Source organism: Pseudophryne corroboree, chromosome 2 (genome assembly GCF_028390025.1).
Source record: "Pseudophryne corroboree isolate aPseCor3 chromosome 2, aPseCor3.hap2, whole genome shotgun sequence".
NCBI classification, from domain to species: Eukaryota; Metazoa; Chordata; class Amphibia; order Anura; family Myobatrachidae; genus Pseudophryne; species Pseudophryne corroboree.
In genome coordinates, this window is record NC_086445.1 from 582,178,961 (window position 1) to 582,251,049 (window position 72,089).

A 72,089-nucleotide genomic window follows, 5' to 3' on the forward strand; every position below is an offset into this window, starting at 1 on the left:
ATCCATCCATCTACATTGTATACCTGTGGTGGCTTTTTTTCTTTATACTAGTAGTACTAGTTTAGCAGTCTGCTGACAGTGTCCACCAGGTCCATTATACTGTATATAGCAGTACGGTAGGCCACTGCTGTATCTACCTCTGTGTCGTCAGTCACTCGTCATCCATTAATAATAATAAGATTTTACTTACCGATAAATCTATTTCTCGGAGTCCGTAGTGGATGCTGGGGTTCCTGAAAGGACCATGGGGAATAGCGGCTCCGCAGGAGACAGGGCACAAAAAGTAAAGCTTTTTCAGATCAGGTGGTGTGCACTGGCTCCTCCCCCTATGACCCTCCTCCAGACTCCAGTTAGGTACTGTGCCCGGACGAGCGTACACAATAAGGGAGGATTTTGAATCCCGGGTAAGACTCATACCAGCCACACCAATCACACCGTACAACCTGTGATCTAAACCCAGTTAACAGTATGATAACAGCGGAGCCTCTGAAAGATGGCTTCCTTCAACAATAACCCGAATTAGTTAACAATAACTATGTACAATTTATGCAGATAATCCGCACTTGGGATGGGCGCCCAGCATCCACTACGGACTCCGAGAAATAGATTTATCGGTAAGTAAAATCTTATTTTCTCTATCGTCCTAGTGGATGCTGGGGTTCCTGAAAGGACCATGGGGATTATACCAAAGCTCCCAAACGGGCGGGAGAGTGCGGATGACTCTGCAGCACCGAATGAGAGAACTCCAGGTCCTCCTTAGCCAGAGTATCAAATTTGTAAAATTTTACAAACGTGTTCTCCCCTGACCACGTAGCTGCTCGGCAAAGTTGTAATGCCGAGACCCCTCGGGCAGCCGCCCAAGATGAGCCCACCTTCCTTGTGGAGTGGGCCTTTACAGATTTAGGCTGTGGCAGGCCTGCCACAGAATGTGCAAGTTGGATTGTGCTACAGATCCAACGAGCAATCGTCTGCTTAGACGCAGGAGCACCCATCTTGTTGGGTGCACACAATATAAACAACGAGTCAGATTTTCTGACTCCAGCTGTCCTTGCAATATATATTTTTAATGCTCTGACAACGTCCAGTAACTTGGAGTCCTCCAAGTCACTTGTAGCCGCAGGCACTACAATAGGCTGGTTCAGATGAAATGCTGACACCACCTTAGGGAGAAAATGCGGACGAGTCCGCAGTTCTGCCCTGTCCGAATGGAAAATCAGATATGGGCTTTTGTAAGATAAAGCTGCCAATTCTGACACTCTCCTGGCAGAAGCCAGGGCTAGAAGCATGGTCACTTTCCAAGTGAGATATTTCAAATCCACCTTATTTAGTGGTTCAAACCAATGAGATTTTAGAAAGTCCAAAACCACATTGAGATCCCACGGTGCCACTGGAGGCACCACAGGGGGCTGTATATGCAGCACTCCCTTAACAAAGGTCTGGACTTCAGGGACTGAAGCCAATTCTTTTTGAAAGAAAATCGACAGGGCCGAAATTTGAACCTTAATAGATCCCAATTTGAGACCCATAGACAATCCTGATTGCAGGAAATGTAGGAATCGACCCAGTTGAAATTCCTCCGTCGGAGCACTCCGATCTTCGCACCACGCAACATATTTTCGCCAAATTCGGTGATAATGTTGCACGGTTACTTCCTTCCTTGCTTTAATCAAAGTAGGAATGACTTCTTCCGGCATGCCTTTTTCCTTTAGGATCCGGCGTTCAACCGCCATGCCGTCAAACGCAGCCGCGGTAAGTCTTGAAACAGACAGGGACCCTGCTGAAGCAAGTCCCTCCTTAGAGGTAGAGGCCACGGATCTTCCGTGACCATCTCTTGAAGTTCCGGGTACCAAGTCCTTCTTGGCCAATCCGGAACCACTAGTATCGTTCTTACGCCTCTTTGCCGTATAATTCTCAATACTTTTGGTATGAGAGGCAGAGGAGGAAACACATACACCGACTGGTACACCCAAGGCGTTACCAGCGCGTCCACAGCTATTGCCTGCGGATCTCTTGACCTGGCGCAATACCTGTCCAGTTTTTTGTTGAGGCGAGACGCCATCATGTCCACCATTGGTCTTTCCCAACGGGTTACCAGCATGTGGAAGACTTCTGGATGAAGTCCCCACTCTCCCGGGTGAAGATCGTGTCTGCTGAGGAAGTCTGCTTCCCAGTTGTCCACTCCCGGGATGAACACTGCTGACAGTGCTATCACATGATTCTCTGCCCAGCGAAGAATCCTTGCAGCTTCTGCCATTGCACTCCTGCTTCTTGTGCCGCCCTGTCTGTTCACATGGGCGACTGCCGTGATGTTGTCCGACTGGATCAACACCGGTTTTCCCTGAAGCAGAGGTTCTGCCTGGCTTAGAGCATTGTATATTGCTCTTAGTTCCAGAATGTTTATGTGAAGAGACGTTTCCAGGCTTGTCCATACTCCCTGGAAGTTTCTTCCTTGTGTGACTGCTCCCCAGCCTCTCAGGCTGGCGTCCGTGGTCACCAGGATCCAATCCTGTATGCCGAATCTGCGGCCCTCCAATAGATGAGGACTCTGCAACCACCACAGAAGAGACACCCTTGTCCTTGGAGACAGGGTTATCCGTAGGTGCATCTGAAGATGCGACCCTGACCATTTGTCCAACAGATCCCTTTGGAAAATTCTTGCGTGGAATCTGCCGAATGGAATTGCTTCGTAAGAAGCCACCATTTTTCCCAGGACTCTTGTGCATTGATGTACAGACACCTTTCCTGGTTTTAGGAGGTTCCTGACAAGCTCGGATAACTCCTTGGCTTTTTCCTCCGGGAGAAAAACCTTTTTCTGAACCGTGTCCAGAATCATCCCTAGGAACAGCAGACGAGTTGTCGGCATTAACTGGGATTTTGGAATATTCAGAATCCACCCGTGCTGTTTTAGCACTTCTTGAGACAGTGCTAATCCCATCTCTAGCTGTTCTCTGGACCTCGCCCTTATTAGGAGATCGTCCAAGTATGGGATAATTAATACGCCTTTTCTTCGAAGAAGAATCATCATCTCGGCCATTACCTTTGTAAAGATCCGAGGTGCCGTGGACAATCCGAACGGCAGCGTCTGAAACTGATAGTGACAGTTTTGTACAACGAACCTGAGGTACCCCTGGTGTGAGGGGTAAATTGGAACGTGGAGATACGCATCCTTGATGTCCAAGGATACCATAAGTCCCCCTCTTCCAGGTTCGCTATCACTGCTCTGAGTGACTCCATCTTGAACTTGAACTTCTTTATGTACAGGTTCAAGGACTTCAGATTTAGAATAGGCCTTACCGAGCCATCCGGCTTCGGTACCACAAAAAGAGTGGAATAATACCCCTTCCCTTGTTGTAGAAGAGGTACCTTGACTATCACCTGCTGAGAGTACAGCTTGTGAATGGCTTCCAAAACCGTCTCCCTTTCGGAGGGGGACGTTGGTAAAGCAGACTTCAGGAAACGGCGAGGTGGATCTGTCTCTAATTCCAACCTGTACCCTTGAGATATTATCTGCAGGATCCAGGGATCTACCTGCGAGTGAGCCCACTGCGCGCTGTAATTTTTGAGACGACCGCCCACCGTCCCCGAGTCCGCTTGAGAAGCCCCAGCGTCATGCTGAGGCTTTTGTAGAAGCCGGGGAGGGCTTCTGTTCCTGGGAAGGAGCTGCGTGTTGCTGTCTCTTCCCTCGACCTCTGCCTCGTGGCAGATATGAATAGCCCTTTGCTCTCTTATTTTTAAAGGAACGAAAGGGCTGCGGTTGAAAAGTCGGTGCCTTTTTCTGTTGGGGAGTGACTTGAGGTAGAAAGGTGGATTTCCCGGCTGTAGCCGTGGCCACCAAATCTGATAGACCGACTCCAAATAACTCCTCCCCTTTATACGGCAAAACTTCCATATGCCGTTTTGAATCCGCATCGCCTGTCCACTGTCGCGTCCATAAAGCTCTTCTGGCCGAAATGGACATAGCACTTACCCGTGATGCCAGTGTGCAGATATCCCTCTGTGCATCACGCATATAAAGAAATGCATCCTTTATTTGTTCTAACGACAGTAAAATATTGTCCCTGTCCAGGGTATCAATATTTTCAATCAGGGACTCTGACCAAACTACCCCAGCACTGCCCATCCAGGCAGTCGCTACAGCTGGTCGTAGTATAACACCTGCATGTGTGTATATACTTTTTTGGATATTTTCCATCCTCCTATCTGATGGATCTTTAAGTGCGGCCGTCTCAGGAGAGGGTAACGCCACTTGTTTAGATAAGCGTGTTAGCGCCTTGTCCACCCTAGGAGGTGTTTCCCAGCGCTCCCTAACCTCTGGCGGGAAAGGGTATAATGCCAATAATTTCTTTGAAATTATCAGCTTTTTATCAGGGGCAACCCACGCTTCATTACACACGTCATTTAATTCTTCTGATTCAGGAAAAACTATAGGTAGTTTTTTCACACCCCACATAATACCCTGTTTAGTGGTACCTGTAGTATCAGCTAAATGTAACGCCTCCTTCATTGCCAAAATCATATAACGTGTGGCCCTACTGGAAAATACGGTTGATTCGTCACCGTCACCACTGGAGTCATCGCCTGTGTCTGGGTCTGTGTCGACCGACTGAGGCAAAGGGCGTTTCACAGCCCCTGACGGTGTTTGAGTCGCCTGGACAGGCACTAATTGATTGTCCGGCCGCCTCATGTCGTCAAACGACTGCTTTAGCGTGTTGACACTATCCCGTAGTTCCATAAATAAAGGCATCCATTCTGGTGTCGACTCCCTAGGGGGTGACATCCTCATATTTGGCAATTGCTCCGCCTCCACACCAATATCGTCCTCATACATGTCGACACACACGTACCGACACACAGCAGACACACAGGGAATGCTCCTAACGAAGACAGGACCCACTAGCCCTTTGGGGAGACAGAGGGAGAGTTTGCCAGCACACACCAAAAGCGCTATATATATATCAGGGATAGCCTTATAATAAGTGCTCCCTTATAGCTGCTTTGTTATATCAAAATATCGCCATAAATATGCCCCCCCCTCTCTGTTTTACCCTGTTTCTGTAGTGCAGTGCAGGGGAGAGACTTGGGAGCCGTCCTGACCAGCGGAGCTGTGAGAGGAAATGGCGCCGTGTGCTGAGGAGATAGGCCCCGCCCCTTTTCTGGCGGGCTCGTCTCCCGCTATTTAGAAAAATTAGGCAGGGGTTAAATATCTCCATATAGCCTCTAGGGGCTATATGTGAGGTATTTTTAGCCTTTATAGGTAATCATTTGCCTCCCAGGGCGCCCCCCTCCCAGCGCCCTGCACCCTCAGTGACTGCCGTGTGAAGTGTGCTGAGAGGAAAATGGCGCACAGCTGCAGTGCTGTGCGCTACCTTTTGAAGACTGCAGGAGTCTTCAGCCGCCGATTCTGGACCTCTTCTGACTTCAGCATCTGCAAGGGGGCCGGCGGCGCGGCTCCGGTGACCATCCAGGCTGTACCTGTGATCGTCCCTCTGGAGCTTGATGTCCAGTAGCCAAGAAGCCAATCCATCCTGCACGCAGGTGAGTTGACTCCTTCTCCCCTCAGTCCCTCGCTGCAGTGATCCTGTTGCCAGCAGGAATCACTGTAAAATAAAAAACCTAGCTAAACTTTTTCTAAGCAGCTCTTTAGGAGAGCCACCTAGATTGCACCCTTCTCGGCCGGGCACAAAAATCTAACTGGAGTCTGGAGGAGGGTCATAGGGGGAGGAGCCAGTGCACACCACCTGATCTGAAAAAGCTTTACTTTTTGTGCCCTGTCTCCTGCGGAGCCGCTATTCCCCATGGTCCTTTCAGGAACCCCAGCATCCACTAGGACGATAGAGAAAATAAGTAAACCATCCATCCATCTACATTGTATACCTGTAATGGCTTTTTTTCTTTATACTAGTTTAGCAGTTTGCTGACAGTGTCCACCAGGTCCATTTATTATACTGTATATAGCAGTACGGTAGGCCACTGCTGTACCTACCTCTGTGTCGTCACTCGTCGTCCATAAGTATACTATCCATCCATCTACATTGTATACCTGTGGTGGCTTTTTTTCTTTATACTAGTAGTACTAGTTTAGCAGTCTGCTGACAGTGTCCACCAGGTCCATTATACTGTATATAGCAGTACGGTAGGCCACTGCTGTACCTACCTCTGTGTCGTCACTCGTCGTCCATAAGTATACTATCCATCCATCTACATTGTATACCTGTGGTGGCTTTTTTTCTTTATACTAGTAGTACTAGTTTAGCAGTCTGCTGACAGTGTCCACCAGGTCCATTATACTGTATATAGCAGTACGGTAGGCCACTGCTGTACCTACCTCTGTGTCGTCAGTCACTCGTCCATAAGTATACTATCCATTCATCTACATTGTATACCTGTGGTGGCTTTTTTTCTTTATACTAGTTTAGCAGTTTGCTGACAGTGTCCACCAGGTCCATTTATTATACTGTATATAGCAGTACGGTAGGCCACTGCTGTACCTACCTCTGTGTCGTCACTTGTCGTCCATAAGTATACTATCCATCCATCTACATTGTATACCTGTGGTGCCTTTTAGTTGTGCGCATTAAAATATGGAGAACAAAAATGTGGAGGTTAAAAAAATAGGGAAAGATCAAGATCCACTTCCACCTCGTGCTGAAGCTGCTGCCACTAGTCATGGCCGAGACGATGAAATGCCATCAACGTCGTCTGCCAAGGCCGATGCCCAATGTCATAGTACAGAGCATGTAAAATCCAAAACACAAAAGATCAGTAAAATGACCCAAAAATCAAAATTAAAAGCGTCTGAGGAGAAGCGTAAACTTGCCAATATGCCATTTACGACACGGAGTGGCAAGGAACGGCTGAGGCCCTGGCCTATGTTCATGGCTAGTGGTTCAGCTTCACATGAGGATGGAAGCACTCATCATCTCGCTAGAAAAAAAGAAAAGACTTAAGCTGGCAAAAGCACAGCAAAGAACTGTGCATTCTTCGAAATCACAAATCCCCAAGGAGAGTCCAATTGTGTCGGTTGCGATGCCTGACCTTCCTCTTTTTTCTTTCATTTTTCTTTTCATCATGTGCTGTTTGGGGAGTATTTTTTGAAGGGCCATCCTGCGTGACACTGCAGTGCCACTCCTAGATGGGCCAGGTGTTTGTGTCGGCCACTAGGGTCGCTTAGCTTAGTCACACAGCTACCTCATTGCGCCTCTTTTTTTCTTTGCGTCATGTGCTGTTTGGGGAGTATTTTTTTGAAGGGCCATCCTGCGTGACACTGCAGTGCCACTCCTAGATGGGCCAGGTGTTTGTGTCGGCCACTAGGGTCGCTTAGCTTAGTCACACAGCTACCTCATTGCGCCTCTTTTTTTCTTTGCGTCATGTGCTGTTTGGGGAATATTTTTTTGAAGGGCCATCCTGCGTGACACTGCAGTGACACTCCTAGATGGGCCAGATGTTTGTGTCGGCCACTAGGGTCACTTATCTTAGTCACACAGCTACCTCATTGCGCCTCTTTTTTTCTTTGCGTCATGTTCTATTTGGGGAGTATTTTTTTGAAGGGCCATCCTGCGTGACACTGCAGTGCCACTCCTAGATGGGCCAGATGTTTGTGTCGGCCACTTGGGTCGCTTATCTTAGTCACACAGCTACCTCATTGCGCCTCTTTTTTTCTTTGCATCATGTGCTGTTTGGGGAGTATTTTTTTGAAGGGCCATACTGCGTGACACTGCAGTGCCACTCCTAGATGGGCCAGATGTTTGTGTCGGCCACTTGGGTCGCTTATCTTAGTCACACAGCTACCTCATTGCGCCTCTTTTTTTCCTTGCATCATGTGCTGTTTGGGGACAATTTTTTTGAAGGGCCATCCTGTCTGACACTGCAGTGCCACTCCTAGATGGGCCAGATGTTTGTGTCGGCCACTTGGGTCGCTTATCTTAGTCACACAGCTACCTCATTGCGCCTCTTTTTTTCTTTGCATCATGTGCTGTTTGGGGACAATTTTTTTGAAGGGCCATCCTGTCTGACACTGCAGTGCCACTCCTAGATGGGCCAGGTGTTTGTGTCGGCCACTAGGGTCGCTTAGCTTAGCCATCCAGCGACCTCGGTGCAAATTTTAGGACTAAAAATAATATTGTGAGATGTGAGGTGTTTAGAATAGACTGAAAATGAGTGGAATTATGGTTATTGAGGTTAATAATACTATGGGATCAAAATGACCCCCAAATTCTATGATTTAAGCTGTTTTTTAGGGTTTTTTGAAAAAAACACCCGAATCCAAAACACACCCGAAAAAAAAATTTCGGTGAGGTTTTGCCAAAACGCGTCCGAACCCAAAACACAGCCGCGGAACCGAACCCAAAACCAAAACACAAAACCCGAAAAATTTCCGGTGCACATCACTAATATATTTATGAAGAGGTCCAGATGTTGCACTTTAATGGTTAGTCAAACCAATGAGGTGGCAGCCCACACTCACTCTGCAGACTAGCCACACCCCTAACATGGGCCTCTACCACTGCATTCCCCTGGTGGGCCCTACATGCCCCAGTCCGACACTGTATCTGATGTATACCTGGGATGAAATAGACCTAGTAATGTGGATAGACACGTCCTGCTCAATCTCCAGCAGGACCGTATCTCTGGATCTCCCTCCACTACAGCTTGCAAACTCCTGGAAGCCACCAGATGATATATATAGTGGCAAAGTGGAAAAGGAAAAAAAAATATGTAATTTTTTTCATATATATATAAGATAAATATATGCTATATAATAATAAATGTTCATTTATAGCATACATATATTTCTAATTGTGTTTTTTTCTCCATACCAGACTCAGTGATAAGAACTAGAGATGAGCGGGTTCGGTTCTCCGAGAATCGAACCCCCCTGAACTCCACGTGTTTTACACGGGTCCGAGCCAGGCTCAGTTGTTCCCGCCTGACTCGGAAAACCCGAATGAGGCAAAACGTCATGATCCCGCTGTCGGATTCTCGCGAGATTCGGATTCCATATAAAGAGCCGCACGTCGCTGCCATTTTCACTCGTGCATTGTAGAGGGTACAGAGAGGACGTGGCTACGTTCTCTCAGTGGCAAATCTCAATATCAGTGCTTATTACTGTTCAGTAATACCAGTACAGTGTCTCTCTTGTGCTGCATCTTGCTGCTGTAGGGTGCTGTGGTAGTAGTGTCCTGTGACTGTGTATCGTTCATCATCATTCCAGTCACAGTGGTATCTCGGGCGGGGGGGGGGGGGGAGGGGGACAATTCCAAAGTGCTTTTGTGCTGCTCAGTAATAGTTACTAGTACAGTGTCTCTCTTGTGCTGCATCTTGCTGCTGTAGGGTGCTGTGGTAGTAGTGTTCTGTGACTGTGTATCGTCATTCCAGTCACAGTGGTATCTGGGGGGGGTGACAATTCCAGAGTGCTTTTGTACTAGTACAGTGACTTGTGCTGCATCGTGCTGCTCAGTGTCAGTTCTCCGTAGTATCATCAGTGCTCAGTATCATCAGTGCTCAGTATCAGTGCTCAGTATCATCAGTGCTCAGTATCAATGCTCAGTATCATCAGTGCTCAGTATAATCAGTGCTCAGTATCATCAGTGCTCAGTATCAGAGCTCAGTATCATCAGTGCTCAGTATCAGTGCTCAGTATCATCAGTGCTCAGTATCATCAGTGCTCAGTATAATCAGTGCTCAGTATCATCAGTGCTCAGTATCATCAGTGCTCAGTATCATCAGTGCTCAGTATCAGTGCTCAGTGTCATCAGTGCTCAGTATCATCAGTGCTCAGTATCATCAGTGCTCAGTATAATCAGTGCTCAGTATCAGTGCTCAGTATCATCAGTGCTCAGTATTATCAGTGCTCTGTATCAGTGCTCAGTATCATCAGTGCTCAGTATCATCAGTGCTCAGTATTATCAGTGTTCAGTATCAGTGCTCAGTGTCATTAGTGCTCAGTATCATCAGTGCTCAGTATCATCAGTGCTCAGTATAATAAGTGCTCAGTATCAGTGCTCAGTATCAGTGCTCAGTATCATCAGTGCTCAGTGTCTTGTGGTGCTCAGTAATACTACATTACTAATACTAGTACAGGGTCTTGTGCTGCATCTTGCTGCTGTAGTGTGCTGTGGTAGTGTCCTGTCACTGTGCATAGGTCATCATCATTCCAGTCACAGTGGTATCTGGTATCTATCTAGTGGTATCTAATTCCAGACATTACTGCCTTCTAATTCCAGATATATTACTGGCATATAATTCCACACATTAAAAAATGGAGAACAAAAATTTGGAGGGTAAAATAGGGAAAGATCAAGATCCACTTCCACCTAGTGCTGAAGCTGCTGCAACTAGTCATGGCAGAGACGATGAAATGCCATCAACGTCGTCTGCCAAGGCCGATGCCCAATGTCATAGTAGAGAGCATGTAAAATCCAAAAAGCAAAAGTTCAGTAAAATGACCCAAAAATCTAAATTAAAATCATCTGAGAAGAAGCGTAAACTTGCCAATATGACATTTACGACACGGAGTGGCAAGGAACGGCTAAGGCCCTCTCCTATGTTCCTCATGACTAGTGGTTCAGCTTCACATGACGATGGAAGCACTCATCCTCCCGCTAGAAAAATGAAAAGAGTTAAGCTGGCAAAAGCACAGCAAAGAACTGTGCGTTCTAAATCACAGATCCCCAAGGAAAGTCCAATTGTGTCGGTTTCGATGCCTGACCTTCCCAACACTAGACGGGAAGAGGTGGCTCCTTCCCCCATTTGCACGCCCCCTGCAAGTGCTGGAAGGAGCACCCACAGTCCAGTTCCTGATATTCAAATTGAAGATGTCACTGTTGAAGTACACCAGGATGAGGATATGGGTGTTGCTGGTGCTGAGGAGGAAGTTGACGAGGAGGATTCTGATGGTGATGTGGTTTGTTTAAATCAGGCACCCGGGGAGACACCTGTTGTCCATGGGATGAATAAGGCCATTGACATGCCTGGTCAATATACAAAAAAGAAAATCACCTCTTCGGTGTGGAATTATTTCAACAGAAATGCGGACAACTGGTGTCAAGCCGTGTGTTGCCTTTGTCAAGCTGTAATAACTAGAGGTAAGGACGTTAACCATCTAGGAACATCCTCCCTTATACATCACCTGGAGCACATTCATCAGAAGTCATTGACAAGTTCAAAAACTTTGGGTGACAGCGGAAGCAGTCCACTGACAACTAAATCCCTTCTTCCTCTTGTACCCAAGCTCCTGCAAACCACACCACCAACTCCCTCAATGTCAATTTTCACCTTAGACAGGAACGCCAATAGTCCTGCAGGCCATGTCACTGGCAAGTCTGACAAGTCCTCTCCTAACTGGGATTCCTTCGATAGATCCTTGAGTGGAACGCCTACTGCTGCTGGCGCTACTGTTGTTGCTGTTGGGAGTCAATCGTCATCCCAGAGGGGAAGTCGGAAGACCATTTGTACTACTTCCAGTAAGCAATTGACTGTCCAACAGTCCTATGCGAGGAAGATGAAATATCACAGCAGTCATCCTGTTGCAAAGCGGATAACTCAGGCCTTGACAACTATGTTGGTGTTAGACGTGCATTCGGTATCCACCGTTAGTTCACAGGGACTTAGAGAATTGCTTGAGGTAGTGTGCCTCTGGTACCAAATCCCATCTATGCTCCACTTCTCTAGGTAGGCAATACTGAGAATCTACACAGACATCAGAAAAAGTGTCCTCAGTGTCCTGAAAAATGCAGTTGTACCCACTGTCCACTTAACCACGGACATGCGGACAAGTGGAGCAGGGCAGACTAAGGACTATATAACTATGACAGCCCACTGGGTAGATGTATTGCCTCCCGCAGCAACAACAGCGGCGGCACCAGTAGCAGCATCTTGCAAATGCCAACTCATTCCTAGGCACTAAAAACATATACCATATAAGAATATGTATATTACAAGGAAGCGCATATATATAATCTATTTGATTAAAAATTGTAAATATTTTTTATTTAGTATTCAATTTTCTTAATAATGCATGACATAATAAAACCTTAAAACACACCAAATCTGCAGTGCAAAGAAGTCCAGAAACTGTGACTATTACCGTCCAGATAACCATATACCGCTGGAGCTCCAATAAGGATTTTCTTTAAGCACACTAAGTGCTATTTTTGTAACTCCCCGGTGAAAAGCTGGTTATTTTAAAGTGATATCCGTTGTTACTTTGTATCCACTAGCCAGAACAATATACTTTGTAGGAACTGCAAATGTTCACAATGTGCCTGCCGCACAGCAGCTAGTGTCCCCTTTCTCACCCCACCGCCAATGATTATTGCTCACCACAGCCGTACGTTGAAGCCTCAGTGCGGCTAGATCTTAAATGGTTAGTACCGAAGTTCTCTGGCGGGAGCGGCGGTAACAGCAGCGTCCACGGGGGAAGGGTGCACACTTTCAAAGTTGGTTTTAAAAGATTCTTCCAAAGTGTTCTCTTGCATAGAGGGATTCTGGACAGCCTGCCGGTGTTTAAAATGGATCCTTAACGCGTTTCTCCGTGCTTCCAATCTCACGGTTTCATCAGAAGGTATTGAGGTGCATTAGATTGTCCGTATTTAAATACCAGGTACCCAATCAATGGAGAGCATTAATTAATTAAACTTTTACAGGTGTGTTGATCTTCTAAACCTGTGTTATCATCTCTCATTAGTTCACACATTAAAAACTATAATAAACTATAACATAAGGCAACAACCTACTTATATTCATTATACAAATATAGAGAACCATTTCGTTTATAGTATATATTCCGTATTATTCATTTATTTATTTGCACAAGAGACATAGGAGTTAATTTTCATTTTAAATCTTTTTAGATGATAACTATCCTTTCTTATAGCTCAAAATAATGTGCAGCCGTGTGGCTCAAGAGGCTGAGGCCTCCACCTGCAACCGGGCAGACCCGGGTTCGAATCACCCTCAGAGCACAGGAAAAAAGATTTTCAATTTATTTCATATTCATTAGATATTTATTTTATATATTGATTATACTTACTAGAATTATCAAAACCAGACGTAACTTGATTCTAAGAAATATCTCGAATATATACACACTTTCTTAACACGATTGTATTTCGTATCTCATATAGATGTAATAATTTTGATTTATTAATACATATAAAAATCTTTATATAAACATAATTGTCACTAAACATATTATTCGGAAGAGAATCAGGCTTATCATACAATAACATAGTCTTATATGATTAATAAATCCCTCAGATATTTATAGTGTAAGCCCTTTATAATTTTGATCTATATATACACATACCATATATTCATTTTAGCTTTCCCACATTTTTTGTGTGTGTGTATATATATATAGCACTCTCTCTCTCATGCTCTTAAATGTTATTTTTATTTTTAATCCTTCAGAGAGTATAGACCCAATAATGTTCCCCAGGGGTCTCTTTCTTTATACATTATGCAGTCATATGTCATATTGCTCATTGGGATGTCCTATATATTGTTCATCTCAATTGAATCATTCAAACCATTCGGAAACAATGTACCCAGGGAGAAGATCCAAAACGCTTCGCGTTTACATAGAAGATTGAATCTATCCCCCCCTCTTGTTGTACAATTTTTAATCAAATAGATTATATATATGCGCTTCCTTGTAATATACATATTCTTATATGGTATATGTTTTTAGTGTTCAAGTTTGGAGTAAGGTAGAATACTCTATTGGGAGCTGCAAATATATCATTTAAAATTGGTACCCATCTAAGGAGTTAGTTTTAGTGCGCTTGATTGTTACACAGGTTTGACAGTTGAAATCATTAGTGGTTAGACAGTCAAAGCTGTGTGGTTTTGTTTTGGTGTTTTTTCTACTAAGTTTTGAGCAGCACTTGTTATTATGGCAACACGTAGAGACATAGGAGAGAGAAATACCAGACGTAACTTGATTTTGAATGAATTAATAAATAAAGAAAATGTGGGAGAGGATGATCAAATTAACCCCCTGGATATGCATCAATTATTCAGCAGATTAGAAAATCTACTAAAGGCCGAAACTCGGCACTGGTTAGATAAAATGCTATTGACGAGATATGTAAAAGAAAAGATGATACCCAGAGGGTTAAGGATATTCAAGTCATGCTCATTTAAAGAGGATGACAAATTAACCGAAAAATGGAATAATATACTTGATACATGTTCCTTTGCACTTATGGAGTTATTAATTTCATATAGAGATGACAAAGTTAAGGCCATCTCTATAGAAATCGAAAATATACAAAAATTATTGCAACCATTTGAAGTTAGAACTGACTTTAGGAACTTTGATCGTATCGTTAATGGTAAAGTCGAGGAGTTCGAACAGACTATTATTACAAATAAAAATAAAAAATTATCAAGGGATCAAGGAGACTACAAACAGGGCCAAGTGAGATCCTATAATAGGAGACATAGAATAAATTCGGAAAGTTTTAGATCTACCAGTAGATCGAGAAACAACAGACAACAAATTCCCTCTAGGGATAGAATTACATATAGAGAAAAAGAACGATTCCATCATAATACAGTTCCGCAGAAAGAACAAAGGAGAGAATATGTACGTGAGTCTGGACAAATATCTCAACAGTATAATAAACACAAAAGAAGTCCAGACAATAGGACAAGGGCATACACACAAGGAGCTAGACCAAAAACTACTCCTAGGAACACCGAACCACATATGGAAGATACTTCCACATCTTTTTTAGACCAGAGACTGTATCCAATATGGAAAAACAAGAACAGATATCAGGTCTTACAAACCAATTCTCCCAAAAGAAAAGAGCTAGATACAGAGGAAGAAGAGGAGGAAGAAGGGAATCTATCAAAAAGCGCAAGGAAAAACTAAGAAATAAAGGTCTATTTAATCTTTCTTCACGTGTACTTAGTGAAAGTGAAAAGGCACTAATTGCTAAGGGTCTTAAATTCGCACCATCACAAAAACCTGATTTATTCGGACTCTATGTAGAGCTTAATCGATATACTCGAGATTTATGTAGAAAACGCTACTTCGCTACTAAATGTTTGAAAAAACAAGGCGAAGAGGGATATCCTATAATTTTGGATGATGCGGATTTATTGCCTTTAAATATTCTTATTGAATTAAAACAAGAAAACAACAGTCAGACTAGTGAGATACCTTTGTATGAGGCTGATAAGAATAAGAAAGGCCCCTTTAAAAAGAAATCAGAATTCTATCCCACTAATCAACTTAGTGGGGGAATTGAGACCTTTTTTAATATAACTTTAAATGACATGAGATCACTATGTCAAAATTCAAAGACATTAATGAAAAAGCGAGATAATTTACATTCCCAAGAGAGAAGGGCCATGAATAGTCTAACTAAAGATAAATCACTTACTATTAGGGTTGCAGATAAAGGCGGGGGGACGGTGGTACAAAACACTGAGGATTATTTGAAGGAGGCTTATAGACAATTGAATAGTACATTGTTCTATAAAACACTTGAATCTGACCCCACCTCCAGATATCAGAAAGAACTAAAAGAGTTCCTGGATGTGGCGCTAGATGAGGGGGCGATATCCAAGTCTGAGTATTTTTTCTTATTTATTACACACCCAGTTATTCCCACATATTATCACCTCCCAAAAATTCACAAGTCACTGCATGCACCTCCTGGGCGTCCCATAATATCTGGTGTAGGGTCCCTCACTTCAAATTTATCTGCCTTTGTTGATTATTATTTACAGCCACATGTTATAAGTCTCAGATCATATATTAGAGATTCCACCCACTTTATTAATCTAATTAAAGATATAAAATGGAAAAATAGTTATCTATTTATGACTTGTGATGTGGAGTCATTGTACTCCAATATACCCCACAAATTGGGGCTTGAGGCACTTGAAATCACATTAAGCATGGATAAATCATTGGATATAGTCAAAAGACGGTTTATTTTGGAGGCGGTCAAATTTATTATGACTCACAATTATTTCACATTTAATACCAAATTTTACTTACAGATATTGGGTGTGGCAATGGGCACTAGGTTCGCCCCGAGTTTAGCTAACATCTATATGGGTCACCTAGAAGACAAGTATGTCTGGGGTGGTCCATTCGGGGCGAACCTGGTGCTATATGGAAGATATATTGATGACATGTTTTTTATCTGGGATGGGGATGTGCATCAGATAGAGGAATTCTTGACATATCTTAATAATAATGAATTTGGGTTATCCTTCACGAGCACAGTACACAAATCTTCAATAACTTTCTTGGATATCGCCCTCAGAATAGAAAATAATTATATCGATACCTCTACTTTTAAAAAAGAGGTTGATACTAATAATTTCTTAAATTATCATAGTTGTCACCACCGCCCCTGGCTCAATAATATACCAAAAAGCCAGTACCTTAGACTCCGTAGAAATTGTTCAACAATTGAACAATTTGAAATTCAAGCTTTAGAATTAACGCAAGCATTTAAAGAAAAGAATTACCCTTTAGATATCATAGAACATGCGTTTGATGAGGCTTTGAAATGCGATAGAGAGTCCCTTCTTACTTATAAAAAGAAAGAAGATGTAAAAGATTCCATTAATGATGGTCAACCTAGATTCATAACAAAATATAATGCTTGTTCAAAAGAGATCAAACGTATTATTCAGAAGAATTATCCTATTTTAAAAACTGATAAGATCCTATCAAAAGAATTAATAGATAAACCACAAGTTATCTTTAAAAAGGCTTCGAGTTTGAAAAACTTTTTGGCACCTAGTCACTATGAATCTATAAAAAATGGTCCTAATAACAAAAGTACATGGCTACAGAAGCTCCATACGGAAAAGGGGAACTATAGATGCAGAAAACTAGGATGCTCCACATGTAGCACTATGTTAGATAAAAGCACAACCATTACATCCTATTCAAATGGGACCACGTTTGATATACAACAACATATTAACTGCCGTACCACATATGTTATATATGTAATTACGTGTGTATGTGGCATACAATACGTAGGCCGTACGACTAGAATGTTACACATTAGATGCTTAGAACATAAAAACAATATAAGACGGGGGGTTAGTACACACAGTTTAGTGCGACATGTGAAGTATAAACATCATAGTAATGTTTCAGGGATCAGGATACAAGGAGTGGAACATGTTAAAAGTACAACAAGAGGGGGGGATAGATTCAATCTTCTATGTAAACGCGAAGCGTTTTGGATCTTCTCCCTGGGTACATTGTTTCCGAATGGTTTGAATGATTCAATTGAGATGAACAATATATAGGACATCCCAATGAGCAATATGACATATGACTGCATAATGTATAAAGAAAGAGACCCCTGGGGAACATTATTGGGTCTATACTCTCTGAAGGATTAAAAATAAAAATAACATTTAAGAGCATGAGAGAGAGAGTGCTATATATATATACACACACACAAAAAATGTGGGAAAGCTAAAATGAATATATGGTATGTGTATATATAGATCAAAATTATAAAGGGCTTACACTATAAATATCTGAGGGATTTATTAATCATATAAGACTATGTTATTGTATGATAAGCCTGATTCTCTTCCGAATAATATGTTTAGTGACAATTATGTTTATATAAAGATTTTTATATGTATTAATAAATCAAAATTATTACATCTATATGAGATACGAAATACAATCGTGTTAAGAAAGTGTGTATATATTCGAGATATTTCTTAGAATCAAGTTACGTCTGGTTTTGATAATTCTAGTAAGTATAATCAATATATAAAATAAATATCTAATGAATATGAAATAAATTGAAAATCTTTTTTCCTGTGCTCTGAGGGTGATTCGAACCCGGGTCTGCCCGGTTGCAGGTGGAGGCCTCAGCCTCTTGAGCCACACGGCTGCACATTATTTTGAGCTATAAGAAAGGATAGTTATCATCTAAAAAGATTTAAAATGAAAATTAACTCCTATGTCTCTTGTGCAAATAAATAAATGAATAATACGGAATATATACTATAAACGAAATGGTTCTCTATATTTGTATAATGAATATAAGTAGGTTGTTGCCTTATGTTATAGTTTATTATAGTTTTTAATGTGTGAACTAATGAGAGATGATAACACAGGTTTAGAAGATCAACACACCTGTAAAAGTTTAATTAATTAATGCTCTCCATTGATTGGGTACCTGGTATTTAAATACGGACAATCTAATGCACCTCAATACCTTCTGATGAAACCGTGAGATTGGAAGCACGGAGAAACGCGTTAAGGATCCATTTTAAACACCGGCAGGCTGTCCAGAATCCCTCTATGCCAGAGAACACTTTGGAAGAATCTTTTAAAACCAACTTTGAAAGTGTGCACCCTTCCCCCGTGGACGCTGCTGTTACCGCCGCTCCCGCCAGAGAACTTCGGTACTAACCATTTAAGATCTAGCCGCACTGAGGCTTCAACGTACGGCTGTGGTGAGCAATAATCATTGGCGGTGGGGTGAGAAAGGGGACACTAGCTGCTGTGCGGCAGGCACATTGTGAACATTTGCAGTTCCTACAAAGTATATTGTTCTGGCTAGTGGATACAAAGTAACAACGGATATCACTTTAAAATAACCAGCTTTTCACCGGGGAGTTACAAAAATAGCACTTAGTGTGCTTAAAGAAAATCCTTATTGGAGCTCCAGCGGTATATGGTTATCTGGACGGTAATAGTCACAGTTTCTGGACTTCTTTGCACTGCAGATTTGGTGTGTTTTAAGGTTTTATTATGTCATGCATTATTAAGAAAATTGAATACTAAATAAAAAATATTTACAATTTTTAATCAAATAGATTATATATATGCGCTTCCTTGTAATATACATATTCTTATATGGTATATGTTTTTAGTGTTCAAGTTTGGAGTAAGGTAGAATACTCTATTGGGAGCTGCAAATATATCATTTAAAATTGGTACCCATCTAAGGAGTTAGTTTTAGTGCGCTTGATTGTTACACAGGTTTGACAGTTGAAATCATTAGTGGTTAGACAGTCAAAGCTGTGTGGTTTTGTTTTGGTGTTCATTCCTAGGCAGGCTACGCTTTGTATCACCGCTTTCCATAAGAGGCACACAGCTGACAACCTCTTAGGGAAACTGAGGAACATCATCGCAGATTGGCTTACCCCAATTGGACTCTCCTGGGGATTTGTGATATCAGACAACGCCACCAATATTGTGCGTGCATTACATGTGGGCAAATTCCAGCACGTCCCATGTTTTGCACATACAATGAATTTGGTGGTGCAGAATTTTTTGAAAAACGACAGGGGCGTGCAGGAGATGCTGTCGGTGGCCCGAAAAATTGCAGGCCACTTTCGGCATTCAGCCACCGCATGCCAAAGACTGGAGCGCCAGCAAACACTCATGAACATGTCCTGCCATCAGCTGAAGCAAGAGGTGGTAACAAGGTGGAATTCAACCCTCTATATGCTTCAGAGGATGGAGGAGCATCAAAAGGCCATTCAAGCCTACATATCTGCCTACGATATAGGCAAAGGATGGGGAATGCACCTGACTCAAGCGCAGTGGAGAATGATTTCCATGTTGTGCAAGGTTCTCCAACCTTTTGAACTTGCCACACGTGAAGTCAGTTCAGACACTGCCAGTCTAAGTCAGGTCATTCCCCTCATCAGGCTTTTGCAGAAGCGGCTGGAGAGATTGAAGGAGGAGCTAAAACGGAGCGATTCCGCAAGGCATGTGGGACTTGTGGATGGAGCCCTTCATTCGCTTAACCAGGATTCACGGGTGGTCAATCAGTTGAAATCAGAGCACTACATTTTGGCCACCGTGCTCGATCTTAGGTTTAAAGCCTACGTTGTATCTCTCTTTCTGGCAGACACAAGTCTGCAGATGTTCAAAAACCTGCTGGTGAGACAATTGTCAAGTCAAGTGGAACGTGACCCGCCAACAGCTCCTCCTTCATTTTCTACCGCCACTGGAGCTGCCAAGGAAAGGATAAAATGTCCAAAACAACCCGCTGGCGGTGATGAAGGGCATATACTCGGAAAAAGGGAGAAAAAGAAGGCTCTTGTGTGGGCGCACTCTTTAGAAAGAAAGGAAAATTCCTATAACATATACAAAGAAATACCTAAAACATAACTTTTAATGTTGACGTTTATAATGAAATTACCCATATAGCTGATCCATATAAAAGAAAAGTGTAATGATAAAGGTTTTAAAATGTTCTGGTCTGTTTAATCACAATGCGTGATTGGAATGGTTGTAGACATTTGATCGTCTTACCCCCATTTCCCCTGACCAGTACAGAATATCTGTATTGATGGAACCAAGGAGTGGTCATAAGGATTATTTGATAAGTACGTCCCACTAGGGCTACTCAAATTCAAAGATAGATAGTCTCCTGCATTCAACAGGACCTGACTTTCTGACGTAAACCACAATAATTGGTCGTAGGCCTCAAATATGAAAGAATCTCAAAGAAGTAAGAATTAGTGGTGATACTGCTGTTGGCGTCGCAACTCACATAGGAAGGGAAATGGTCCCTGCTCTACAACACCGGGTATTCGCAGGAAGTCTCCTCTCCCGGTACTAACCCGGCCCAACGCTGTTTGGCTTCCAAGATCGGACAAGATCGGGCATTGGCAGCGTGGTATGATAGTAGAGAATTTATATGACAGTACACCAATGAGAGTGCACCTATATAGGAAAATAGGAGAAAGAGAAATAGAAGGATGAAAGAAATGCGAACAGTTTAGCAAGGAAAGAAATGAATTAGTAAAGTACAAATGGGTGGATCTGCTTTCTGCGATAGACACAGCTCATCAATTCCCACATCTGTGGTATTGTGCTCTGTGAATCGCAGATGAGAGTCCACGAAAAAATAGTAAAGTGTGAGCAAGAGGTATGAAATATTTGATTTTGATTAAATTATCAGTGAAGAATTGCCGCAAAGGACTGGTAAGGAATTAAAATAAAGTAAGATTATATATGTCCTCAGAGAAATCCACATAGTATTTTAAACATTAATTTGAGAAATCTCATTAATGATCATCATACATCCTGAGCTGAGTGTAAAAATTCAATTGAATTTAACAAAATCAGGTGTGGTGAATCCCACAATCTGATCCAGGAAAATAATGATGTTTCTAATGACAAAAAAAGTGCTGAGGATCACAGTGAATGAAATAATCTTATAACAGTATACTGGCCTCTGCTGGTGAAAACTCAGCATGCCAGTGTAAATTCTCTACCAGGGGTTTAGAAAATCAAACGAAATGGAAAACGGGATAAGAGAAAGATTTTGTGATATATGTTTTGCTTTTAGACAATCGCGCTTATAACAAAAATCTGTATATGTGCTACACAGGTCTAATCACATATTGTCCAATAAAGCATATTAATGAATACACATAGAATGTTGCTGTCTGTGCACATTGTACACAGAATAGCAGTGGGCTTACGGTCACCAAAATTGGAAAGAAGTAGCCAGGTCAGGGCATCGTCAGGTGCCCATGCAGGAGCTAAAGGTTCACTCCATGTGCGGTCCCCCCCGTGGAAAACGCGTTTCGCCCTGACGGGCTTGTTCACTTCCGGGTTAGAGGGGTAAGTGAGGAATATGGTTGAGAGGCAGCTAATAAGTAAGTACTAACCAATAGCTGAAGGATTCTTGACCGGTGGGCCGGAGATAACAGCTGCCGCTGAGGAGCTTCAGTCAGCTGTGAAGGTGACGGAGCGTGACGTAGAATAGGGGGCGGGGTCTCGAGACGCAATGTCGCTGGCTGTCCGTGTATACACTTAGAGTAGGGGGCGGTGACGGAGCGTGACGGAGAATAAGGGGCGGGGTCTCGAGACGCAATACCGCTGGCTGTCCGTGTATACACTTATGGGAGGAATGGTCATATGGCCCTGAACAGCCGCGAGATCCCGGGCGCCATCTTTGTAGATGGCAAGTGTATGGTATAACGGCAGGCAGTACTTAGACGCCATCTTACAATATGGCAAATGTGTAATAGAAGAGCTGCACAACGAAGGGAAAGCTAATTGAGCAATAAGTGAAAGACAGGATTGGGGGAACATTGTAATGTATAGGAGCACTAAATAGAAAAAGAGGTGGGTAAGAATTAAGATGGCATGGGATTTGCGTGAATAAATGAATTGATCGACTTAACATCAGATTAGTAATGACAAGGATTATAATATAATTGAAAATGATTTGGGAATAAATGGATATGGTTAATGAATCATGATGATAATAAAAATTAAAACTAAAGAAAAAATGGGAAAATATGGATATATCCCCCTCTTTCCCCTTCCCCCTTCTTCCCTCTCCCTCCCCCCCCCCTCCCCCCACCCATTGATTCCCCCCCCCCCTCCCCTATTCCCATTTCCCAGCCCGGCGCCCCCCCCTTCATCATCACTACCCACCCCTTCCCCTTTAGTCCATCCTCCATAACTTGTTTTACACTCCTTTATTCCTACACTTCTGTGCCGATTAACACGGTCACCACGATCTCCTGACACTTTTTCATTTCATTACACGCTCACTTTGTTAACTGGCACACATCCCGCCCCTTTTTACCTCTAAGAGAGTGCCAGTGTTTCCCTCCCCTCTCACTATTCATTTTATCTGCACACTGTCTTCCCCAAATTAATATCCAACACGGCCCCCCTATCACCTCAACCATTCCTCTCTCCACTTTATCCATCACCCACACCCACATCCTGGCTTAGATCACCTCAACCATTCCTCTCTTCACTTTACCCCCCACCTACACCCACATCCTGCCATAGATTCTCCGACCACTTATAACCTTAGCAGGTTCAATTTACACTCACCACTATTCCACTTTAAATATCCATATTTTCCCATTTTTTCTTTAGTTTTAATTTTTATTATCATCATGATTCATTAACCATATCCATTTATTCCCAAATAATTTTCAATTATATTATAATCCTTGTCATTACTAATCTGATGTTAAATCGATCAATTCATTTATTCACGCAAATCCCATGCCATCTTAATTCTTACCCACCTCTTTTTCTATTTAGTGCTCCTATACATTACAATGTTCCCCCAATCCTGTCTTTCACTTATTGCTCAATTAGCTTTCCCTTCGTTGTGCAGCTCTTCTATTACACATTTGCCATATTGTAAGATGGCGTCCAAGGTGTGCCTGCCGTTATACCATACACTTGCCATCTACAAAGATGGCGCCCGGGATCTCGCGGCTGTTCAGGGCCATATGACCATTCCTCCCATAAGTGTATACACGGACAGCCAGTGGTATTGCGTCTCGAGACCCCACCCCTTATTCTCCGTCACGCTCCGTCACCGCCCCCTACTCTAAGTGTATACACGGACAGCCAGCGACATTGCGTCTCGAGACCCCGCCCCCTATTCTACGTCACGCTCCGTCACCTTTACAGCTGACTGAAGCTCCTCAGCGGCAGCTGTTATCTCCGGCCCACCGGTCAAGAATCCTTCAGCTATTGGTTAGTACTTACTTATTAGCTGCCTCTCAACCATATTCCTCACTTACCCCTCTAACCCGGAAGTGAACAAGCCCGTCAGGGCAAAACGCGTTTTCCATGGGGGGGGGGGGGGGGAACCGCACATGGAGTGAACCTTTAGCTCCTGCATGGGCACCTGATGATGCCCTGACCTGCCTACTTCTTTCCAATTTTGGTGACCGTAAGCCCACTGCTGTTCTGTGTACAATGTGTGTGACAAACCAGGTAAGTATCGGGTTTGGACGGATATGATGATTGGTTGAGTTACTTTTTTATTCCTGCCGCCTGGACCTTTAGCAGTATAGAACTTTGCTGAGAGGTGTGTCGGACAACTCCTAAGAAATAACCGTTGCCTTTAGTTGCTTAGAATTAATTTCAATTTATTGATATAGCAATGGTGCTTAAGAAATTCCTGGTAAGTTAAATAAGTATTAATTCGATAAACCATCACAATACGGTTTCATTGTCAACAGAATAATTAACTTTACAGTTAGTAACCGTGTTTATTACACTACTCCGTGCTGTCAATTCCGCCTGTAAATAAATGGATACCCAACTTTCTCTAATAACATGCCGGTTATAAGTGAATACAAGCATAAAACATTTGGTAAAACTCTAACAGACCAGTATTGCTGGTTAAATGTACGTACTACAACTTTGTAAGATTAGTACATGTATCACATCCCCGGTACTCCCCAAGTCTGACTTCAATATGCAGTTCAATTGGGTACTACTTTTATCATGTTAATTGAACTTGTCCTTAACGATGGACGAATACAGTTACCACTCTAATATGGGTGACGTCCCTCAGTGGATCTATCACAATTAATTCCCGTCCAAGCTATAGTCTCTCGTTCAGAATTTACTGTTGAGATCTGTAAAACGCCCTGTTACTCTAAATGACTGTGAGTGCCTTAATGAAGGTATTTATTAGTCACTCCGTTACCAAGTCACTGGTATTCCTCTCTCACTGGGTGGACATGCACATCTATGTAACTTGACGGATTCAGTTCATTCTCCTGACTTTAGGACGTATTACACTGACTCCCTCTCTTTGTTGTTAGCATAGTATGGTAGCAGAGGCTTGATTCCTGACGGAAATGTGATAGCTCTTAACTGCGATACGATCTTCTCTCCTATCGATGCTTACTAGTTGTGTCGATTGCTGCCTCCGGACTACTATATGAACGTGTTGAATCAATGCTGAATTACACTGCAGTGTGTCTTTTACTACTTTTCAGTCTGTTTAATAAGTGCACTTATTGCTATTTGCAGGTAGCTTGACTCTCTGTGTGGTGTGCCTGCGTGGAGTTGTAGGATTAATAAAGTTAAGGTACCTTTCCTATACTCTCAGCTGTGGCTGACTCTTTGTTTCTTTTTATTATAGATGGCTCCGCCTCCCTGGCCGTCACTCACCAACAGGCCGCTCCTCTCCTCTCCCTCCGGATCTCTGCGTCACTGCCAGCCGCCTCAGCTCAGCTCCTCACCACCGCCGCTGGAGGCTTGCGTCCCGGGTCCCGCCGGCGTGGATTTTCCGCTCACTGCTGCCGAGGGAGAGCTCACATCGCTACTGCTGCTGGGTGCCAAACACCGGGTGAGAGTCGCTGATCGCGAAGGGAGACCAAACCCTGTCCTCAAGCTCCGTAGCCTTACAGCGCTTCCCCTGCTTCGTTAGCTCAGACCCTCTCTCTTCCGTTGCTCAACTGCCAACTGACCAGTCCTCACTCCCCTTCACCTCCTTTCCCCGAGTCCCCGTATCCTTCCGCCGGGACCCAACAGTTTTATTCTTGTGCAGGGCCAGTCTCTCTCCATATCCCCCATGTGCGGGTCCCCCCAGACTATTGTTCATGCAGCACAGATTTTTAGATACAATAAATTCAATACAATAATTACAATAAATTTAGATACAATAAATTCACTGCCCAGTGGGTGACAACAATACCACTATATTTACTACCGTGGTGCACAATTATCATCTTCACGGCAGTGGGGCACCACATTCAGCCCCACTTAAATGATGCTTGTCCTCATGCATCTTACTTTTCCACCGAACAGTTACAAAATGTCTTACAATTTTCCTAAATTACTGCATATACTAATGACTTAAATCAGTGTGATACAATATCTCATGCATACTTAGAGTGGACTTACAATTGTCTAAACCGGAGTGGTTTGACTCCCCTAGTGCTTCTAACCGGCCTTTTTGAGCTTATTTCCATATTGATCTCATCCTCATTTTCCTGAACCGGTTTGGGTTCCATGACGTTCTCATTCACTGGGGTGCTTGCAGGCGGTAGGGCATCTACAACTCCTCTACTGGATGGAAAGGGCCCACCCATAAATAGTAATAATTCAACTGGATCTCGTAAAGGATAACGGTTTGCATCTTCCCAACTTTTTATTGCGGGAATGGTTTCTCTTTGTACACCCTCTGACATTGCTTTGGATACGCATAGCTTGAGCTGATTTCGATGTACCATTATCGTTCTACTTTCAATTCCTTCTTCCTTCTTTATCTCATAGACAACGGTGTCCGGAGTGGGAAGGTTAATTACTATATATGGTATGAGTTCCCATTTATTATCCAATTTGTTCTTACGCTGAGTGTTCTTTTTCCAGACCCTATCTCCGACTTGTAATGGTTCAGCCAGCGCATCTCTGTTGTAATAATCCTCCTGTCTTCGATGTACTTCTTCCATCTTCCTTTCTACCACTTCCTTAGCTTCCTCAATGCGACGTTTATGCTCCGTCACCCATTCGGTTTGTGGGACGAGGGCATCTTCCGGGATCGTATTTAACTCAAGATCTGCGGGTAGTTTTCCCAGCCTTCCGAACAAAAGGTAGTATGGTGTATACCCAGTAGATGCCTGTTCCATATTATTATAAAGATAGGTCAATTCTGGCAACAACGCAGGCCAGTTTAGTCTTTGGGGCAACGGAATCGACCGGATCATTTCCAATAGGGTCTGGTTTGCTCGCTCGCATAACCCATTACTTTGTGGGTGGTATGGGGTGGTCCGAAGTTTCCTACACCCATAGATTTTGCACAATTCTGTAAACAGCAAAGATTCGAACGCGGGGCCTTGATCCGTTAAAACGCGTTCCGGATACCCATATGGTCGGACAAAACTCTTCAAGAAGATTTCTGCTGTGGTTTTGGCGGTGATATCCCGGACCGGAACTGTTACAATAAATTTGGAGTAATGATCGATAATCATGAGGGCATATTGATATCCGGCATTACTAGGCCCTAACTTGACATGATCCAAGGCTACGAGGTCCAAGGGGCGTTGACTAGAAATGGGATGTAATGGTGCTTTCTGCCCCGGCTGAATGTCTCTTCTCACCACACAGGCAGAACACCTTTCTATCCATTTCTCTATGTCCAACTGATGACATTCTAAGTCAGCATGATATGGACTGGACTTCCATCTTGAATCTTTTTCCAATCCATATCATGCTGACTTAGAATGTCATCAGTTACTGCAGAGATGAGGATTTCTGTGAGGTTAATAACCGCCACCCGTTGTTTACTTGGTCCTGGTCCGAACATAGGGATTTCTACTTCTTCCCATTGATCCTCTACTTCTTCTTCCGGACTTTCGGGCAGTCGAGATAGTGCATCGGCATTAACATTAGACCGTCCACTCCTGAATTTGATTCGATATTGGAAGTTTTCCAGCCGGGCCATCCATCTCTGTTCTAACGCCCCTAACCGCGCTGTCTGGAGGTGTGCTAGGGGGTTATTATCCGTATGGATAACACACGGAGTTGCAGCCAGGTAATCTTTAAATTTATCTGTTACGGCCCAAATCAGTGCTAATAGTTCTAGTTTGAAGGCACTGTAATTTTCATCATTCCTTTCGGTTTTCCTTAGCCCCCTACTTGCGTAAGCAATTACTCTTTCTTTTCCTTCCTGATCTTGCGCCAAGACCGCGCCCAAACCTTGAGTACTTGCATCGGTATACACTTTTATGGAATCTCATAGTTGGGATAAGCTAGGAGTGGGGCTTCTGTAAGTAATGTCTTCAATCTCTCAAATGCTTCATCCTGGCGATTCGTCCACTTGATGATGGTATTCCTCCTTATTTCATTTCCTGAATCGTTTCTCAACAGTTCGTGTAGTGGAGCGGCAATTTTCGCAAAATTGGCTATAAACCTTCTATAATAGCCTACGAATCCCAAGAAGCGTCTTACATCTCGGATCGTTGTAGGGATAGGCCAGTCTCTTACCGATCTTACTTTTTCGGGGTCAGGCTCCACCCCCTTGGCGCTGACAATATGGCCTAAGTATTGTACCTTGGACTTGAGTAAATAGCACTTAGATGGCTTCAGTTTAAACCCATAATTGGCGAGTCGACCGAAAACTTCATCCAGATGCTGTAAATGCTCTTGATAATTTTTGGAGAAGACGATAATATCGTCGAGGTAAAGAAGGAGCATGTCGAAGTTACGATACCCCAAACAGTGTTCCATTACTCGCTGGAAGGTGGCGGGAGCGTTACATAATCCAAAGGGCATCCTGTCAAATTCAAATAGTCCCATTGGGGTAGTAAAGGCCGTTTTTTCTCTGTCCTCCGGGGCCACCGATACTTGCCAATACCCACTAGTTAAATCCAGGGTGGAAAAATAAGCAGCCGACCGCAAGGCTGCTAAAGATTCCTCTATTCGTGGTAGGGGATAGGCATCTCGGTGTGTGACTGAATTCAACTTCCTGTAGTCTACGCAAAAACGCAAACTTCCATCCTTTTTCTTGACCAGTACCAGGGGTGCGGCCCAAGGACTGTGACTTTCTCTAATCACTCCAGTCGCCTTCATTTCTTCTATCATACTCTTCACTGGTTGATATAGCGCAGGTGGGATAGGGCGATGGCGTTCCCGGACGGGAGCAGCCTTCCCTGTCGGAATATGATGTCGAATGCCCTCCACGTACCCGAAATCTGATGGATTTTTACTGAAGGTTTTCTCATTCTTCTTTACTAGATGTAGGGCTCCCACCTTTTCTTCTTCCGGGGTATTTTGATCACCAATAGTTATTTCTTTCCACCAGGGGCCGTCTTCCTCTTTTTCAGTAGGGCTGCTTGTTGCCAGGCTCTGTTCAGCTACAATGGGCCCCAGACCATCCACGCCAACTATATCTTGGAACGTAACTTCAAAAATCTGTGCAATAGGTTGATACCGATATAATCTAATTGGGTGATTATGAGGGTTTAAGACTTGTATAGGCACTCGGCCTTGGTTTACCGTTACTACACTTCTAGCCACCGTGAAGTAATCAGTCCAGCCTCTCTGATTCCTTTCGATTATGGCTTCGTAGTTTCTTCCTCTGGGTCCTATTCTGGTCTTACACCACACGATATTTTCCGAGTTTGGCGGTAACAGTATAGTTCGCTTTTCAGCTACTCTGACAGTGCCGATTTCCCCATTCGAAGGTGCGAACCGTTGCTGGCACTGGAGGAATCGAATGGCGTGTTGTAACGTTCGTTTTGCTAAGCAGGTACGATTGAATGATTCTTTTTTTAATATCGTGACTAATTCTTCAGGGCAACTCCTAAGAATATTCATTCCAATGATGACAGGTGGAAAGTTCTTATCATCCACCATAGTAACGAGACAGCCCTGTCTTGGTAGTTGAGCTTGACCGATTTCCACTTCCACTTCCCAATACCCACAGCACTCAATTCCTTGGCCATTGCTGGCTAGCAAGTTCAACCAGGCCGGCGGTGGTGTGGTCATATCCTCTTCTCCCCAGTGTCGAGCAAACTCATTCCATTGGATAGTGGTAACCTGAGACCCTGTATCTAAAAGCGCTGTCATGGCAACCCCATTGATCTTAATTTCTATCGATGGGCATGGACCCACATACTGAGGCCACCACTCTCGAGGTGCGGGACCTACTGTGGAGGGTTCTCCCGAGGGGTGGTCCCTGGCCTCGGGATATCGGGGTTTAAAGGCTCCCGTTGCTGACAATTGCGTTCCACATGCCCACTCTCCTTACAGCGTCGGCAAATCGGCCTGCCTTGGTCGTCGAATCGATCTGTTGATAGTCGGCGAGAAGTCCAGGCCGCGTCTCTTCTATTGACATAACGTGTTCTCCTTTCTCCTTGCCACTCTTGTCCTTGCGACTTAGGCGTTTCCTTCAAAGCTTTAAGCTCCCGACACAGTTCCGTCATTCCCTGGGTTAATTCAGCTATCTGCCTTCTCATTACGTCTTGAGCATCAATTGTAACTGTCGACTGGTTCCCTTGTGCTACTGCCTCCAAGGTTACAGTAGATGGTCTGAGCGGGGGCGTATCCCCAAAAATCTTGATTGCCAGCTCCTTGAACTCCTGGAAGCTGCACGTCGGTTCTTGGCGTTGCAACATTTTTATTTGGCCCTTCGTATGGTCGCTATAAATTCCGTCTATGAATTGATTTATAAGAGTGTCGTCTTCCGGTATAATTTCAATGGGTTCGCACAGTTAATGGCTTGTAGCGCTTCTTGTAATTCTACAGCGAATTCACATAAACCCTCTCGGGGCTGTTGCTTCCTGGCATAGAGACGTATCTTTAGTCCTGACAGTGTCTTGGCATCATACATGTTAGCCATTTTCTCTAATATTTCTTTGGCAGTTTTCCTTTGTCTAGCGGGCCACGACTTCACTTCCCGTCGCGCTAGGCCTTTCAATTGCCCTATGACTATCTCAATCTTTTGAGATTCATTTAACGGGTACAACCGGAACATAGCCTCGATTTGATCCTTGAAGTCCCTAAATTCCTTTGCTTTTGTGGAAGGATCATCTCCTGAAAACGTGAGGAGCCAAGGTGCGCCAAAATAGTATGGCATGGTAATAGGGGCGGATGCAGGCATAGCAGGCCCTTCCCGGTCAGATGTTTCTCCTGCACCTGATTGGGCCTGGTCGTCTCCTTGAGACATTTCGTTTGATTCCACGGGGACTAACCCTGACTCTTGTACGAATCCTGTTCGTGACGCCACAATGTGACAAACCAGGTAAGTATCGGGTTTGGACGGATATGATGGTTGGTTGAGTTACTTTTTTTATTCCTGCCGCCTGGACCTTTAGCAGTATAGAACTTTGCTGAGAGGTGTGTCGGACAACTCCTAAGAAATAACCGTTGCCTTTAGTTGCTTAGAATTAATTTCAATTTATTGATATAGCAATGGTGCTTAAGAAATTCCTGGTAAGTTAAATAAGTATTAATTCGATAAACCATCACAATACGGTTTCATTGTCAACAGAATAATTAACTTTACAGTTAGTAACCGTGTTTATTACACTACTCCGTGCTGTCAATTCCGCCTGTAAATAAATGGATACCCAACTTTCTCTAATAACATGCCGGTTATAAGTGAATACAAGCATAAAACATTTGGTAAAACTCTAACAGACCAGTATTGCTGGTTAAATGTACGTACTACAACTTTGTAAGATTAGTACATGTATCACATCCCCGGTACTCCCCAAGTCTGACTTCAATATGCAGTTCAATTGGGTACTACTTTTATCATGTTAATTGAACTTGTCCTTAACGATGGACGAATACAGTTACCACTCTAATATGGGTGACGTCCCTCAGTGGATCTATCACAATTAATTCCCGTCCAAGCTATAGTCTCTCGTTCAGAATTTACTGTTGAGATCTGTAAAACGCCCTGTTACTCTAAATGACTGTGAGTGCCTTAATGAAGGTATTTATTAGTCACTCCATTACCAAGTCACTGGTGTTCCTCTCTCACTGGGTGGACATGCACATCTATGTAACTTGACGGATTCAGTTCATTCTCCTGACTTTAGGACGTATTACACTGACTCCCTCTCTTTGTTGTTAGCATAGTATGGTAGCAGAGGCTTGATTCCTGACGGAAATGTGATAGCTCTTAACTGCGATACGATCTTCTCTCCTATCGATGCTTACTAGTTGTGTCGATTGCTGCCTCCGGACTACTATATGAACGTGTTGAATCAATGCTGAATTACACTGCAGTGTGTCTTTTACTACTTTTCAGTCTGTTTAATAAGTGCACTTATTGCTATTTGCAGGTAGCTTGACTCTCTGTGTGGTGTGCCTGCGTGGAGTTGTAGGATTAATAAAGTTAAGGTACCTTTCCTATACTCTCAGCTGTGGCTGACTCTTTGTTTCTTTTTATTATAGATGGCTCCGCCTCCCTGGCCGTCACTCACCAACAGGCCGCTCCTCTCCTCTCCCTCCGGATCTCTGCGTCACTGCCAGCCGCCTCAGCTCAGCTCCTCACCACCGCCGCTGGAGGCTTGCGTCCCGGGTCCCGCCGGCGTGGATTTTCCGCTCACTGCTGCCGAGGGAGAGCTCACATCGCTACTGCTGCTGGGTGCCAAACACCGGGTGAGAGTCGCTGATCGCGAAGGGAGACCAAACCCTGTCCTCAAGCTCCGTAGCCTTACAGCGCTTCCCCTGCTTCGTTAGCTCAGACCCTCTCTCTTCCGTTGCTCAACTGCCAACTGACCAGTCCTCACTCCCCTTCACCTCCTTTCCCCGAGTCCCCGTATCCTTCCGCCGGGACCCAACAGTTTTATTCTTGTGCAGGGCCAGTCTCTCTCCATATCCCCCATGTGCGGGTCCCCCCAGACTATTGTTCATGCAGCACAGATTTTTAGATACAATAAATTCAATACAATAAATACAATAAATTTAGATACAATAAATTCACTGCCCAGTGGGTGACAACAATACCACTATATTTACTACCATGGTGCACAATTATCATCTTCACGGCAGTGGGGCACCACATGTGCACAGACAGCAACATTCTATGTGTATTCATTAATATGCTTTATTGGACAATATGTGATTAGACCTGTGTAGCACATATACAGATTTTTGTTATAAGCGCGATTGTCTAAAAGCAAAACATATATCACAAAATCTTTCTCTTATCCCGTTTTCCATTTCCTTTGATTTTCTAAACACCTGGTAGAGAATTTATACTGGCATGCTGAGTTTTCACCAGCAGAGACCAGTATACTGTTATAAGATTATTTAATTCACTGTGATCATCAGCACTTTTTTTGTCATTAGAAACATCATTATTTTCCTGGATCAGATTGTGGGATTCACCACACCTGATTTTGTTAAATTCAATTGAATTTTTACACTCAGGATGTATGATGGTCATTAATGAGATTTCTCAAATTAATGTTTAAAATACTAGGTGGATTTCTCTGAGGACATATATAATCTTACTTTATTTTAATTCCTTACCAGTCCTTTGCGGCAATTCTTCACTGATAATTTAATCAAAATCAAATATTTCATAACTCTTGCTCACACTTTACTATTTTTTCGTGGACTCTCATCTGCGATTCACAGAGCACAATACCACAGATGTGGGAATTGATGAGCTGTGTCTAATGCAGAAAGCAGATCCACCTATATGTACTTTACTAATTCATTTCTTTCCTTGCTAAACTGTTCTCATTTCTTTCATCCTTCTATTTCTCTTTCTCCTATTTTCTTATATAGGTGCATTCTCATTGGTGTACTGTCATATAAATTCTCTACTATCATACCACGCTGCCAATGCCCGATCTCGTCCGATCTTGGAAGCCAAACAGCGTTGGGCCGGGTTAGTACCGGGAGAGGAGACTTCCTGCGAATACCCGGTGTTGTAGAGCAGGGACCATTTCCCTTCCTATGTGAGTTGCGACGCCAACAGCAGTATCACCACTAATTCTTACTTCTTTGAGATTCTTTCATATTTGAGGCCTACGACCAATTATTGTGGTTTACGTCAGAAAGTCAGGTCCTGTTGAATGCAGGAGACTATCTATCTTTGAATTTGAGTAGCCCTAGTGGGACGTACTTATCAAATAATCCCTATGACCACTCCTTGGTTCCATCAATACAGATATTCTGTACTGGTCAGGGGAAATGGGGTAAGACGATCAAATGTCTACAACCATTCCAATCACGCATTGTGATTAAACAGACCAGAACATTTTAAAACCTTTATCATTACACTTTTCTTTTATATGGATCAGCTATATGGGTAATTTCATTATAAACGTCAACATTAAAAGTTATGTTTTAAGTATTTCTTTTTATATGTTATAGGAATTTTCCTTTCTTTCTAAAGAGTGCGCCCACACAAGAGCCTTCTTTTTCTCCCTTTTTCCGAGTATATGTATTCTCTGGCTCTGGGCGCACCACCAACTAGGACAACGTCATATATTTTAGTAAAAAACAGGTGTTTTTTTCTTCTTTTTCCTATTGTGGAGTGTTTAATTGTCCAATTTTTGGTTCTCTAGTATCAATACTGCATTAATCTGAGCAGTGCCCGATCGCCCCCTGTCTGGTGATGAAGGGCAGTCAGGAGCAAGTGCTGACATCTGGTCCGAACTGAAGGACCTGCCAACGATTACTGACATGTCACTACTGTCACTGCATGTGATTCTGTCACTATTGAAAGAATGGTGGAGGATTATATGAGTGACAGCATCACTGTAGGCATGTCAGACAGTCGTATGTATACTGTCAGGAAAAAGAGGCAATTTGGAGGCCCTTGCACAAACTGGCTTTATTTTACCTAAGTTGCTCCCCCTCCAGTGTGTACTCCGAAAGAGTGTTTAGTGCAGTCGGTCATCTTGTCAGCGATCGGCGTAGGAGGTTACTTCCAGAAAATGTGGAGAAGATGATGTTCATCAAAATGAATTATAAATTCCTCCGTGGAGACATTTACCAGCAATTGCCTCCAGAAAGTACACAGGGACATGAGATGGTGGTTTCCAGTGGGGACGAATTAATACTCTGTGAGGAGGTGGATGTACACAGTGAAAGGGGTGAGAAATCAGACGATGAGGAGGAGGTGAAATTCTTGCCTCTGTAGAGCCAGTTTGTGCAAGGAGAGATTGATTGCTTCTTTTTTGGTGGGGGCCCAAACCAACCAGTCATTTCAGCCACAGTCGTGTGGCAGACCCTGTCGCTGAAATGATTGGTTTGTTAAAGTGTGCATGTCCTGTTTATACAACATAAGGGTGGGTGGAGGGCCCAAGGACAATTCCATCTTGCACCTCTTTTTTTATTTATCTTTGCATCATGTGCTGTTTTGGGACTATTTTTTTAAGTGCCATCCTGCCTGACACTGCAGTGCCACTCCTAGATGGGCCAGGTGTTTGTGCCGCCCACTTGGGTCGCTTAGCTTAGTCATCCAGCGACCTCGGTGCAAATTTTAGGACTAAAAATAATATTGTGAGGTGTTCAGAATAGAGTGGAAATTATGGTTATTGAGGTTAATAATACTTTAAGATCAAAATTACCCCCAAATTCTATGATTTAAGCTGTTTTTGAGGGTTTTTTGAAAAAAAACACCCGAACCCAAAACGCATCCGAATCCGACAAAAATCCGAAAGGGTGGTTTTGCCAAAATGCGTCCGAATCCAAAACACGACCGCGGAACCGAATCCAAAACCAAAACACAACACGAAAAATGCCCGCTGCACATCTCTAATAAGAACTAGCGCAAAACTCCTATTCTATTTGTCTTTTTCGTACATTGGTTATCTTGCGAATGTATGTATTTAAAATATATGTACACAAGCATATATGTACAGTTTTTGCTGGTGAGGTTTTTTATTTTGTTATTTATATTCTAATTTTTATAAATTCATTAGCACCTGGTCATTTTTTTCTCTTTGTTGTTTCACTGCATAAACACATCACAAAAGGTGTTTGTTCTTTGGGAGATTTCCTCCTAGCAACAATTGGGTTTGGGCGGCAAGCATCCTGAGTCTCCGCTGAAAGCAGGGGAATTACATTTTTCCAGCACTAAGCTGCTAACACTAACAATAAATCTGCACCTGCCCCTCAACTTTGGTTGTGCACAGGTCATATGCATTACTGTATTGTGGGTCAAGCATTTAACTATTTTATGAATTCTAGAAGCGTAAGATGGCTCACTAGAACAGACATATCAGAACTAGTACCTTAGGCCCAGATTTATCAAGCCTTGGAGAGTGATAAATTGCACGGTGATAAAGTACCAACCAATCAGCTCCTATAAGCCTTGTTATAGTCTGTGTTTAAAAAATGACAGTTAGGAGCTGATTAGCTGGTACTTTATCACCACACAATTTATCACTCTGCAAAGCTTGATAAATCTAGGCCTTAATTACTGGACTATCGTAGTCCCTCATATAATGACACATTTAGACCAGAGTTTCTGTCATGGCTCATAGGTCCTTTGCGGTGCTAAAAGCTTTAGCTCATAATAAGCGCATGAAACCCTTCCGCAAGGATGTCATACTTCCAGAGGCAGAAGATCAACCCAGTCTTGCAAACGCAACAAATATTTTGCTATAATAATCAGATAATACAGAGATCTTGGTTTCATATATCTGCAGATGTAGGGTTAAGGCCCCAGGCCGAACAGCAAGGCGTCTTTATTAACACTTATGTTTTTCCCTATCACATTGTATATATTTTGTATTATTTTAATCACACTTCTCACTTACATAGCATTTATGTGCTTCTTATTAACCCTTAATAATTTTCACCTGTGTACTGCCCTGGAGTGGCCAGCCTGTGCCGGCATGATGGGGCCCCACATTCCAGACCCACACCTAGTATTAGGGACCCCCAGTGACAGAGACGCCTTGCCGTTTAGCCTAGGGGCTTAACCCTATATTTGCAGATATATGCAACCAAGATCTCTGTATTATCTGATTATTATGTAGTGTTATTTTTCACTCAGTGTGCATTAGGGATAGCAAAATGTTTTTTCTTACTCAGAATTACCCCTCCCTTTTAGCACCTGAGTGACATCACAATCTGATTGAGCAGCTTGCCAATAACCAGGCCACAAATTATGCAGCACCAGCTTGGAATCGTGGAAGCGCATGCGCACAGCGTCTATTCAGGGGAGACAGGAGGAGAGGGGGCATGCCAGCAGCTCACAGAGCGCTGGGTAAGCCCCCTCAGTGACGAAAATGGTCCTCAGTGAAGCCACACCCCCTTTTCATAGGACACGCCCCCTTTTGGGAGCGCGCGCGCGTGTGTCCCTCCTTGGAACACAAGAAAGTTGGGAGGTATGCTTCTTTCTGCCCCGGCTGCTACAGCACCTCTCTTTGTCCCAGCTACTGCAGCATCTCTCTCTGCCTCAGCTTCTGCAGCACCGCCTCTTTCTGCACCAGGTGCTGCAGCACCTCTCTCTGCCCCGGCTGCTGCAGCACCTCTTTCTGTCTCAGCTGTTGCAGCACCCCTCTCTACCCCAGTTGTAACAGCACCTTCCTCTACATTGATGCTGCAGCACCACTCTCTGCCCTAGCTACTGTTGCAGCACCTCTCTCTGCATTAGAAGCTGCAGAGTAACATGTATAAGCGGTGCTCCTTTGGCGCGCATTGTCCCTGTTTTAAACATGACGGGCATCCAGAAAAAACTTTCACCTTGAGGACCACAAGGTCTAGAACCGGCCCTGTCGCCAATTTTGGATTTTTCTATATTTTTTATTTTCAAATGTAACATGCCCCCAATTCAGTACAGGAGAGGGGGCACCGAAACATGCCCTTGCTCCGGGCACCATGGCACCTAGCTACACCCCTGTGTGTATCCAACTTTATTGGCTGTCAAGCCACTCCCCTGACGCATGGTTTATATTCTGCCCAAGGAAAGTCTGCATTTTAAGATATGATGATGTCTTAAAAACACATTTAAGTCTTTTAAGTAAAGCTATCTAACTATTGTACTGTATTTAGTTTAAGTCAGTGTTTTGTAAATGTTACACTTCATTGTTAAGTGTCATAAACATGAACATCTACAGTATTAACATTTATCTTTTGGTGCATAGTTATGAGCGATATTCATAGGAGCTACATTGTGAACAATTATTTTATCATACACAGACTCTGGTTACTGCAGCATTAATGAGCAGCCGCTGTGATTACTCGCCCAACAAACAAATGTAACATAACGTTTTCTCACAGCCTGCGATCAGATCTGAACTGCGCATGCGTATGCAATGCACAGGTGTGATGGACTGCAGCAATGGGGATCGTCGGTTAGCGATAGGATGGTGAAAAATTTCTGAATGCACGGGCGATCGCAAGAAGATTGACAGGAAGAAGGCGTTTGTGGGTGGCAACTGACCGTTTTCTGGGGGTGTTGGAAAAACTCAGGCGTGTCCAAGCGTTTGCAGGGAGAGTTCCTGACGTCAGTTCCGGGACCGGACAGGCTGAAGTGATCGCAGGGGCTGAGTAAGTCCTGGGCTGTGTAGAGACTGCTCTCTGCTCAACATCAGTTTGTGCAGCTCTGTTACACATGCATTCGCACACTTGCACAGCTAAAATACACTCTCCCTTTAGGCGGCGACTATCTGTTCGCAGCAGTGCAAAAATCGCTGCCCAGCGATCAGGTCTGAATTACCACCATAGTAACATAGTTAATGAGCTTGAAAAGAGGCAAAATGCTCATCAGGTTAAAACTGTATATTTCTGCAGCAGGTTACATTGGTTTCCACAGAGAAACATTGGGGGTGTAGAGATGGATCCGGATCCAGGCACCAACAGACAAAGCTTTAGCTGTCCCAGGATGCATTGGGGCCTCCTCTATAACCCCGCCTCCAGGCACTGTGAGCTCAGTTTTGAAGTTGGTGCCTGCAGAGCAGGTCACTAAACAGGAGGGCTGCTCTGGCAACCCTGAAAGCTTTATTGATTTTGACTGAAAATTGGCTTTTTACTCTGAGCTAGAAGAACTGTAAGTCAGGGTGACTTCAGTGCTGCACCTCCATCACCTCCCAAGTGGCTCCGCATACTCCGCTGGCCTGGTTCCCGGGTGCTTGCGACAGGGACATCCGCCGACATAGGCACAGTCCTGGACCACTCTCCAGGATCGCATGGCTGCTACCGAGAGGCAGGTAAGAGGGACTCATAGCGGGACCCGGCATTAACTCACGTTCCGTCCGCAATCTAGGGAGAAGGACCGAGACGCTGGTGTGGACACTGTCACCGAGCAGGGACCCCACTAGGCCACCAGGGCAGTAGGAACACAGGTCAGGTGTACTGACACCTAAATTAAAAAGGCACCATAGTACCTGGGGTGGAAGACCAACATAGGGGAGGCTGCACTTGACCTGTAGCCTCTCCCCCAGCTCAGGGCGCCATCTACTGCAGGTTCACCGCATTGGAGCTGCCTCACTATCCGTCGCTCCCTCACAGAGACTCTGGGAGCCATCTTACAGCATAGCAGCAGCAAGTCTCCGGGATTGCAGGGCAAGGTCTCCCATGTAAAGCCACCTGTACACAGCGCTGTGTCTTTACATACACTTGAGTAGCCTACATGTCTTAGAGACAGCATTAGTTGAAAAACGTGTACATAGCAGATTATATTGTAGGAGTACTCTGCTATATCCTCTGGTTTACTGACGCGCGGTGATATATGAATCCAGTGCAGCTTTATTGTACAGGTTGAGTTTCCCATTTCCAAATATTCCGAAATACGGAATATTCCTAAATACAGATTTTTTTGAGTGAGAGTGAGATGGTGAAACCTTTGTTTTCTGATGGCTCAATGTACACAAACTTTGTTTAATGCACAAAGTTATTACAAATATTGTATTAAATGACCTTCAGGCTGTGTATATAAGGTGCATATGAAACATAAATCAATTGTGTGTATGTACACAAACTTTATTTAATGCACAAAGTTATTAAAAATATTGGCTAAAATTACCGGCAGGCTGTGTGTATAAGGTGCATATGATACATAAATGCATTCTGTGCTTAGATTTGGGTTCCATCCCCATGGTATCTCATTACAGTATGCAATTATTCCAAAATATGGAAAAATCCGATATCCAAAATACTTCTAGTCCCAAGCATTTTGGATTTGGGATACTCAACCTGAAATATAATTCTGCATTGCATGTGACTGTGTGCCTTTTCTGCTGTGTGGTTTCACTTTCAGTGTTTCCCAGCTATAACTATCATTATATTCTATACCCTGGGCTAGGTGCGTTTGGGCCAAGCAATATAGTTAAACACAGAGTTTATCTATATCCCTATATCCAAAATATTACTTCTGTGTTACAGTCACCATATACCCTGTCTGTGTATTCCACAGGTTATAATATTTGTCTGGCTATATTATCGTACTGTGTAAGTCCATTTGTTTACATTGTGCAACGTCTAACAAAAAGGGCAGCAAATCAGCGGAAGTCCCTGCAATTTGTAGAGTGTGCTCCACGGATTTAACAGAGGAGGAGGCATGGGCCCTCATTCCGAGTTGTTCGCTCGCAAGCAGCGCCCATTTTCACTGAGTTCTGTGGCTGCACAGTATAAAAATCACTGGAAAAATGGGCGCCGCGCCATTTTTCCAGAGATCTGCGCATGCGCAGTAGAGTCTGAGCGCTCTAGTGCTCAGACTCTCAGCGCTGCCTGCAGAGAGAAGGGGGCCCGAACGGAGGAGGCTGCACCCGGGCTTCCTCCTCTCTTAAAGCGCCCCTGTCAGAGGTGTATAAAAACCATTGGGTTTGTGTACAATACATCTCTGAATTAGGCCGTGAATCCTTTACCAACCACATGGTAGTCCCATCCCTGACTGCTATGATAGTATGTCCTATATTTACCATTAGGATATAGGTTTGGATTCAGCTAGTAATAGGTCTAATGCCCTCTACACATTAGGTGGCCCGCCGCCGAGCTGCCCGACGGCCGATACGGCCGGCGGGCGACCCGGCGGTGGGGTGGAGGTGACGGGGGGAGTGAAGTTTCTTCACTCCCCACGTCACCTGGCTCCATAGCCCTGCATTTTTATATGGACAAGATTGTCCATATTGGCCTACATGTATAAGGGACCAGGCACCAATGATGAACGAGTGCGGGGCCGCGCATTGTTCATCGTTGGTGCCTACACACTGAAAGATATGAACGAGTTAGAACGTTCATATCGTTCAGTGTTATCGCCTAATGTGTAAGGCCCATAAGAATAATGATTGGATCCAGTTCAGTGGGCTATCTTTTTCAGGCCCCTGTAAGTACATTCTCTGTTATTAGAAGTTTTTTGGTGGACTTCCATTCCAGATGTGCACAATGCAAATTAAGTTATTAAAACACTCTGTGCAGTATGTTAAGGTGCAGCCAGATGACTTCCAGAAAAAGGACACACTGTAGGGGAGATGTACTAAGCCACAGGTCTGCAAACTCGGTCCTCATTAACCCCACACAGTGCATGTTTTGCAGGTAACCCAGCAGGCAGAGCCAGCCCTAACCAATATGATGCCCTAGGCAAGATTTTGGCTGGTGACCCCTAGCACCACCGCTGGTTCTGCCTCTGACCTTGCACCTCTTTCCCAGGACCATCACCCCTCACCCATAGCAGTCCTTGTACCCCCTATATTTTAAATAGGAACAGTTCGCACATTTGACGCACAGCCCAAAAAGGGGCATCTTCTTGCTGGGAAGGGACATGGCCACACAATAGTAACCCCAATTCCAATTACGCCACACAGTACTGCAACTTTATTCACATTTTATCTTGCGATAGTGTCTATAATTCATATTATATCCCACAGTAGTATCACTTTACCTTATAATTCCTCACAGCAGTGGCGTAAGTTCATCACAGTCGCCTGGAGGCAAGATAAATATTGGTGCCCCCCTATTTCCTATATTAAGATAAATATATGTATGTGTGTGTGTGTGTGTGTGTGTGTGTGTGTGTGTGTGTGTGTGTATGGAGTGTTCTAAAAACAATTTATATACTGTATTTATACATTAAATTGTATTTTATTTTAAATCACACATTTCTTAGCAGTCATACCCAGGATTAGAACCCATGACCTGTTACACTGACAGCAGACACTTTACTGATGGAGTTATTTGCTCCTGTAGAGGAAGCCTGAGAATTCTAACTATATGAAGTTACGTGTAATTGTCAGAGAAGTATCTTCATATAGTTAAAATTCTCATATTTCCTATACAGGAGCAAACAGCTTCATCAGTAAGGTGTCTGCCTCCAGTGTAATAGGTTGTGGTTTCTAATCCTGGGTGTGATACTTGTAAAATGAGTATATTCAGTATAATAAAGAGGGTGTGATTTGTAAAGTGCAGGGACCAGTGAGGAAGTCGGCCACTGAAAAAACAGCGACAGCTATCAATTAACTTCATTCAATGGTGTCACAGAATGGTAGGAGAGGTGCCCCCCTTCAGAGCAGGAGCCTGGCGGCAGATGACTCCGTTGCCTCCCAGAGTTCTGCCTCTGCCTCACAGTAGAGCCCCTTATTCACATTACATCACACTGAATTGCTCCTTATTCACATTACACCACACCTTATTGCTCTTTATTCACATTAGACGACACAGTAGTGCCCTTTCTATTTGCAACGCCACATAGTAGAGCAACTTATACACATAATGCCACACATTAGTAATGCATTTATACACAATTCCACACAGTAATGCCCCTTACACATATGAGACACATAAATGTCCTTATAAACATAATGCACCTTACACATTATGACAACCTTTATTAATGCCCTTTTACACATAAATGTCCCTTACACATATGCCGCACATTATTAATGCCCTTATACACATAATGACACACATAGTGTCCCCTACACATTTGCTGCACATTATTAGTGCCCCTATACACATAATGACACATACAGTAGTACTCTGTTACACATATGCTGCACATTAATAATGCCCTTATACACATAATGACGCACATAGTGGCCCTTTACACATATGGAGCACATTATTAATGCATTTTTACATGACACACATAATGCTCCTTACACATATTCTGAACACTACTGCACAACCAACCCACTCACATGCACACAGCACTCACACTGCCACTAACACTGTGACCTCTGCCTCTGCTTGGATACAGATGTGTCCTCACAAATCTTACATCAATGCTAACGTCGGGCACCTTTTTTTTTTTAATAAATATGCATCTTATTTGCATTGCTATGTGGCTAGGATGCACAAGCAGGTTCTGCTGATTAAACTGATATGCAGCATGCCAATATACTGTGTGAGACTGTGGCTGTATCTGCATATGAAATGCTACATACAGAATATAGGCATGTCGCATATCATTTTAATCAGCAGAAGCTGATGATGCCCCTAGGCATATCAAATGCCCTAGGCCATTGCCTAGTTTGCCTATGCCTATGGCCGGCTCTGCCAGCAGGTGCACAGGTGTATCAATTACTCACAGACACATTTTAAAAGGTCCGCAGGTGGAGTTCATTATTTCACTTGCGATTCTGTGAGGAGATCTGCAAAACATGCACTGTGTGGGGTAATGAGGACCGAGTTTGCAGACCTATGTACTAAGCAGTCAAAAGAGTGAAGAAGTGAGCCAGTGGAGAAGTTGCCCATGGAAACCAAACAGTTTTGAAGTAACACTTATAATTTGCATACTATAAAATTATACAGAGCAGCTGATTGGTTGCCATGGGCAACTTCTCCACTGGCCCACTTCTCTACTTTTTTCACTGCTTAGTACATCTCCCCCCACAGTACCCGTGTATTAAGGTTTACTTCAACTCTTCTAGGGATCTATGTACTAAGCCTTGGATGGAGGTAAAGTGGACGGAGATAAAGTACCAGCTAATCAGCTTCTAACTGTCATTTTCTTAAATCCAGTCTGTGGCATGGCAGGTAGGAGCTGAATTCTGGTACTTTATCTCCATTCACTTTATCTCCATTCAAGGCTTTGTAAATAGACCCCCACGGTAAGAGCCCCAAGATACACTGCACCAGGTTGCAGCATGGGCTATTAAAGCTGTAATTAAACCTCTAGTAGTACGCTAAATAGCAAGACTGCATAAAAATGAATACATAGTAAATCTTGTTCCAACACAGTGCAAAGACTCCTACATTTTCCTGTATTCAGCAGCCTGGAGACATTTTTATCTAAACTTCAGCAATAAAATTAAAGTGAAAAATAAAAATTGTGCTATGTATATTTCCTATACTCTTCCACGGAATGTTGATTGCCTATGTTGTTGTTCAGAACATTACATTCATTCTTTCATTACTAAAATGCTTGTTTGTGTTGTTTTCAAGTCTTTCAATTACACATTTGCATATCATTTTTCATTATTTCATCGTGCACATTACATTTACTGAAGATTAATGTTAGTTTCAGTTACCAGTGTTTGTTATTTTCAATTATCCCAATGTGTCTATGTTGCTCTATATGACCAGCAGAGGGCAGTTGATTATCACTGTAAAATAAAATGTGGGCTTTAGAACTTGGTGAAAACATTAGCTCTGAAACTACTCTGTACCTTATAAACTGCTATGTGGGTGATGTTTCTGGTGCCTATCTATCATTCTTCACTGAATAATTTCCTTTCCTCAATATTCTCACACAAAAAAACCATACTATAGCTCAAGTCTTAAACAACTGCACGGAAACAGTAAGAGTCTGGCTTTATACATTCTCTAGCTCTCACTTCCACAGCTATTAACCTCTTAACTGGCTAATATATTTCTATTAATTTCCCCAAATTGTCAAGTTTATTTATTATATAATTATCTAGAATAATAGCTATTTATACCTGATTCAGTATAATTTGATTAATATGCAGATTTTTTTAAATAAAATGATACTGAATCAGGTTCTGTACTACTGGGCAACTTCTCCATGTAACCACTTCTCCACTCTTTAGAACTTTTGATAAATTTCCCCCTAAAATCCTAAAACTTCACATATTTCATAGGACTTCACAGTCATACAACAAGCCATCATCAGGACAAAAGCTTTCCTGAGGATTGCACTTGCTGACTTGGAGGGGAATATAGACTAGGTGGAAGCAGGGCTTCAGTCAGCCCATGTAGTAAGCAATCATCACAGCAGTGATTGTAGCTGGGGGAGAAGTGTGGGCCGCCACAGCTGACCTGAACATACTAAGCTTCCGACTGCAGGAAGTTTGCCTTCCTGCACCTGTGGGTGGAGGAGATATTGAGTTGGCTTCCTGGGGGAACAGCAGTGGTGCAAGTAGAAATATTTTCTTATGGGTACTGAGTGATGAAAAATGGGCGTGGTCAAGTGTTGTGATGTGGTGTGGCCAAATACTGCTAGTGGGAGTGGCTAACATGACACTAGCAGTGTGGCCACATTACACAGCCCCTTTTTTGGGGGATTCTGGAGGCAAGGCTAAAAATATATAGTAATGCCTCCAGTATAATAGAAATATAGGGGGACATGTACTAAGCAGTGATAAAAGTGGAGAAGTGAGCCAGTGGAGTAGCTGCCCATGGCAACCAATCAGATGCTCTGTATACGTTTAAAGTATGCAAATTATAAATGTTATGTCAGTGCTGATAGGTTGCCATGGGCAACTTCTCCACTGGCTCACTTCTCCACTTTTATCACTGCTTAGTACATGTCCCTGATAGAGTGATGCCTCCAGTATAATAGAAATATATATCAATGCACCCAATTTAATAACAATATATAGTAATGCCTCCATTATAACAGGAAAATACAGCCACTGTCACACTCCCAGTAACTCTGACAAAGTGGGAGGAGCAGTCATGCTGCCAGGCACCATGGTCTTGTTGCTTTGTGGCACATTATAATTGTGGCAATGACAAAGTGTGTGGCAGGTGGTACTGCATACCCGCTGCCAAATTCTTAAGGGTACTCCGTACCCGAGCGTACCCGCATACTTGCACCACTGGGGAACAGAGGGGCTGGGCAGGTGTGCAGAGCCTGGTGAGCGATCAGATGGAAACGTGACAGGGAAAGCCCAGCTTGGCCACATCTGGTGCCCTCACGACAGACAAATGGTTAGTAAAAAGAAAAGAAAACATTTTTTAAGCAGCAACTCTAGGTAGACAATAATACATTGTTAGGAGATGAGGGTACGGGTGCCCTCTCCTCGGGTAGATAGGCACCTCCAAACACACAGTAGCTAGAAAAATAGCACACCAGCCAGGGTTTTTGTGCAATCTAGCCATATGCTAATTTTATTGTACAGTATAAAACAAAATATAAAAATAAATTCTGTCTGGGTACTCACTGAACACTAGTGATTATATGGCCCGCACAGAGCCCTGATCTCAACATCATCAAGTCTAATTGGGATTACATGAAGAGACAGTAGGATTTGAGCATGCTTACATCCACAGAAGATATGTGGTTAGTTCTTGTCAAAGTCGAAAAATATAGCGACCTATGATGCCTTGTACTAACCCCAATGCACGTGCCCGCTGCTCGCGCACCGACTCCCCCGTGCGTACGCATCCCCTCAGGTTGCGTAGGGGACGCTCTGACGTCGCCTGCGCATGGAGATGGGTATTCACGGCGGTGTTTGTGTGCGACTAGCGAGCGACTCGATCGCTACATATTTAACCAATATAATGCGTTTTATAGTTAATATCCCCCTTCATAATGTCAGCAAGTATGGTAAGTTTAAAACCTCTTAGACAGAGAGATTCCTCTTTGCATGCTGGGAGGGCTCAGACAAAGGTTGGAGGGTAGTGTATGGTGTCCAGCTGTGGGGTATTGAAGAAGTGTTGTGTCTATGACAGTTGGGAGGGATTCGCATAGTTCCTGCTCATGGTTATGCACAGAAGTAGAACATAAGATTAATTGCATTCAGAATAAATTACACATAAATGCAGGGTGGGGGACTGGAATTCAGTCACCTCTTTCACACAGACCGAAAACAAATAGCCTTACTTACACTAAGCTTTGAGATTCTATGAAGAGGGCTTATACCTTTGTTTATGAATAGGTCCAGGTTTCTCTCCAGAATAATGAGTGCTGAGATGTCATTGTCTCAACTGAAAGAGGTGACCAGAGGGTAAACAAAGCACAGAGACAGAGTTTGTTTGGAAGATCCAAACAATAGGTTTCCCCAATACAACCAAGAGAGGAATTTAGAATACTGACAAGTCCTAGCCATCGCCCATTTCTTGAACTAACCAATGATCCCAGGTGCAATACATGTCCCACCCCCTAACCAATGAAAAGAGGACACATAGTATCTATTGAAGTATGTCTTGAGCTAGTACATAAATATAGTTTGAAATAGGCTTGGGGACACAAGACTCTTCTCTCCACAACGGTTTTCATCACTGATTTACTGGGAGCTGGATATCCAGATAGCGCAGGCGATTCATTCCCATGTGTGTAAGTACTCTCTATGACCAAATTATTCTCTGTATTTGCCATACTCTCTCTCTCTCTCTCTGTTATTGTTAAACTGTTGTATATTGTATATTTATGTGTAGTTAGCCTGCTTAGATATTGATGTTAGCCTGTAGTGTATGAACTGTTAACTGTTTTAACTTTTACATAGCTAGATATTGTTAGTAAAGGTGTTGGAACCTTAGCAAGGTATTGTGGCCCTCCTTCCGAGTTGATCGGTCGCAAGGCGAATTTAGCAGAGTTACACACGCTAAGCCGCCGCCTACTGGGAGTGTATCTTAGCATCTTAAAATTGCGACCGATGTATTCGCAATATTGCGATCACAAACTACTTAGCAGTTTTAGAGTAGCTCCACACTTACTCTGCCTGTGCGATCAGTTCAGTGCTTGTCGTTCCTGGTTTGACGTCACAAACACACCCAGCGTTCGCCCAACCACTCCCCCGTTTCTCCGGCCACTCCTGCGTTTTTTCCGGAAACGGTAGCGTTTTCAGCCACACGCCCATAAAACGCTGTGTTTCCGCCCAGTAACACCCATTTCCTGTCAATCACATTACGATCGCCGGAGCGAGGAAAAAGCCGTGAGTAAAAATACTATCTTCATAGCAAAGATACTTGGCGCAGTCGCAGTGCGAATATTGCGCATGCGCACTATGCGGAATTTCACTGCGATGCGATGAAAAATACAGAGCGAACGACTCGGAATGAGGGCCTGTGTGTTTATTACATTGCTGAGAGTATTCAGAGTGTCTCAATCGCTCAAGAGGCTTTCATACAATAGAGGTTAATTAGTATTGCATTGTGCTCACATTACAAAACCAAGGGTTACAGTACAAACTCAATCTTTCACTGTGTTGCATACAAGGTTTACTGAGTGTCTTCTCGTGAGCGTCTGCGCCGCTCGTGTTCTCCTCGTGGTCACGAGCGTACGCTACGCTAGTAGCGCAGTATTACGGTAGTCGGCCGCCTATAGCGTGCTCGACACCACGCGTTAAGTTGTGAGCGAGCGTGTCGCATGTGCGTCTCGACCACGGCTAAGCGTCTGCTACGCTAAGTGCGTACCCTTACGGTACCCCATACGCCAATTGCGTACTGAGTCTCTTACCCATTTTATAGTAAATGTAATAAGATAAATAGTTAGCTTTATCAATTGACGGCTCGTCCGTCCTCCACATATCCGCACCAGCGAACACAGACTTTATCTGTCAGCAAGGGCGGGAAGGCAGTATCCCTTCGTATCGGGATACAGTAGTGCTGGCTAGATAAGCGTCTGTTTCGCTACGCTGTAGGAGTGCTGGTGGAATCCGGAAGGTAGGAAGGTAAGAACAATACGCTATTATCTTTTAAAACTGTTTATTTCTGTTTTGCGTACACGCACACACGCACGCACGCACACACCTGTATTTCTTTTCACTTGTGTTGTTTCACGTCTCACTCTCCTGTTTGCCATTTATAATTGATAACGTGCTGAGAAAGAGTAGTTGCTATTGGTAAGTTAAAAGTAAAAATAATACGTTAAGGAGTAATTTGTAAAACACGCACACGGCTTGCCTAAGATACAAGGAAGTTCTGTGTGGTGTTCAGTAGATGATTACAGTTAAAGATCATTTACATTGATATAAACGTGTTAATTGTATTTCTGTGGACATATCTGGCCTGCGTACACGTGTCTCTAACAAGGGACAGGGCGAACGTACGCGACACAAGGGTCGACGCACGGAGCGTATATTACGCAACGGAAGCGTACGGATACGCCCACGTAATACAAATCACACGATAGTATTGTTTTAGTAGGCAATAAGGAGGAAACGCGATAATAGCGCAAATCAGTCTCAGTGTCCAAAATTTTAAGCTAATAGATCCTTCTCTAGTTGCAACTCCTCGGGATTAGCCTGCGATACTGAATGAAAGGGATTTCTGCGCAGAAACGAAAGTAAAGAGTATATGAGGTGAAAGAGTGTGTATATATATATATAAGTTTCTAAAAATTTTTGGGGTTGAACCACAGGAAATCATCGAGTTCTCGTGAGGTACATACGTGTAAGTGACTGCACGGTGGCTTGGGAGGCATCCCTTGTTAAACATTTAAAAAAAGAGCATTAGAGTATAGCAGACCAGGAGGTCTACTGTAGCACAGACCAGGAGGTCCAGACAGACCAGGAGGTCTAGGTACAGCAGACTAAGAAGTCCGCTATAGATAAAGAGTAAAGGAGCACAACACCGGGAAGGGTTGGTGCGGTACCCATATAGGCCATTAAGCTCTGGCTGAAGGAATTCGCAGCCACAATTTTCGATTCCACTGGTCGCTCCGCACATAAGATTAGTTGCTTATGTGCAGAACGATTGTACCGCACGTAATTGTGTGCATTAGTTAGTAACTTGACCCAGTACCATTTGCGTACGCTAGAGGGGTCATAAACGCTATTTGTACATTCTAACGTGATTTGTGTAATTTTTTTTTATTTTAAGGGAGGTTCGCTGGTCACTCGGGAATTCTCTAACAACCAATAGTTACTGGGAAGGGTTAAGTGCTCTTCAGATCACACCCACATGTTCCAGTAAATACAGGTTCAGGTCGCAGGGGCCCTAGGTCGAGTACGCCAGCGCTAGGGCAGTGTGTGGGCGTATTGGTCGACGTGGGCGAGTGAGTGGAGGTACTCGGTAAACTTCCGCCGCCGGCCTACCCCGGACATCATGGTTTTTGTAAGGGTTCGCTGAAGACCCTGATTTGAAGGTCAGAGGTAGTGAAAGCAACACCTGCAAAGATGGGGGCCAGTTGTTCAGGTAGGGGGGCGATCAACCTCGGTTCGGGTTGACTTAGTAAACCGGCCAATAGAGTCGGCAAGGATAACGTGTGATACAGACAGGGAAGTCCGAAATGGATCACACGCAAAGGTCAATGAATGGGAAAGAATGACTGTGCATGATGGGGAAAAGTTCCCACAAGTAGGCAGTTTTGGTCCCGAGGTGTTACCAAATCTAAGGAGAAGGATATGTCTCATTAAATCTGCAAAGAGACGGATCAAACATTATGATTATTTACAGTTATGGCAACAGGAAGGTGAAATACAAGGAGAATTAGCTTACACAGCTGACTCTCACTGTGGTAAGAAAAATATGGCAACAAGAGAGAAGGTGGTTACAGAAAGTGGCACACTGGTGTATGATAAAAATGCACTTAGCAACTGTATTATAGATGATAAGGATAAGTGTAACAAATGTAACAATGATAAAAGTAAAACTGTTAAATGTACAACTGTTAACCCATGCAAGTTGCACTCCATGTTAAACTTCCCTCAGGATTACCAGCAAGAAAGTGAGCCCAGCACGATGTCGGCACCTTTTCCAGCAGCCATCACACAAGACATCCAGGTGGACGCGACCAATTCGGTAAAGGCAATAATCAAACCCCCTAACGGAGGGTCAGGTGAGGTCGTGTCCACAGGTACGTACGGTGTTATATATCACGCACAAACAAATGTACCTCATATTGTAGAACCAACACAAGATGATGTAATTGAGTTTAATCCTGTCAGGGTGATCACAGTCCCCAATGGGAAGACTGACGCTCAGGGAACCATTCCCGTCAGGGACAGTGCAATGCGCCGTCCCTGGTCCCGGATGGAATTGAGGTCAAATATGTCTGAATTTCCTGATCCTAGGAAAGATATAGTTGCATGTCAAAGGTTCATTAAAGAACTAGGAAACTCCACAGAACCCACCAACAAAGATTGGCGGACAGTGCTGAGGGCATGTTTGCCCTCCAGTGTTGACCCTGCGAAATGTATTACTGATTGTAAATTAGACACAGAAGTACCTCAAACGGAGGAACACAATCGGGAATGTATTAAGCATCAGTGTCTGCATTAAGAAAGTCCACTGTTGGGCATGAGCAAAACATCAGCAAGCACAGGGAAGCACAGGGAAGCACAGGGAGGTAAGAAGCCTCAGATCCCTGTGGGTAAGTCAAAGGTGATAAGGTGTTATAATTGCCAGAAGGAAGGTCATTTTGCACAAAGTTGTAGGTTTAAAGATCTACAGAAGATATATCAACCCCCTAGACAAGAACACGAGCAGAGTTATAACACACGAAATTGTAACCAGGAATCACCTAGGAAGAAGTTTGGGCCGCACCTGTAATATGCAATCAGGAAAGGTGATCATTAGGACTGATAAACCTGAGGTTACAGTTAATGATATTGGGAGGTCAGTTCCTTGTAGACACAGGAATGGCCGGGTAAACGTTGTAAAATTTATTTGTAAATGTTTCTTTTTCCCCATCTCTGACGTTCATCGGCAGAACTCAAACATCACATAGCTACTTGGTCTTTGCAGAAGTCTACCTAACCCCAGTGTGACCTACCGACATCGGTGTGTCCTGGCCAGGCACAAAAGGGTGGAGTGTGGGAATACTGGTGGGGAGAGGACTGCGCAAAGATATCAGTGGATGTGTTGGTGTGACAGCCTGATGGTGAACGGAAGATCTGACAATGGTTTTTTTGTTTGTTGTTTAATGTAAAATGTGATGAATTGTTCTCTCTCTTGTTTGTTTTTTTTTTTTTTCTCTCTTCTCTCTCATGTTCTTATGTTTTAAAGATGGTATGTCACGCATCAGTTAGACAAATGGTAATGCAATATTTTGCTCCTTACAGAAAGATCGCAGATTTGGAAGGAATATTGTATCACCGGAATGTTCGTTTGGAAGACTGAGAGACAGCACCTTTGAGATGACAGCAGAGCAAGAGGAACAACAAGACTAGAGGACATAAGACATCGTAACATTTTTCTTTCCCCTCAAAGTATTTTTTGTACCCCCATTACAAATTTCTCTTTCTCCTCCTGTAAGATGGACTCGCCCCAAGAGAATGCAGTCCGTGTTTTCCTGTTGACCATGATGTTGACCAGAGCAGTCTGTTTCGGTGAGAGTACCAGTGAGGTCGAGAAAGGATCCGGAATGGGTTTCTGATGACTGAGACGGAGGCGTAAATTTCCAAAAGCAACACAATCACCAAGCAAAGGCGAGTACCAGAAAACGATCTAGCAGCCATGTTATTTATAGAAGGAATTGTGAAGGATTGTTAGCTGAAGAGAACTGCATCTGTAGGCATTGTGACAATATAGTTGAGGATGGGTGCATCAAGAAATGTCAGTCCAGTTTTAATGTCCACATGGACCGGCATCCATTGAGTGACTATCACTCCTTAGTGGGTAAAGTGTTAAATCAGACAGACTGTTGGGTATGCTCTCAAGTACCTCAAGGTCATAGCAAATCAGGACTTGTACCATTCCCTTTAACTGTAGGAGAGGTACTTGAGCTAAGTGGTGGGAGGCCGGTGGACAAGAGGTTTAATATCTCTAGTCCTCCTAGTTTGAAGCTCCACCAATATCATGTGGATAGGTCCTTAGTGTGCTTTAACATTTCCAATCCCCGAAAGCCGGGAAATTGGGAAGTGTCATGGAGTAATCAAACCATGACCTTTTCATACAGACCCGACAGAATGCCCATAGACACAGAACTTATACGCCAGATAGCCGACCATGGAAAATATTTCCGGTATAGGTACAGTCTAGGAAGTAGGACCATGCGAGTTGGAGAAGTATCACCAGGATACTGTGCATATATCGTACAACCTGATACGTGTACTAAACAGATGGGAGAATTAGGGTTAGGAGATTTCACATGGAAAATTTGTAACATGATAATGACATACTCCGTCCCATATGTTCTCCCCGATGAGGCATATTTCTTATGCGGGAGGAAGGCGTATAGGTTCCTCGCCCCAAACTCAGAGGGATTGTGTTATATTGGAAAAGTACTGCCTGAAGTAATGACTGTATCTCATATCAAAATGAAAGACATTCACCGCGGTGCCCAAGCTCCTTATACTCACACTCATTACGAGCACGTCGTTAAACGGCACCTGATAGAGAGGACAGAGCATTCAGCCTCTGATCTGATCCATGAATCCACCGGGATTCAATTCCTACTCGCGTTAGATATCACTCGTACCGCTAGAGGAGTGATAAATTATAAATATATATCTGCGCTTGCAAATTTATTAGACAATATCACCGAAATGTATGACGACACATTCAGGTACACTGGGAAAGAGTTACAAGCCTACAAAACAGAACTGGTTCAGCATAGGATGATTCTCAATTACCTCACAGCAGTGACAGGCGGGTATTGTGTTACCCTAGCAACTCAATATGGAATAAAGTGCTGCACGTACATTACAAACAGCACGGAGGACCCAGCCGAGGTCATAGACCAAAAGATGGATGACATTTTGCAATTGAAGTGAGAGTTCCGAAGGAAACATAATCTCACTCTCACTGCTGTGGGTAATGAGCTGATCAGTTGGGTGTCATGGTTGAACCCACGAGATTGGTTCTCTGGTTTAGGAGAATGGGCCCAAGGTATTATTATGGATGTAGGGAAATTTCTCTTGTGTATTCTGGGTGCCGTCATATTGATTGGTCTGATATTTAGATGCGTTCGGATTTTAACGAAGTGTAAAGGTAATACCAGAGTGATGAGTTTGAGGAGCGAAGACATTGTAATAACAACAACTAATTTGATTTATGACCCAACGATAGAGACAATGTTGTGATGAAAATGTGATTCCACGGTCCGTTTCTTTCACCCGTTTCTCCTTTGTTTTCATCCAAGGTACAAAGACATCCGCTTGGAAGAAGAATTTGACAACCTCTTTTATACAGACCATTGATGAACTATGCTACAAGCCCCCAATTTCCCTAGTGACTTTAACTTTTACGATAGCCCAATACTTTAGAGACTGTAACCTTATGGACAATGGAACAACTTTTGCTCGTTATTTATAGCAAAAGCATCGAGAGACATCAGACAACATGTACATCAAGACAAGACATCAGACAAGACCTCAATCGGCGAATGCATATTAAACTCACATAGTTTACGACTGCATGTATAATAATTGCTTCTTATCTTCACCTCTACAACCTTCAGGTAATGACACACATAGTCGATAGGGAATATAGATACAGATATCAGCACTCACATATCCCCCCATTCATGTATCATCAACTAAATGTGCTCCCCCATTTGTTGCAACCAAAAGCTGAAAAGAGCTCGGTAAAGTTTGACAGCCCATCCACAGACCCTTGATACGGGATAAGAAGGAATTCAAATGTATACTTCGCAATACCTCGAAGCTTGATTTAAAACACGTACGGCACGATGATACATGACCCCTCAAACATGGATTCATACACACACACTTCTACTATCTCACTAGGTCATACCTTTCCCACCTTCTCCTCTCCTCCCTCTACCCAATCATAAAAAGGTATTCCATGATGACATATATTTTTCTGTTTGAATTGTTAAGTGGCAGTTATTGATGACTGCCAAAGCGTCGACTGTCAAAGTCGAAAAATATAGCGACCTATGATGCCTTGTACTAACCCCAATGCACGTGCCCGCTGCTCCCGCACCGACTCCCCCGTGCGTACGCATCCCCTCAGGTTGCATAGGGGACGCTCTGACGCCGCCTGCGCATGGAGATGGGTATTTACGGCGGTGTTTGTGTGCGACTAGCGAGCGACTCGATCGCTACATATTTAACCAATATAATGCATTTTATAGTTAATATCCCCCTTCATAATGTCAGCAAGTATGGTAAGTTTAAAACCTCTTAGACAGAGAGATTCCTCTTTGCATGCTGGGAGGGCTCAGACAAAGGTTGGAGGGTAGTGTATGGTGTCCAGCTGTGGGGTATTGAAGAAGTGTTGTGTCTATGACAGTTGGGAGGGATTCGCATAGTTCCTGCTCACGGTTATGCACAGAAGTAGAACATAAGATTAATTGCATTCAGAATAAATTACACATAAATGCAGGGTGGGGGACTGGAATTCAGTCACCTCTTTCACACAGACCGAAAACAAATAGCCTTACTTACACTAAGCTTTGAGATTCTATGAAGAGGGCTTATACCTTTGTTTATGAATAGGTCCAGGTTTCTCTCCAGAATAATGAGTGCTGAGATGTCATTGTCTCAACTGAAAGAGGTGACCAGAGGGTAAACAAAGCACAGAGACAGAGTTTGTTTGGAAGATCCAAACAATAGGTTTCCCCAATACAACCAAGAGAGGAATTTAGAATACTGACAAGTCCTAGCCATCGCCCATTTCTTGAACTAACCAATGATCCCAGGTGCAATACATGTCCCACCCCCTAACCAATGAAAAGAGGACACATAGTATCTATTGAAGTATGTCTTGAGCTAGTACATAAATATAGTTTGAAATAGGCTTGGGGACACAAGACTCTTCTCTCCACAACGGTTTTCATCACTGATTAACTGGGAGCTGGATATCCAGATAGCGCAGGCGATTCATTCCCATGTGTGTAAGTACTCTCTGTGACCAACTTATTCTCTGTATTTGCCATACTCTCTCTCTCTCTCTCTCTCTGTTATTGTTAAACTGTTGTATATTGTATATTTATGTGTAGTTAGCCTGCTTAGATATTGATGTTAGCCTGTAGTGTATGAACTGTTAACTGTTTTAACTTTTACATAGCTAGATATTGTTAGTAAAGGTGTTGGAACCTTAGCAAGCTTTCCAACAATAAAATGCCTCATGAAAGAGGGGAAGGGTCTAGCCAGGAGGCTGCTGTCTTTTTAGGAGAGCTAGGTACCTTGATGTCAGGCTGAGGGGGCAGGCAAAACCATGTGAGTTCCAGCCCTCACCAGGCTCTGAGGTCTCCATGTAAGTGGTGTCTATGTCAGTAAGTTTTGTGTTGTGTGTATGTGTGAGTAAGTAAGTAGTGTCTGTCAGTAAATAGTGTCTGTGTCAGTAAGTTTTGTGTGTGTGTCAGCAAGTAGTGTCTCTCAGTAAGTGGTGTCTGTGTAAGTACATTTTGCATTGTGTGTGTGTGTGTCAGTAAGTAGTGTCTGTGTCAGTACGTTTTGCATTGTGAGCGTGTCAGTAAGTAGTGTCTGTCAGTAAGTGGTGTCTGTGTCAGTATGTTTTGCGTTGTGAGCCTGTCTGTAAGTAGTGTCTATCAGTAAGTGGTGTCTGTGTCAGAAAGTTTTGTGTTGTGCCGTGTGTGTGTCAGTAAGTAGTGTCTGTGTCAGTACGTTATGCGTTGTGTGTGTGTCAGTCAGTCCTGCAAGTGTTGCGGTATGCTCCGGTATGGTGTACTGTTAAGACTGTGCCCGCCAGTACGCTGTACCCCTGCCACACTGTAAAACACTGCCACCAAACTCCCAGGTCTTGCTCGGAGGCGCTGCTGGCACCTTCTCCTTTTCGAGGACCAGGGCTGCTGGAAGCATGAAGGTGATGTCATCACCCTCCCGCACCTGGCGCGAAGGGGACCCTGGGGGTTAGGCAGCATGGGCTCACGCTGCACATTTGCATTCCTTCTTGCTGCAGGGCATACAGACTGGCAGTGAAAAAGTGATGGCAGGGTGCCGGCCCAGCATTAAGTGATTCTAATGGTTGGATCCCCTCCCCAGAAGTACAATGAGGCGGCACTCCTGAGTCTTGCTGGTGCAGTAAGATTTATTGATCCAAAATATTACTTAATAAATCTTACCTCACCTCTATGCACAGCTTTAAAAACCGAAGGAGGGCATCGGCACACATATTCACATCATAACAGGATGAGTGCAGGGGTGTATCTAGGGGTCCAGGCGCCCCTGGCAAAGTAAGGGACTGGTGCCCCCCATATTTGAAACAGGGAAGGTACATGCGCAAAAAAGGAACATGATCTTATGGGAAAGGGGCATGACCGTAGAATAGTTCCCCCAATTCAAATTACGCTACACAGTAGTAACCCTTATACATATCATGCCCACACAGTAGCAGTTCCCTTTACATATTATGCCCACACAGTAATTTTTATAACTCTGAGGAGACATCAGCAGTGCCTGGCCTGGCTGGGGAGGCAATGCCACCCAAGGCCAGGTAGTATAATCAAATAGTAGTGCAAAGAAGTGCAGTGCAGCGCACTACCCACTGGTGCAAGTAGAAAAAAAAATCTGGCCAAAAAATGGGTGTGGCCACATGCCACATGGTCAATGAAAATGGGGGCATGGTAGACATATGACCCCAATAGTGCAGTGCCAGATACACATATGCCCCCCAATAGTGCCAGATACACATATGCCCCCACAGTGCCAGATACACACATGCCCCCACAGTGCCAGATACACATATGCCCCCACAGTGCCAGATATGCCCCCATGGTGTTAGATATGACCCCACAGTGACAGATATGCCCCCATGTTGCCAGATATGCCCCCACATTGCCAGATACACATGCCCCCACGGTGTTAGATATGCCCTTATAGTGCCAGATATGCCCCCACGGTGCTAGATATGCCCCCATGATGCCAGATACATATATGCCCCGACAGTGCCAGATAAGCCCCCACAGTCATATAGTCATAGTCCCCATCCTCCTCGCAGCACATAGCCATAGTCCCCTCCCAGTAAATAGCGATAGCCCCCACCTCCCCAAGCAATAGCCGTAGTCCCCCAGCACATAGCCGTAGTCTCCATCTCTCCCAACACAGTCATAAAGCATTCCTTCCATCACATAACAATAGTTCCCTGCCAGCATAGATAGCCATAGTCCCCTTTCCTGCACATAGCCCCTTACCTTCCCAAGCACATAGCCATAGTCCCCCTCCCCCTCCCTGCACATAGCCCTTTACCTTCCCAAGCACATAGCCATAGTCCCCATCCCCCTCCCAGCACATAGCTGTAGCCCGCCCTTAGCACATTGTAGTAGTCTCCCCCACTCCCAGCACATACATAGCCTCCCCACACAGCACGTAGCCCTAGTCCCCACCCCACAACATCCCAGCAGATAGCCGTAGTGTCTGGCAGTACCTGCCGTGCCGAGCTGCCTGGGATGGAGGGTGGAGGATCACTCAGCAGGCAGGAGCTGGCGCCGGTGTCCGGCACCGCACCAAACTACGTGAAGAAACTGAAAATAATCTACAGCTTCCAGCAGCCCTTGCCGCCGGGAGCTGTAGTTTATTTTCAGTTTCTTCCCTGTAGAGCATTGCGGTGCCGGACATCGACGCCAGCTCCTGCCTGCTGTGCAATCCTCCACCCCCCATCCCAGGCAATGCACAGGCAGCTCGGCACAGTAGGTATTGCCAGACACTACGTTTTAAGGGATTACACCCATTGGTCAAGGGTGGCACCGTCGGTCGGCGCCCCCTGCTCGGCTGGTGCCCCTGGCGAGTGCCATCCTAGCAGACAAACAATTTGGAAGCTGCTCAATCATACCTGGAGGTAATTATATATCAGGTGCTGGAAGGGGGAGGGGTCACAGACAAACAACAAACAAAGAGGAAGGGGGGTGCAAATCCCCACCCCCAAATTCCCTTCCGCACACTGAAAATTACCTGTAACCAATCTATCTGGTAATAAAATTCAGAGAATTCGTCACAAATGTTTGCAAACACATGTTTAGCTGCTGGCCACTTCACGGCTTCTCTGATACAGCAGTCCTAACTCTACTTGATAGCAGTGCCCACATAGGGCCATGTAATTTGTCACAGTACGCCTCATGATAAAGGCTATTACTAAAACACTTCCAGACAGAGAGCTAACTTACCCGGGAGCCACCCCCAGGATCTCCCATTGGCACTACAAGGAACAGCATGCCTTCCAAATGCTGCTCCCATTCAATGCCTTATGCACACAAGCAGACAAACAATTTGGAAGCTGCTCAATCATACCTGGAGGTAATTATATATCAGGTGCTGGAAGGGGGAGGGGTCACAGACAAACAACAAACAAAGAGGAAGGGGGGTGCAAATCCCCACCCCCAAATTCCCTTCCGCACACTGAAGATTACCTGTAACCAATCTATCTGGTAATAAAATTCAGAGAATTCGTCACAAATGTTTGCAAACACATGTTTAGCTGCTGGCCACTTCACGGCTTCTCTGATACAGCAGTCCTAACTCTACTTGATAGCAGTGCCCACATAGGGCCATGTAATTTGTCACAGTACGCCTCATGATAAAGCCTATTACTAAAACACTTCCAGACAGAGAGCTAACTTACCCGGGAGCCACCCCCAGGATCTCCCATTGGCACTACAAGGAACAGCATGCCTTCCAAATGCTGCTCCCATTCAATGCCTCATGCACACAAGCAGACAAACAATTTGGAAGCTGCTCAATCATACCTGGAGGTAATTATATATCAGGTGCTGGAAGGGGGAGGGGTCACAGACAAACAACAAACAAAGAGGAAGGGGGGTGCAAATCCCCACCCCCAAATTCCCTTCTGCACACTGAAAATTACCTGTAACCAATCTATCTGGTAATAAAATTCAGAGAATTCGTCACAAATGTTTGCAAACACATGTTTAGCTGCTTGCCACTTCACGGCTTCTCTGATACAGCAGTCCTAACTCTACTTGATAGCAGTGCCCACATAGGGCCATGTAATTTGTCACAGTACGCCTCATGATAAAGGCTATTACTAAAACACTTCCAGACAGAGAGCTAACTTACCCGGGAGCCACCCCCAGGATCTCCCATTGGCACTACAAGGAACAGCATGCCTTCCAAATGCTGCTCCCATTCAATGCCTCATGCACACAAGCAGACAAACAATTTGGAAGCTGCTCAATCATACCTGGAGGTAATTATATATCAGGTGCTGGAAGGGGGAGGGGTCACAGACAAACAACAAACAAAGAGGAAGGGGGGTGCAAATCCCCACCCCCAAATTCCCTTCCGCACACTGAAAATTACCTGTAACCAATCTATCTGGTAATAAAATTCAGAGAATTCGTCACAAATGTTTGCAAACACATGTTTAGCTGCTGGCCACTTCACGGCTTCTCTGATACAGCAGTCCTAACTCTACTTGATAGCAGTGCCCACATAGGGCCATGTAATTTGTCACAGTACGCCTCATGATAAAGCCTATTACTAAAACACTTCCAGACACAGAGCTAACTTACCCGGGAGCCACCCCCAGGATCTCCCATTGGCACTACAAGGAACAGCATGCCTTCCAAATGCTGCTCCCATTCAATGCCTCATGCACACAAGCAGACAAACAATTTGGAAGCTGCTCAATCATACCTGGAGGTAATTATATATCAGGTGCTGGAAGGGGGAGGTGTCACAGACAAACAACAAACAAAGAGGAAGGGGGGGTGCAAATCCACACCCCCAAATTCCCTTCCGCACACTGAAAATTACCTGTAACCAATCTATCTGGTAATAAAATTCAGAGAATTCGTCACAAATGTTTGCAAACACATGTTTAGCTGCTGGCCACTTCACGGCTTCTCTGATACAGCAGTCCTAACTCTACTTGATAGCAGTGCCCACATAGGGCCATGTAATTTGTCACAGTACGCCTCATGATAAAGGCTATTACTAAAACACTTCCAGACAGAGAGCTAACTTACCCGGGAGCCACCCCCAGGATCTCCCATTGGCACTACAAGGAACAGCATGCCTTCCAAATGCTGCTCCCATTCAATGCCTCATGCACACAAGCAGACAAACAATTTGGAAGCTGCTCAATCATACCTGGAGGTAATTATATATCAGGTGCTGGAAGGGGGAGGGGTCACAGACAAACAACAAACAAAGAGGAAGGGGGGTGCAAATCCCCACCCCCAAATTCCCTTCCGCACACTGAAAATTACCTGTAACCAATCTATCTGGTAATAAAATTCAGAGAATTCGTCACAAATGTTTGCAAACACATGTTTAGCTGCTGGCCACTTCACGGCTTCTCTGATACAGCAGTCCTAACTCTACTTGATAGCAGTGCCCACATAGGGCCATGTAATTTGTCACAGTACGCCTCATGATAAAGGCTATTACTAAAACACTTCCAGACAGAGAGCTAACTTACCCGGGAGCCACCCCCAGGATCTCCCATTGGCACTACAAGGAACAGCATGCCTTCCAAATGCTGCTCCCATTCAATGCCTCATGCACACAAGCAGACAAACAATTTGGAAGCTGCTCAATCATACCTGGAGGTAATTATATATCAGGTGCTGGAAGGGGGAGGGGTCACAGACAAACAACAAACAAAGAGGAAGGGGGGTGCAAATCCCCACCCCCAAATTCCCTTCCGCACACTGAAAATTACCTGTAACCAATCTATCTGGTAATAAAATTCAGAGAATTCGTCACAAATGTTTGCAAACACATGTTTAGCTGCTGGCCACTTCACGGCTTCTCTGATACAGCAGTCCTAACTCTACTTGATAGCAGTGCCCACATAGGGCCATGTAATTTGTCACAGTACGCCTCATGATAAAGGCTATTACTAAAACACTTCCAGACAGAGAGCTAACTTACCCGGGAGCCACCCCCAGGATCTCCCATTGGCACTACAAGGAACAGCATGCCTTCCAAATGCTGCTCCCATTCAATGCCTCATGCACACAAGCAGACAAACAATTTGGAAGCTGCTCAATCATACCTGGAGGTAATTATATATCAGGTGCTGGAAGGGGGAGGGGTCACAGACAAACAACAAACAAAGAGGAAGGGGGGTGCAAATCCCCACCCCCAAATTCCCTTCCGCACACTGAAAATTACCTGTAACCAATCTATCTGGTAATAAAATTCAGAGAATTCGTCACAAATGTTTGCAAACACATGTTTAGCTGCTGGCCACTTCACGGCTTCTCTGATACAGCAGTCCTAACTCTACTTGATAGCAGTGCCCACATAGGGCCATGTAATTTGTCACAGTACGCCTCATGATAAAGGCTATTACTAAAACACTTCCAGACAGAGAGCTAACTTACCCGGGAGCCACCCCCAGGATCTCCCATTGGCACTACAAGGAACAGCATGCCTTCCAAATGCTGCTCCCATTCAATGCCTCATGCACACAAGCAGACAAACAATTTGGAAGCTGCTCAATCATACCTGGAGGTAATTATATATCAGGTGCTGGAGTGCCATCCTAGCCAATGGGTAGATACGCCCCTGTTGGGTATATATATAAAAAACACAGGGTTCTCTCGTTTGCGCAATCAGTGTTAATCATGTATCTCCAGGCGTCTCACGCATGTTCCAATATGTGATACTGCACTCCCAAATAGCCTTTTTTCCAAAGGTGAAATTATCTGTACAATGAAAAAATAAGAGGTGCACAATAGTGAAGTACATTAGAAACTCTTTTAGTTTTACTTCAGTTGATTAAAACCACTGACAAGGAACATGTGTTATATATGCAATATCACAGAAAGCGCATTATAACAAAGGCATGTGGTTTCTCATGCTGGGACCACTTAGCTGAATCCCCATCCACAGTGCTGTCCAGTCTCCACGCTTGTCAGCCCTGTCTCCCGGACTCCAAACGCTCCCACATCACGTCAGCGTTCTCCATAGCAGCCACACCCAGACGCGTTACGTCCAATAGGTGTCACAACTGAGGGCCTAAGCTGACGGGAGGCAGCCCCAGTTGTAGGGGCTGAGATGTACCGAAACCTGGGAGGTTGTATCAGACCCCTGGACATGTAAGTAACATGAAGAATAACTGCCCGAAGGCGTGACCACGACAACTTGGATAAAAGTCAATGATGTTTATTATGACAACTCCGCAACACAGCAGTAGTAAAAGAAAACATAAAAGTCAGCAGAGGATAAATACAGTTCCTGGGTACTACAGGGTGGCAAGAGCCATAGGGCTCTGGTAGTGTGAGATAGTTCTTATAATCTTCTAGATGGAAAGTCCTTACCAGGCCCGACTGTAGCAATAGAGATAGCCCAAGATTGTACCAGCTGGTGTTCCAGGAAAAGCTGGGCTGCTGTAGATACTGGCTGGAACCAGACTGTTGTTGGCACGGAGTGGAAACTGGCTGGAACCAGTTAAATAATAAATGATCTTGAGAGCGATGAAATATGAGCTGAAGTTTGGAGTTTGAGAGCGGTGAAATTATAATACCGGTGGAGAGTGGTAAACTGTAGAAAGGACACCGGCCCTTTAAGAGAAGCTGTACTCTGCTGGAAGCTGGGCTGGAAGCAGGTAATGTTGTAGCTGGAAACAGATGAATCCACAATGGATCGGAGAGTCAGGCTACACCGCAGGTGGAATGCTGGTGCGGGTCTCTATGGTGGAAGTCTTGAGACAGGAGCTGGAACCTGGAAGACAATCACAGGAGAGAGACAAACAGGAACTAGGTTTGACAACCAAAGCACTGACGCCTTCCTTGCTCAGGCACAGTGTATTTATACCTGCAGCAAGGAAGGGATTGGCTAGGCAATTATGCAGATTATCAATACTGAGAACAGATTGGTGGAAATGATCAGCTGACAAAATCCAAGATGGCTGCGCCCATGCAGACACTTGGAGGGAAGTTTGGTTTGTAATCCATGTGGTAATGAAAACAGTAATGGCGGCGCCGGCCACCGGAGACAGGAGGCGCCAAGCTGACAGGTGCACATCCAACCACGCGGACACAGCGGAGGCCGCGGCTGACGTAATCGCCACTCAGACACTCTGCATGCAGAAGCTCAGGGACGGCGGCGGAGGCCGTGGGAGACGCCATGCCAGGTGTAATATGGCGTTTACTGTGACAGCGTCTCAGAGTGACAGGGAAGGATACAGGAATGTAAACATCAGGATAACAGATGGGATCCGGTCCTGGAGCGCTGAGCCAGCCTTAGGAGGCATCTGATGGGTAAGAAATGGCGTTCAGATACCCGGATCGTGACAGCACCCCCCCCCCCCCCCTTTTAGGAGTGGCCCCAGGACACTTCTTTGGCTTTTGAGGAAACTTGGAATGGAATCTCCGGACCAAGGCAGGAGCATGGACATCAGAAGCATTGGTCCATGAACGTTCCTCAGGGCCATAACCCTTCCAGTCAATAAGATATTGTAGTTGACCGTAATGGTGACGTGAGTCCAGGATCTTGGCTACTTCATACTCAACGCCTCGTTGAGTTTGGACTTTCGGAGTTGGAGGAAGTGAGGAATGAAACCGATTCAAGATCAGCGGTTTCAACAGGGAAACATGGAATGTCCTGGGTATTTTTAAGAAGGGAGGCAACTGAAGTCTGTAAGCAACAGGATTGATGACTTGTTCAATCTTGAAAGGACCGATATAGCGAGGTGCAAACTTCATATTGGGAACTCTTAACCTCAAATTCTTCGTGGATAACCATACCCGATCACCCACCTTGAGAGCAGGAACTGCTCGACGCTTCTTATCCGCAAACTTCTTGTACCTGAACGATGCCTTGAGCAGAGCTGATCGTACGCTCTTCCAGATATTGGCAAACTGATGCAAGGTGGTATCCACTGCGGGAACAGAAGTTGCTGGAAGCGGTTGGAACTCAGGGACTTTAGGGTGGAATCCAAAGTTAGTGAAGAATGGTGTTGAAGCAGATGAAGAATGATACTGGTTGTTATGACAGAACTCGGCCCAGGGAAGTAATTGAACCCAGTCATCTTGAGAGGAGGACACATAGATGCGGAGGAAGGCCTCCAAGTCCTGATTCGCCCTCTCGGTTTGACCATTGGTCTGAGGATGGTAAGCCGTGGAAAACTTTAGCTTGACTTGGAGGACTTGACATAAACTTCGCCAGAATTTGGCTGTGAATTGAACTCCTCGATCTGAGATAATTTCTTCAGGAAGACCGTGGAGTCGGAAGATCTCTTGTATGAATACTTGAGCCAACTTGGAAGCTGACGGAAGACCGGTGAGAGGAATGAAGTGTGCCATCTTGGTGAACCGGTCAACTACCACCCAGATGGTATTGAACTTGTTGCACATGGGTAAATCTGTAATAAAATCCATCGACAAATGGGTCCAAGGTCGACGGGGAACAGATAGTGGTACCAGTTGCCCCGCAGGCGACTGGCGGGATACCTTATGTTGAGCACACTTTGGGCAAGATGCAATAAACTCCAAGACGTCCTTTTTCAGAGTTGGCCACCAATAGGACCTAGAGATAAACTCCAGGGTTTTTTGGATACCTGTATGTCCGGCAAAACGGGAAGCATGGGCCCAATGCATGAGCTTCTTCCTTAGCATCGGTTTCACAAAACTTTTCCCTGATGGGGGCGTAGAGTCCATCCCTACCGTGGAGAATGCCAACGGATTTATAATAGGATGCTTGTCTGAAGACTCTGACTCATTTTCTTGCTCCCATGAGCGGGAAAGGGCATCGGCCTTGCGATTCTGAGAGCCCGGACAGAACTGGAGTTTAAAGTCGAACCTGGAAAAGAAAAGTGCCCATCTGGCCTGACGAGGGTTGAGACATTGTGCGCCTTTCAGATATAAAAGGTTCTTGTGGTCTGTAAGTATGGTGATTGAATGAGAAGCTCCCTCCAACAGATACCTCCACTCTTCTAGAGCGAGCTTGATGGCTAGCAACTCCTGGTCGCCAATGGCATAGTTGCGCTCAGCTGGGGAGAACTTCCGGGAGAAGAAACTGCAAGGGTGTAAATGGCCATCTTTAGCCCTCTGAGATAACACCGCTCCTACTCCAACGGAGGAGGCATCCACCTCTAAGATGAAAGGAGAGTCAATGTCAGGCTGTTTCAGAACAGGCGCAGAGATGAATCTTTGTTTTAAAGATGAAATGCTTGCATGGCTTCTTCAGACCACTTGGACGGGTTAGCACCCTTCTTAGTGAAAGCAGTAATAGGCGCCACAATGGTGGAAAAGTCTCGTATAAACTTTCGGTAATAGTTGGCGAACCCTAAGAACCTCTGGACCCCTTTGAGGGTTAAGGGTACCGGCCAATTTTGGATTGCTTGTAGTTTCTCAGGATCCATCTCTAGTCTGGAACCGGACACAATGTACCCTAGAAACGGAATGGACTTGACTTCAAAGACGCATTTCTCTAATTTGCAATAGAGATGATTGACACGGAGACGGGACAGAACCTCTTTGACCCAAAAACGATGTTCCTCTAAATCGTTGGCAAAAATGAGGATATCGTCTAGATAGACCACGACATGACGGTATAGAATGTCTCTGAAGATCTCATTGACAAAATGCTGGAAGACAGCTGGAGCATTGCTCAATCCGAAGGGCATGACGAGGTACTCATAATGTCCGTCACGGGTGTTAAAGGAGGTCTTCCACTCGTCACCCTCACGGATCCGGATGAGATTGTATGCACCTCTCAAGTCCAGCTTTGTAAAGATGGTAGCTCCGCTAACTCTGTCAAAGAGCTCAGTAATCAGGGACAAAGGATAACGGTTCTTGATGGTAATGTCGTTCAAACCTCTGTAGTCGATGCACGGCCGCAGACCACCATCTTTCTTTTTTACAAAAAAGAAGCCTGCGCCGGCTGGGGAAGAAGAAGGTCGAATGAACCCCTTTGCTAGGTTCTCTTTAATGTATTCCTCCATAGAATGCGTCTCAGGCAGAGACAACGGATAAGTTCGGCCTCGAGGTGGAACCCCCCCTGGAACGAGATCAATCGGGCAGTCCCATTCTCTATGAGGAGGAAGGATATCAGCAGAAGCTTTACTGAACACATCCGTGAAATCTTGATATGGAGGAGGTGGAACATCAGACGACCTGGGGGAGGAAGAACAGACAGGCAATACTTTAAACAAACATGTCTCAGCACAGGAGGAACCCCATGCCAGGATTTGCGTAGTCGTCCAATCAATTGTAGGATTGTGAAGACGGAGCCATGGAAGGCCCAGGACCACAGGATGTGTGGCTCTTGGAATCACTAAAAAAGAAATAAGTTCGGAATGAAGAACTCCCACTCTCAGACGAACTGGTAGAGTCCTTAAAGAAATAACTGCATCAAAAATTTTGCTGCCATCCACGGCAGTTAAAGAAATGGACGAAGGAAGTCTCTCGGTGGGTAGGGACCACCGTTTAACATAGGCTTCGGTAATAAAGTTCCCAGCTGCTCCGGAATCAAGGAGGGCAATGATGTTCTGATAACGTTGAGCAACTTGAAGCGAGACTGGGAGATTACAATCTTGAGGAGATGGAGAGGAGATCATTACTCCTAGCCGGCCCTCTCCTTGGCGAGCTAGGATTTGGAGTTTCCCGGACGTTTGGGACAGGCATTAATGGTGTGAGACGGAGCTGCACAATAAAGACAGAGAGACTCGGAGAGACGTCTTCGGCGCTCAGCAGGAGTTAAACGGGAACGGCCAATTTGCATGGGCTCATCTTTAATTGGTGACAGTTGGCGAGGAGGAGGAGCAGAAGATTTTGGAGCAGATGATCTTCCACGCTCAGTTGCTCTCTCTCTGAAACGTAAATCAACTTTCGTGCAGAGTGAGATTAGCTCATCTAACTTAGAGGGTAAGTCTCTGGTAGCTAACTCATCTTTAATACGCTCAGATAAGCCATGCCAGAATGCAGCATACAGGGCCTCGTTGTTCCATGCCAGTTCGGATGCCAGGATCTGGAACTGTATCAGATATTGTCCTACAGTACGTGACCCCTGGCGTAAACGGAGAATCTCGGATGAAGCTGAGGTTACCCGGCCTGGCTCGTCGAAGATGCGCCTGAATGTTGACACGAATGCAGTGTAAGAAGATAGCAGGGTGTCGGACCTCTCCCATAACGGTGATGCCCAATCAAGGGCTGAGCCACTGAGAAGAGAAATAATGTAGGCAATTTTTGTACGGTCACTGGGAAAATTGCCAGGTTGTAGCTCAAACTGAATCTCACACTGGTTGAGAAATCCCCTGCAGAATCTTGGAGATCCGTCAAATTTTGCTGGCGTTGGAAGATGAAGACGTGGAGCAGAAATGGGTAAGGTGGGTGGGGTTATAGCTGGAGTCACTGTGGTTGACGCACCAGACGCGCCTGATCCACGGAGAGTTGTCTGAATCCCATCCAGCCGAGTAGAGAGATCCTGGAGACAGCGGATGATGTGGCCCTGTGCAGCCTCCTGATGTTCTAGTCGGGCTGCCAGTTCTTGCATCGGCCTGGCCGCTTGATCCTGGTCTCCGGCTGGATTCATTAGGTCAGTGCTTACTGTCACAACTGAGGGCCTAAGCTGACGGGAGGCAGCCTCAGTTGTAGGGGCTGAGATGTACCGAAACCTGGGAGGTTGTATTAGACCCCTGGACATGTAAGTAACATGAAGAATAACTGCCCGAAGGCGTGACCACGACAACTTGGATAAAAGTCAATGATGTTTATTATGACAACTCCGCAACACAGCAGTAGTAAAAGAAAACATAAAAGTCAGCAGAGGATAAATACAGTTCCTGGGTACTACAGGGTGGCAAGAGCCATAGGGCTCTGGTAGTGTGAGATAGTTCTTATAATCTTCTAGATGGAAAGTCCTTACCAGGCCCGACTGTAGCAATAGAGATAGCCCAGGATTGTACCAGCTGGTGTTCCAGGAAAAGCTGGGCTGCTGTAGATACTGGCTGGAACCAGACTGTTGTTGGCACGGAGTGGAAACTGGCTGGAACCAGTTAAATAATAAATGAACTTGAGAGCGATGAAATATGAGCTGAAGTTTGGAGTTTGAGAGCGGTGAAATTATAATACCGGTGGAGAGTGGTAAACTGTAGAAAGGACACCGGCCCTTTAAGAGAAGCTGTACTCTGCTGGAAGCTGGGCTGGAAGCAGGTAATGTTGTAGCTGGAAACAGATGAATCCACAATGGATCGGAGAGTCAGGCTACACCGCAGGTGGAATGCTGGTGCGGGTCTCTATGGTGGAAGTCTTGAGACAGGAGCTGGAACCTGGAAGACAATCACAGGAGAGAGACAAACAGGAACTAGGTTTGACAACCAAAGCACTGACGCCTTCCTTGCTCAGGCACAGTGTATTTATACCTGCAGCAAGGAAGGGATTGGCTAGGCAATTATGCAGATTATCAATACTGAGAACAGATTGGTGGAAATGATCAGCTGACAAAATCCAAGATGGCTGCGCCCATGCAGACACTTGGAGGGAAGTTTGGTTTGTAATCCATGTGGTAATGAAAACAGTAATGGCGGCGCCGGCCACCGGAGACAGGAGGCGCCAAGCTGACAGGTGCACATCCAACCACGCGGACACAGCGGAGGCCGCGGCTGACGTAATCGCCACTCAGACACTCTACATGCAGAAGCTCAGGGACGGCGGCGGAGGCCGCGGGAGACGCGATGCCAGGTGTAATATGGCGTTTACTGTGACAGCGTCTCAGAGTGACAGGAGAAGATACAGGAATGTAAACATCAGGATAACAGATGGGATCCGGTCCTGGAGCGCTGAGCCAGCCTTAGGAGGCATCTGATGGGTAAGAAATGGCGTCCAGATACCCGGATCGTGACAATAGGACTTTGTCATTGGGTGTGGCTAGCATCGTCATTACTAAGTCATAAATAGCTCATAGCTACAATCACATGTCCATTTACAACCAATCAAAACACATAAAACTTTTTTCAGGAACTAGAGGAACAGTTTTTGGCTGATACACTATATGCTCCATACAGGCACCATTTTTATGTAGTCCAAATACTATTATAAGCAATTCGAAGGTGCTATACTATTTTTACACTTTGTATTATTGCATATGTTGCTTAGGTTAGTTAAATGCCGATATACCATCAGTGGTTATCACCCACCTATACTCTAAAAAGATATTCATTTACTAGAGCTTACATTCATTATGCAACCCACATTGCCTTCCCTTAAAGTTATATAGCACTATGTATCAGTAAGCACACAAAACACATATAATTACATATACAATACATAAAAAAGCAGAAATACACTAAAATAAATTACATTTAAAAGGAACAACCCTTGTTTCTGAATAAATTCATAACCATTATATCACGTCAACAAAAACAGTGAGATTTTTTTCTTGGGATACTTGTATAGATATTTTTTAAAAAATACACATTTCCATAGTATACCTGCATATTCCATATATATTTTTAACCATCTATATACTGTACGAACAGCAGGAAAACAATGGAGACATGAAAAACTGCACCGTTCAGGTCAAAACAGGGGTGAAATCACCCAACAACCGCTCACACCAAGACGTACCATTCACATCCCATACAAGAAGGAACCAAGAGGAGTGTCATTTTTCAGACCAAATAAGGCACTATATCGCACCCTTCATTCAAGCCATTGGGGCACAGAGTATTTAATTTGTGTGTCCACCATGTTTCTCTTTTTGCCAGTTTATAAAGCAGGTCACCTTTTCTTACATCCTGTGTGACCCATTCAATGGCTTTAAACTTAAAATTTGTTAGTGATGAATTGTGACACGCTGCAAAATGTCGAGGTACACTTTGATTGGTAACTTTATTCAGTATGTTCCTCATATGCTCTAGCACTCGCTGCTTGAGTATATTTATATACTGTAATTGTCAGGGGAGTGAAATGGTCTTCCTACAATTTATGGAGCATATATAAAAAAAAATGATGTAAATCTGTAGTTTACCTAGAATATTCAGAAACATAGTATAGAATTTTTGGATCTGGATCTGGATGTATCAAAATGTGATATAATAAATAATAAAACAGTTGATACATATACATATATAAAACAAGTAGATTGCAATAGCTATGTTCATTTTAACAGTTGCATTTGGGTAAATGGAAACAAAATATACCTTACTCTCAGCTCATTAGATTGCGAAGGAATTGTAATGAAGAGTGTAAAAGGCCCATACACACAGTGAGATTCGGGCTATGCCCGATTCTCACTATGCGACAGGGGCTAGGTTGGCATCGCAACCACATAAGGAGTGTGCTTGCGATAATGACTATGCGCGATTTTGGCTAAGTGTCAATTTTGACTATCTTTTCTATAGAGATATTCAAAATTGACTTGCCTGCACAGTCTATCTAGGCTTGCGATGCCGACCGCGCGGGACCATGCATCGGCATCGGATCTGGATCGCAAGGTGACTTTCATCTTGCGATCAGCACTAACTTTTATTACGATTTTGACTATATAGTCTAAATCGTAAGAAAATATCTCACCGTGTGTACACACTATAAGTTTGAGGAACAAGCCAAAATATACAGTGAGAAATTGTTGGAGAAAAAAATATCCAAAAACGCTAAGTGAAAATAGTATAGAAAGGGCAAAATTGATTCCAAGACAACAATTACTCCAATAAAAGGGAAAAGGGGGAAATGGTGGAGGATGGTGCTTTTTTGTACCTTTTGTAACCAAATATAACAGTAGAGAAAAAGAAATCAAGAATGTACTAAAAAGACATTGGAATGTATTACAACTGGATCCAGTATTAGGGGTGATAATTGTCAGGACCCCACAAGTAATTTTTAAACAAGTTAATTCTGTAAAAGGCTGTTTGGCACCCAGCCTACTGCAAAATGTGGAGTCTAAACAATGGGAGATAGTTTTTGCAATTTTGATAATACCAGGTCCTCTAAAATAGACAGTTTAATGAATTGTTTATCCACCCATGCTATATATATATATATATATATATATATATGCAGCAATAGGGATCATGCAGCGGCACTCAGAGACTAGAATCCGGTAAATAACGTGAAAAAAGGACTTTAATCCATAACAGCAAATGGGGTGACCCCATTTGCTGTTATGGATTAAAGTCCTTTTTTCACGTTATTTACCGGATTCTAGTCTCTGAGTGCCGCTGCATGATCCCTATTGCTGCATGTTTATTACTCCAGAGGGCACCGGAGCATTTTTCTTCTGGGGTGAGTGCCAGTTCTCTTCAAGATATTTATATATATATACATATATATATATATATATATATATATATATATATATAAAATTGAATGCCAGTGCAGTATAAAGTATATTGGTAAGACAAAACGTCACCTCAAGCTGCGAGTGCTAGAGCATATGAGGAACATACTGAATAAAGTTACCAATCAAAGTGTACCTCAACATTTTGCAGCGTGTCACAATTCATCACTAACAAATTTAAATTTTAAAGCCATTGCATGGGTCACACAGGATGTAAGAAAAGGTGACCTGCTTAATAAACTGGCAAAAAGAGAAACATGGTGGATACACAAATTAAATACTCTGTGCCTCAATGGCTTGAATGAAGGGTGCGATATAGTGCCTTATTTGGTCTGAAAAATGACACTCCTCTTGGTTCCTTCTTGTGTGGGATGTGAATGGTGCGTCTTGGTCAGAGCGGTTGTTGGGTGATTTTACCCCTGTTTTGACCTGAATGGTGCAGTTTTTCATGTCTCCATTGTTTTCCTGCTGATCGTACAGTATATAGATGGTTAAAAATATATATGGAATATACAGGTATACTATGGAAATGTGCATTTTTTAAAAATATCTATACAAGTATCCCAAGAAAAAAATCTCGCTATTTTTGTTGACATGATATAGTGGTTATGAGTTTATTCAGAAACAAGGGTTGTTCCTTTTAAATATAATTTATTTTAGTGTATTTCTGCTTTTTAATGTATTGTATATGTAATTATATGTGTTTTGTGTGCTTACTGATACAT

The 72,089-nt window shown here is 44.1% G+C and overlaps 2 pseudogenes; one reads left to right on the top strand and one right to left on the bottom strand.

Moving 5' to 3' along the window:
* Positions 1–20,543: 20,543 nt before the first annotated feature.
* Positions 20,544–20,662, bottom strand: LOC135054297 (5S ribosomal RNA; annotated as a pseudogene).
* Positions 20,663–33,043: 12,381 nt separating this feature from the next.
* Positions 33,044–33,162, top strand: LOC135052698 (5S ribosomal RNA; annotated as a pseudogene).
* The last annotated feature ends 38,927 nt before the right edge of the window (positions 33,163–72,089 follow it).